General features: G+C 40.5%; 2 protein-coding genes and 1 long non-coding RNA gene across 3 annotated transcripts; 1 reads left to right on the top strand and 2 right to left on the bottom strand.

The window, feature by feature from the left end:
- Window positions 1–21,892: 21,892 nt before the first annotated feature.
- LOC123599259 (olfactory receptor 56-like) lies at window positions 21,893–22,843 on the top strand. Its single transcript, XM_045480632.1, has one exon. It carries the CDS (start codon window positions 21,893–21,895, stop codon window positions 22,841–22,843), a length of 951 nt encoding a protein of 316 aa, XP_045336588.1.
- Window positions 22,844–24,891: 2,048 nt separating this feature from the next.
- Window positions 24,892–51,944, bottom strand: LOC123599306. Its single transcript, XR_006713097.1, has 3 exons — window positions 51,904–51,944; window positions 43,034–43,037; window positions 24,892–24,967 (listed from the first exon to the last, which is right to left on the bottom strand). It is a non-coding gene; the product is annotated as an uncharacterized LOC123599306 (long non-coding RNA).
- A 4,358-nt stretch (window positions 51,945–56,302) lies between these two features.
- On the bottom strand, window positions 56,303–57,249 carry LOC123599331 (olfactory receptor 56-like). Its single transcript, XM_045480855.1, is given in 4 exon segments — window positions 56,303–56,643; window positions 56,646–56,765; window positions 56,768–56,993; window positions 56,995–57,249. Coding segments are annotated over 4 exon segments (942 nt in total).
- Window positions 57,250–72,089: the final 14,840 nt, after the last annotated feature.

Here is a 72,089-nt window from a genome sequence, read left to right on the forward strand (position 1 = left end):
TGTTCACAGAACCCAACTCAAAGGGCAAGGAAGCTAGGTTATTTTTCCACCGTCCTATGAATGGGCTGTAGGCTGCTCTCAGGGGTATGAATTCCTCAGCACCACTGGTCTCCCCTGCAGGTGGCTAACCCCACACCCCATCCAGAGAAGACACAGGCAGAGTGGCAGAGTGTTTGCAAGATTTTCTGTTGTGCAATGGTACCTTGAATGCCTAGAGACTACGGATGGGGTACTGAGAACATCTACATTTCTGGACTTAAATAAACATTTTTAAAAGTTTTAAAATTTCCAGCTAGCTACCATAGTGTGTAATATTATTTTCACGTGTACAATATAGTGATTAAAAACTTTTACACAATACCCAGTGTGCATCACAAGTGTGCTCCTTACTCCTCATCCCATATGTAACCCATTCCCCCAACCACTTCCTTTCTGATAACCATCGGTTTGTTCTCTATAGTTAAGAGTCCACTTCCTGGTTTGCCTCTCTCCCTCTTTTTTTCCTATGATTGTTTTGTTTCTTAAATTCCACATATGTGTGATATCATGTGGTATCTGTCTTTCTCTGACTGACTTATTTTCTTTGCATGATACTCTCTAGCTCCATCCATGTTGTTGTAAATGGCAAGATTTCAATCTTCTTTATGGCTGAGTACTTCTTTATCCATGAATCAATTTTATGGACACTTGAGCTGTTTCCATAATTTGGCTATTGTAAATGTTACTGCTATAAATTTTGAAGTGCACAGATTCCTTTCAATTACTGTTTTTGTATTCTTTAGATGAAAACCTAGAAGTGCAATTGCTGGATTATAGGGTAGTTCTATTTTTAACTTTTTGAGAACCTCCATACTGTTTTCCAGAGTGGCTGCACCAGTTTGCATTCTGACCAGCAGTGCAAGAGGGTTCCCCTTTCTCTACATCCTCACCAAAACCTTTTGATTCTTGTGTTATTTATTTTAGCCATTCTGATAGGTTTGAGGTGATATCTCATTACAGTTTTGATTTGCATTTCCCTGATGATGAATGATGTTGAAATTTTCATGCCTCTGTTGACCATCTGTATGTCTTCTTTGGAAACAATGTCTATTCACATATTATGCCCATTTTATAGGATTATTTGTTTTTTGGGGTGCTGAGTTTTATAACTATTTTATATATTTTGGATATTATCATTTGTAATATCTTCCCCCATTCTATAGGCTGCTTTTTAGTTTTCTTGTTTCCTTTTCTGTACAGAAACTTGTATTTTGATGTAGTCCCAGTAGTTTCTTTTTGCTCTGGTTTTTCTTACCTCAGGAGACATCTAGTAAGAAGTTGCTATGGCCAATATCAAAGAGGTTACTACATGTGTTCTTCAAGGATTTTAATATTTTCCTATCTCACATATAGGTCTTTAATCCATTTTAAATTTATTTTTGTGTATGGTATAAGAAAGTGGTCCACATTCATTCTTTTGCATGTTGCTGTCCAGTTTCCTCAACACCATTTGTTGAAGGTACATTTCCCCCCCCCCCCCACTGGATATTCTTTGCTGCTTGGTTGAAGATTAATTGACCATACAGTTTTGGGTTCCCTTCTGGCTTTTATATTCTGTTCCATTGTCTATTTTTGATCCAAGGCCATGCTGTTTTGCTTACTACCGCTTTATAGTATAAATTGAAGTCTGGAATTGTGACGCCTCCAGCTTTCCTTTTATTTCTAAAGATTACTTTGGGGTCTTTTGTGGTTCCATACAAATTTTAGGATTGTTTGTTCTAGGTCTGTGAAAAATGCTGGTGGTATTTTGATAGCGATTGCCTTAAATGTGTGGATTGTTTTGGGTAGTATGGACAGTTGAACCATATTTGTTCTTCTAATCCATGAGCATGGAACATCTCCATTTCTTTGTGTCAGCTTCAATTTCTTTCATTAGTGTTTTATACTTTTCAGAATACAGGCCTTTCATATCTTTGGTTAGGTTTATTCCTAGGTATCTTATGGTTTTTGGTAAAGTTGTATATGGGATAGATTCCTTGATTACTTTCAGCTGCTTAATTATTGATATATAGATGTGCAACAGATTTCTATACGTTGATTTGTATCCTGTGAATTTACTGAATTCATGTATCAGTTCTAGCAGTTTTCCGTGGATTCTTTAAGGTTTTCCATATACAGTATCATGTCATCTGCAAATAGTGAAAGTTTTACTTCTTCCTTACCAAAGTGGATGCCTTTTATTTCTTTTAGTTGTCTGGTTTTTGTGACTACCACTTCCAGTACTATGTTGACTAATTATGGAGATTGTGGATATCCCTGTTTTCTTTGTGGCAATAGAGGAAAGGCTCTTAGTTTTTTCCCCAGTGAGGATGATACTGGCTGTGGGTTTTCAAAGATGGACTTTGGTTTATTTTATTTTATTTTTTATTTTTATTTTTTTCCTTTTTTTAATATATGAAATTTATTGTCAAATTGGTTTCCATAAAACCCAGTGCTCATCCCAAAATATGCTCTCTTCAATACCCATCACCCACGCTCCCTTCCCTCCCACCCCCCGTCAACCCTCAGTTTGTCCTCAGTTTTTAAGTCTCTTATGCTTTGGCTCTCTCCCACTCTAACCTCTTTTTTTTTTTTTCCCTTTCCCCTACCCATGGGTTCCTGTTAAGTTTCTCAGGATCCACATAAGAGTGAAACCATATGGTATCTGTTTTTCTCTGTATGGCTTATTTCACTTAGCATCACACTCTCCAGTTCCATCCACGTTGCTACAAAGGGCCATATTTCATTCTTTCTCATTGCCACGTAGTACTCCGTTGTGTATATAAACCACAATTTCTTTATCCATTCATCAGTTGATGGACATTTATGCTCTTTCCTTAATTTGGCTATTGTTGAGAGTGCCGCTATAAACATCGGGGTACAAGTGCCCCTATGCATCAGTACTCCTGTATCCCTTGGGTAAATTCCTAGCAGTGCTACTGCTGGGTCATAGGGTAGATCTATTTTTAATCTTTTGAGGAACCTCCACACTGCTTTCCAGAGCGGCTGCACCAGTTTGCATTCCCACCAACAGTGCAAGAGGGTTCCCGTTTCTCCACATCCTCACCGGCATTTATAGTCTCCTGATTGGTTCATTTTGGCCACTCTGACTGGCGTGAGGTGATATCTGAGTGTGGTTTTGATTTGTATTTCCCTGATGAGGAGCGACATTGAGCATCTTTTCATGTGCCTGTTGGCCATCCGGATGTCTTCTTTAGAGAAGTGTCTATTCATGTTTTCTGCCCATTTCGTCACTGGGTTATTTGTTTTTTGGATGGGGAGTTTGGTGAGCTCTTTATAGATTTTGGATACTAGCCCTTTGTCCGATATGTCATTTGCAAATATCTTTTGCCATTCCGTTGGTTGCCTTTTAGTTTTGTTGATTGTTTCCTTTGCTGTGCAGAAAGCTTTCACTTTTTGCAGATGACATGATATTATACATGGAAAATCCGATAGACTCCACCAAAAGTCTGCTAGAACTGATACATGAATTCAGCAAAGTTGCAGGATACAAAATCAACGTACAGAAATCAGTTGCATTCTTATACACTAATAATGAAGCAAAAGAAAGACACATTGTGATCCCATTCACAATTGCACCAAGAAGCATAAAATACCTAGGAATAAATCTAACCAAAGATGTAAAAGATTTGTATGCTGAAAACTATAGAAAGCTTATGAAGGAAATTGAAGAAGATATAAAGAAATGGAAAAATATTCCGTGCTCATGGGTTGGAAGAATAAATTTGTCAAAAGGTCAATACTACTCAAAGCTATCTACACATTCAATGCAATCCAAATCAAAATTGCACCAGCATTCTTCTCGAAGCTAGAACAAGCAATCCTAAAATTCATATGGAACCACAAAAGGCCCCGAATAGCCAAAGTAATTTTGAAGAAGACGAAAGTGGGAGGCATCACAATCCCAGACTTTAACCTCTACTACAAAGCTGTAATCATCAAGAAAGCATGGTATTGACACAAAAACAGACACATAGACCAATGGAATAGAATAGAAACCCCAGAACTAGACCCACAAAAGCATGGCCAACTCATCTTTGACAAAGCAGGAAAGAATATCCAATGGAAAAAAGACAGTCTCTTTAACAAATGGTGCTGGGAGAACTGGACAGCAACATGCAGAAGGTTGAAACTAGACCACTTTCCTACATCATTCACAAAAATAAACTCAAAATGGATGAAGGACCTGAATGTGAGACAGGAAACCATCAAAACCCTAGAGGAGAATACAGGAAAAGACCTCTCTGACCTCACCGCAGCAATTTCTTACTTGACACATCCCAAAAGGCAAAGGAATTAAAAGCAAAAAAGAACTATTGGGACCTCATGAAGATAAAAAGCTTCTGCAGAGCAGAGGAAACAATCAACAAAACTAAAAGGCAACCAACAGAATGGGAAAAGATATTTGCAAATGACATATCGGACAAAGGGCTAGTATCCAAAATCTATAAAGGGCTCACCAAACTCCCCACCCAAAAAACAAATAACCCAGTGACGAAATGGGCAGAAAACATGAATAGACACTTCTCTAAAGAAGACATCCGGATGGCCAACAGGCACATGAAAAGATGCTCAACATCGCACCTCATCAGGGAAATACAAATCAAAACCACACTCAGATATCACCTCACGCCAGTCAGAGTGGCCAAAATGAACCAATCAGGAGACTATAGATGCTGGAGAGGATGTGGAGAAACGGGAACCCTCTTGCACTGTTGGTGGGAATGCAAACTGGTGCAGCCGCTCTGGAAAGCAGTGTGGAGGTTCCTCAAAAGATTAAAAATAGACCTACCCTATGACCCAGCAGTAGCACTGCTAGGAATTTACCCAAGGGATACAGGAGTACTGATGCATAGGGGCACTTGTACCCCGATGTTTATAGCGGCACTCTCAACAATAGCCAAATTAAGGAAAGAGCATAAATGTCCATCAACTGATGAATGGATAAAGAAATTGTGGTTTATATACACAACGGAGTACTACGTGGCAATGAGAAAGAATGAAATATGGCCCTTTGTAGCAACGTGGATGGAACTGGAGAGTGTGATGCTAAGTGAAATAAGCCATACAGAGAAAAACAGATACCATATGGTTTCACTCTTATGTGGATCCTGAGAAACTTAACAGGAACCCATGGGTAGGGGAAAGGGAAAAAAAAAAAAAGAGGTTAGAGTGGGAGAGAGCCAAAGCATAAGAGACTTAAAAACTGAGAACAAACTGAGGGTTGACGGGGGGTGGGAGGGAAGGGAGCGTGGGTGATGGGTATTGAAGAGAGCATATTTTGGGATGAGCACTGGGTTTTATGGAAACCAATTTGACAATAACTTTCATATATTAAAAAAAATAAACTAAATTAAATAAAAATGAAAGAGTAACTTCATCTTTGCCAATTTTGATGCCTTTGATTTCCTTTTGTTGTCTGATTACTGATGCCAGAACTTCCAACAGTATGTTAAACAACAGTGGTGAGAGTGGACATCCCTGTCGTGTTCCTGATCTCAGGGAGAAAGATCTCAGTTTTTCCCCTTTGAGGATGATGTTAGCTGTGGGCTTTTCATAAATGATCTTTATGATGTTTAAGTATGTTCCGTCTATCCCAACGTTCTCGAGGGTTTTTTATTAAGAAAGGATGCTGAATTTTGTCAAATGCTTTTTCTGCAATGATTGACATGATCATATGGTTCTTGTCTTTTATTAATGTGATGTATAACGTTGATTGATTTGCAAATGTTGAACCAGCTCTGCATCCCAGGAATGAATCCCACTTGATCATGGTGAATAATTCTTTTTATATGCTGTTGAGTTCGATTTACTAGTATCTTATTGAGAATTTTTGCATCCATATTCATCAGGGATATTGGCCTGTAGTTCTCTTTTTACTGGGTCTCTGTCTGGTTTAGGAATCAAAGTAATACTGGCTTCATAGAGTGAGTCTGGAAGTTTTCCTTCCCTTTCTATTTTTTTGGAATAGCTTGAGAAGGGTAGGTATTATCTCTGCTTTAAATGTCTGGTAGAATTCCCCAGGGAAGCCATCTAGTTCTGGACTCTTATTTGTTGGGAGATTTTTGATGACTGATTCAATTTCTTCGCAGGTTATGGGTCTGTTCAAGCTTTCTATTTCCTCCTGATTGAGTTTTGGAAGCGTGTGGGTGTTTAGGAATTTGTCCATTTCTTCCAGGTTGTCCAGTTTGTTGGCATATAATTTTTCAGAGTATTCCCTGATAATTGCTTGTATCTCTGAGGGATTGGTTGTAATAATTCCATTTTCATTCATGATTTTATCTATTTGGGTCCTCTCCCTCTTCTTTTTGAGAAGCCTGGCTACAGGTTTATCAATTTTGTTTATTTTTTCAAAAAACCAACTCTTGGTTTCGTTGATCTGCTCTACAGTTTTTTTTAGATTCTATATTGTTTATTTCTGCTCTGATCTTTATTATTTCTCTTCTTCTGCTGGGTTTCGGCTGCCTTTGCTCTTCTGCTTCTAGTTCCTTTAGGTGTGCTGTTAGATTTTGTATTTGGGATTTTTCTTGTTTCTTGAGATAGGCCTGGATTGCAATGTATTTTCCTCTCAGGACTGCCTTCACTGCGTCCCAAAGCGTTTGGATTGTTGTATTTTCATTTTCGTTTGTTTCCATATATTTTTAAATTTCTTCTCTAATTGCCTGGTTGACCCACTCATTCGTTAGCAGGGTGTCCTTTAACCTCCATGCTTTTGGAGGTTTGACAGACTTTTTCCTGTGGTTGATTTCAAGCTTCATAGCATTGTGGTCTGAAAGTATGCATGGTATAATTTCAATTCTTGTAAACTTATGAAGGGCTGTTTTGTGACCCAGTATATGATCTATCTTGGAGAATGTTCCATGTGCACTCGAGAAGAAAGTATATTCTGTTGCTTTGGGATGCAGAGTTCTAAATATATCTGTCAAGTCCATCTGATCCAATGTATCATTCAGGGCCCTTGTTTCTTTATTGACCATGTGTCTAGATGATCTATCCATTTCTGTAAGTGGGGTGTTAAAGTCCCCTGCAATTACCACATTCTTATCAATAAGGTTGCTTATGTTTATGAGTAATTGTTTTATATATTTGGGGGCTCCGGTATTCGGCGCATAGACATTTATAATTGTTAGCTCTTCCTGATGGATAGACCCTGTAACTATTATATAATGTCCTTCTTCATCTCTTGTTACAGCCTTTAATTTAAAGTCTAGTTTGTCTGATATAAGTATGGCTACTCCAGCTTTCTTTTGGCTTCCAGTAGCATGGTAAATAGTTCTCCATCCCCTCACTCTCAATCTAAAGGTGTCCTCAGGTCTAAAATGAGTCTCTTGTAGACAACAAATAGATGGGTCTTGTTTTTTTTTATCCATTCTGATACCCTATGTCTTTTGGTTGGCGCATTTAGTCCATTTACATTCAGTGTTATTATAGAAAGATATGGGTTTAGAGTCATTGTGATGTCTGTATGTTTCATGCTTGTAGTGATGTCTCTGGTACTTTGTCTCACAGGGTCCCCCTTAGGATCTCTTGTAGGGCTGGTTTAGTGGTGACAAATTCCTTCAGTTTTTTTTTTGTTTGGGAAGACCTTTATCGCTCCTTCTATTCTAAATGACAGACTTGCTGGATAAAGGATTCTTGGCTGCATATTTTTTCTGTTTAGCACACTGAAGATATCGTGCCAATTCTTTCTGGCCTGCCAAGTTTCAAAAGAGAGATCAGTCACAAGTCTTATAGGTGTCCCTTTATATGTGAGGGCACGTTTATCCCTTGCTGCTTTCAGAATTTTCTCTTTATCCTTGTATTTTGCCAGTTTCACTATGATATGTCGTGCAGAAGATCGATTCAAGTTACGTCTGAAGGGAGTTCTCTGTGCCTCTTGGATTTCAATGCCTTTTTCCCTCCCCAGTTCAGGGAAGTTCTCAGCTATAATTTCTTCAAGTACCCCTTCAGCACCTTTCCCTCTCTCTTTCTCCTTTGGATACCAGTTATGCGTATATTATTTCTTTTTAGTGTATCACTTAGTTCTCTAATTTTCCCCTCATACTCCTGGATTTTTTTATCTCTCTTTCTCTCAGCTTCCTCTTTTTCCATAACTTTACCTTCTAGTTCACCTATTCTCTCCTCTGCCTCTTCAATCTGAGCTGTTGTCGTTTCCATTTTGTTTTGCATTTCGTTTAAGGCGCTTTTCAGCTCCTCGTGACTATTCCTTAGTCCCTTGATCTCTGTAGCAAGAGATTCTCTGCTGTCCTCTATACTGTTTTCAAGCCCAGAGATTAACTTTATGACTATTATTCTAAATTCACTTTCTGTTATTTATTTAAATCCTTTTTGATCAGTTCATTAGCTGTTGTTATTTCCTGGAGATTCTTCTGAGGGGAATTCTTCCGTTTGGTCACTTTGGATAGTTCCTGGAGTGGTGAGGACCTGCAGGGCACTTCCCCTGTGCTGTGGTGTATAACTGGAGTTGGTGGGCGGGGCCGCAGTCCGACCTGATGTCTGCCCCCAGCCCACCGCTGGGGCCACAGTCAGACTGGTGTGTGCCTTCTCTTCCCCTCTCCTAGGGGCGGGATTCACTGTGGGGTGGCGTGGCCCGTCTGGGCTACTTGCACACTGCCAGGCTTGTGATGCTGGGGATCTGGCGTATTAGCTGGGGTGGGTAGGCAAGGTGCACGGGGGCAGGAGGGGCAGGCTTAGCTCGCTTCTTTTAGGTGATCCACTTCAGGAGGGTCCCTGTGGCAGCGGGAGGGAGTCAGATCCGCTGCGGGAGGTTTGGCTCCGCAGAAGCACAGTGAGTGAGCAAGGAACTGGTTCCCTTTGGGATTTTGGCTGGGGGATGGGCGGGGAGATGGCGCTGGCGAGCGCCTTTGTTCCCCACCAAACTGAGCTCTGTCGTCCGGGGGCTCAGCAGCTCTCCCTTCCTTTGTCCTCCAGCCTTCCCGCTTTCTGAGCAGAGCTGTTAACTTATGACCTCCCAGATGCTAAGTTGCGCTTGCTGTGAGAACACAGTCCGTCAGGCCCCTCCGCTTTTGCCAGCCAGACGCAGGGGCTCTGCTTGGCCGGCGAGCCGCCCCTCCGTCCCGGCTCCCTCCCACCAGTCCATGGAGCGCGCACAGCCTCGCCGCCCTTCCTACCCTCTTCCGTGGGCCTCTCGTCTCCGCTTGGCTCCGGAGACTCCGTTCTGCTAATCCTCTGGCGGTTTTCTGGGTTATTTAGGCAGGTGTAGGTGGAATCTAAGTGATCAGCAGGACCAGCGGTGAGCCCAGCATCCTCCTATGCCCCCATCTTCCCTCTCCTCCAACTTTTATTCCTGGTGAGTTCTTTGTAGATTTTGGATACTAGCCCTTTGTACAATATGTCATTTGCAAATAACTTTTCCCATTCTGTTGGTTGACTTTTAGTTTTGTTGATTGTTTCCTTTGCTGTGCAGAAGCTTTTTATCTTCATCAGGTCCCAATAGTTCATTTTTTCTTTTAATTCCCTTGCCTTTGGGGATGTGTCAAGTAAGAAATTGCTGCGGTGAGGTCAGAGAGGTTTTTCCAGCTTTCTCCTCTAGGGTTTTGATGGTTTCCTGTCTCACATTCAGGTCCTTCATCCATTTTGAGTTTATTTTTGTGAATGGTGTGAGAAAGTGGTCTAGTTTCAACCTTCTGCATGTTGCTGTCCAGTTCTCCCAGCACCATTTGTTAAAGAGACTTTTTCCCATCGGATATTGTTTCCTGCTTTGTCAAAGATCAGTTGGCCATACTTTTGTGGGTGCAATTCTGGAGTCTCTATTCCATTGGTCTATGTGTCTGTTTTTGTGTCAATACCATGCTGTCTTGATGATTACAGCTTTGTAGTAGAGGCTAAAGTCTGGGACTGTGATGCCTCCTGCTTTGGTCTTCCTCAAAATTACTTTGGCTATTTGGGGTCTTTGTGGTTCCATACAGATTTTAGGATTGCTTGTTCTAGCTTCGAGAAGAATGCTGGTGCAATTCTGATTGGGATTGCATTGAATGTGTAGATAGCTTTGGGTAGCATTGGTATTTTAATAATATTTATTCTTCCAATCCATGAGCACAGAATGTTTTTCCATTTCTTTACATCTTCTTCAATTTCTTTCATAAGCTTTCTATAGTTTTCAGCATACAGTTCTTTTACATCTATTAGGTTTATTCCTAGGTATTTTATGCTTCTTGGTGCAATTGTGAATGGGATCAGTTTCTTTATTTCTCTTTCTGTTGCTTCATTATTGGTGTATAAGAATGCAACTGATTTCTGTACATTAATTTTGTATCCTGCGACTGCTGAATTCATGTAGCAGTTCTAGCAGACTTTGGTGGAGTCTGTCGGGTTTTCCACGTAGAGTATCATGTCATCTGCAAAAAGTGAAACTTTGACTTCATCTTTGCCAATTTTTATGCCTTTGATTTCATTTTGTTGCCTGATTTCTGATGCTAGAACTTCCAACACTATGTTAAACAACAGTGGCAAGAGTGGACATCCCTGTCGTGCTCCATGTCTCAGGGGGAACGCTCTCAGTTTTTCCCCATTGAGAATGATATTAGCTGTGGGCTTTTCATAAATGGCTTCTATGAGGTTTCTGTATGTTCCAACTTTCTCAAGGGATTTTATTAAGAAAGGACGCTGTATTTTGTCAAATGCTTTTTCTGCATCTAGTGACAGTATTATATGGTTCTTATCCTATCTTTTATTAATGTGATGTATCACGGTGATTGATTTGTGAATGTTGAACTAGCCCTGCAGCCAAGGAGTGATTCTCACTTGATCATGGTGAATAATTCTTTTTATATGCTGTTGAATTCGATTCGCTAGTATCTTATTGAGAATTTTTGCTTCCATATTCATCAGGGATATTGGCCTGTAGTTCTCTTTTTTGCTGGGCCTTTGTCTGGTTTGGGAATCAAAGTAATGCTGGCTTCATAAAATGAGTCTGGAAGTTTTCCTTCCCTTTCTATTTTTTAGAACAGCTTGAGAAGGATAGGTATTAACTCTGCTTTAAATGTCTGGTAGAATTCCCCAGGGACGACATCTGGTCCAGAACTCTTATTTGTTGGGAGATTTTTGATAACTGATTCAACTTCTTCACTAGTTATGGGTCTGTTAAACTTTTCTATTTCTTCCTGTTTGAGTTTTGGTAGTGTGTGGATGTTTAGGAATCTGTCCATTTCTTCCAGGTTGTCCAGTTTGTTGGCATATAATTTCTCACAGTATTCCCTGATAATTGCTTGTATTTCTCAGGGATTGGTTGTGATAAATCCATTTTCATCCATGATTTTATCTATTTGGGTCCTCTCTCTTTTCTTTTGGAGAAGACTGACCAGAGGTGTATCAATTTTGTTTATTTTTTTATTTAAAAAAAATTTTTAATGTCTATTTATTTTTGAGAGAGAGAGAGAGAGAGAGAGAGAACACAAACAGGGGAGGGGCAGAGAGAGAGGGAGACACAGAAACTGAAGCAGGCTCCAGGCTCTGAGCTGTCAGTATAGAGCCTGACGCAGGGCTTGAACTCATGAACTGTGACATCGTGACCTGAGCTGAAGTCAGAGGCTTAACCGACTGAGCCACCCAGGTGCCCCAATTTTGTTTATTTTTTTCAAAAAACCAACTCTTGGTTTCATTGGTCTGCTCTACTGTTTTTTGTTTTTGTTTTTTTTTTTTTAATTGTATAGTGTTTATTTTTGCTCTGATCTTCATTATATGCTTTCTTCTGCTGGGTTTGGGGTGTCTTTGCTGTTCTGCTTCCAGTTCCTTTAGGTGTGCTGTGAGATTTTGTATTTGGGATATTTCTTGTTTCTTGAGATAGGCCTGGATTGCAACGTATTTCCTTCTCAGGACTGCCTTTGCTGCATCCCAAAGGGTTTGGATTGTTGTATTTTCATTTTCATTTGTTTCCATATATTTTTTAATACTTCCCTAATTGCCTGGTTGACCCATTTGTTTCATAGTAGGATGTTATTTAACCTCCATGCTCTTGGAGGTTTTCCAGACTTTTTCCTGTGGTTGATTTCAAGTTTCACAGCATTGTGATCTGAAAGTGTGCATGGTATGATCTCAATTCTTTTATATTTATGGAGGGCTGGTTTGTGACCCATTATGTGACCTATCTTGGAGAATGTCCATGTCCACTCAAGAAGAAGTATATTCTGCTGCTTTGGGATGCAGAGTTCTAAATATATCTGTCAAGTCCATCTGGTCCAATGTATCATTCAGGGCCCTTGTTTCTTTATTGATCCTGTGTCTAGATGATCTATCCATTGTTGTAAGTGGAGTATTAAAGTCCCCTGCAATTACCCCATTCATATCAATAGGGTTGCTTATGTTTGTGATTAATTGTTTTATATATTTGGGGGCTCCCGTATTTGGCACATAGACATTGACAATTGTTAGCTCTTCCTGATGGATAGACCCTGTAATTATTATATAATGCCCTTCTTCATCTCTTGTTACAGCCTTTAATTTAAAGTCTAGTTTGTCTGATATAAGTATGGCTACCCCAGCTTTCTTGTGAATTCCAGTGGCATGATAGTTCTCCATCCCCTCACTTTCAATCTGAAGGTGTCCTCAGGTATAAAATGAGTCTCTCATAGACAGCAAATAAATGGGTCTTTTTTGAAAACCTATTCTGATACCCTATGTCTTCTGCTTGGAGCACTTAGTTCATTTACATTCAGTGTTATTATTAAAAGATATGGGTTTAGAGTCATTGTGTTATCTGTGGGTTTCATGCTTATAGTGATGTCTCTGGTATTTTGTTCTCTTTGCAATATTCACTCACAATATCCCCCTTAGGACCTCTTATAGGGCTGGTTTAGTGGTCTTGAATTCCTTCAGTTTGTTTGGTTGGAAACACCTGCATCTCTCCTTCTATTCTGAGTGACAGGCTTGCTGGATAAAGGATTATTGGATGCATATTTTTCTGTTCATTACATTGAAGATTTCCTACCATTCCTTTCTGGCCTGCCAAATTTCAGTAGATAGATCCGCTACTACCCTTATGTGTCTACCTTTGTATGTTAAGGCCCGTTTATTCCTAGCTGCTTTCAGAATTCTATTTATTCTTGTATTTTGCCAGTTTCACCATGATATGTTGTGCAGATGATCGATTCAAGGTACATCTGAAGGGAGTTCTCTGTGCCTGTTGGACTTGAATATCTGTTTCTTTGCCCAGATCGGGGAAGTTCTCAGCTATGATTTGTTCAAGTGCACCTTCAGCCCCTTTCTCTCTCTCTTCTTCTTCTGTAATTCCTATGATACAGATTTTGTTCCCTTTGTTTGCATCATTTAGTTCTCTAATTCTCCCCTCATACTCCTGAATTTTTTTATCTCTCTTTTTCTCAGCTTCCTCTTTTTCCACAATTTTGTCTTATAACTCACCTATTCTCCCCTCTGCCTGTTCAATCCGTGCTGTTGCTCCCTTCACTTTATTTTGTACCTCATTTATAGCTTTTTGAAATTAGTGATGACTATTGTTTAGTCCCTTCTTGTCTGTAGCAATAGTTCTCTGCTCTCCTCTATGCTTTTTTCAAACCCAGCAATTAATTTTATGGCTATTACTCTAAATTCCTGTTCAGTTACATTGCTTAAATCAGTTTTGATCAATTAGTTAGCTTCCTAGAATTTTTTTTTTGAGAATTCTTCCATTTCATAATTTTCTAGTTTTCTGTCCCTTATGAGTTTTAAAACTTGTTGTGTGCTCTGCCCCTTTGAGCACTGCTATATTAAAGGGGTGTCATATACTGACCAGGGCCTGGCCCTTCAAGAGTTTCTTTTGGAGAGTGTTATTTGCTCTCTGTTGTGATTTTGGTTATTTTATTTCCCTACTCGTAGTGATATTTTAGATCCACCACCAGGTGTGCTTTGATTTGTTCCTTGGAGTAGCTCTGTAAAGTAAAACAAGCAGACAAAAACACACAAGCACCCAAAGAAAACAAAAAAAAATTAAGAAAAGCAAAAAACTATGACTCACTCATATGAGGACTTTAAGAGACAAAACAGATAAACATAAGGGAAGGGAAACAAAAATAATATGAAAACAGAGAGGGGGACAAAACAGAAAAGACTCAAATATGGAGAACAAACTGAGGGTTGCTGGAGGGGTTGTGGGAGGGGGGATGGGCTAAATGGGTAAGGGGCATTAAGGAATCTACTCCTGAAATCATTGTTTCACTATATGCTAATTTGGATGTAAATTTTAAAAAATAAAAAATAAAATTAAAAAAAAGAAAAGCTAAAAACTAAAAACAAAAAACAAAAAACACTGCCTACAGGTAAAGAACAGAGTGGAGGTGGTGCTGATGGAAGAGTACATACAAAGAGAGGAATGACAGGAACGTGGAAGAAGAAAAAATAAACATTGACTAGGCAGAGAGACTAAAAGGCTTAATCCAGAGACAGAAGAGAGAGAGAGAGAAAAAAGAAAATAAAGAAGGAGACATGGATAAAGAAAAGAAAATAAAGTTACCCAAAACTATACGGCTTGATTATTCCAGAGAGAGGAAGGAAAGTAAAGGAGGTGTAGAACATGTATGAAGAGAATGGATTCAATATGTCTGTTTAAACAAACCAATAATCAGAGTAACCCGCCTAGAAGATGGAAAAGATAAGGAGGAGAAATGGGGAGAATATATCTATATATCCAGAATTGACCCAGAGTTAATCCAGGCAATGCTGCAGCGCTGGTCTAGAGGTTAAGCAGGGTCTATTCAGTCCAGTAGATATGCAGTTACCAGGTGTGGAGGGGTGTGGTTTTGTGTAGTCTGGTCCCACCTTCACTATGGGCCCTGGGACTGATACCAGAGGCCCAGCCTTGGTCAGAGGGGTGGGGAATGGCGATCCCCCAGTCTCTTCTCCATGCACCAGACCCAGACCTGGACTCAGTGGACTCTATTTGAGTCGTCCTCACTGTGCCTCAGGCACAGATGGCATGGTCCTTCTCTGCCAACTCCCCTGACCCTGTGCTTGGCTAAGATTCAAAGTCCTGCTCCATGCACTCTGGCACTGGGGAAGTGCCTCTCAGTGTGGTCCAGTATGTGGTCCTGGCTGGCTTTGTCCATGCTGCTACCCTTCAGGGAGGACTGCCTTCTCCTACTGTGGACTGCCCTGCCCACCTCCCCACTGAGCCCTGGGGTTGACAGATGCAGGCAGGCTTTCTCTTTTCCTACAGCACTCCAGAGAGGGGGCCACCTTCTTCTACTGCAGACTGAACCCTTGACCTGGTCACTGAGCCTGGGGGTGTTGGACACAGGCAGGCTTTGTTCTGTTCCTCTGCCTTCCAGGGAGGGGATCACTTTTTTCTACTGCAGACTGCACTCTCAACCAGCCACTGAGCCCCAGGGTGGTGGACGCAGGCAGGCTTTGTTCTGTCCCACAGCACTCCAGGGAGAGGGCCACTTTCTCCTACTGCGGAATGAGCCCTTGGCCCAGCCACTGAGCCTGGGGGTGGTGGAGGCTTTGTACTATCGCCCAGCCCTCCAGGGAGGGGACTGCTTTTTCTCACTGTGGACTGCGCCCCTGACCTAGCACCCAACCCAGGGCAGGCTCCTGTATTCCCCAGATGCATGAACAGGGAGCCAGCCCCAGTCCAAAGAAAGCCCTGCAGTTAGAGATAGGATCCCTCTCAGTCCCAGTCCAAGGTCTTTCTCCTGTCCAGATATGGCCCTACACTTCCCAAGCTGCTCTTTCTCTTTCCTTTGTCTCTCCATAGAAGGGGATCCCTCCCCTTCATGCCTATGTGGCCTGTTTTTATCTCCCCCAGTTCGCAATCACCCACCAATCTTTTCTCAAGTTGTCCCATTTTCTTCCTGGTAGATTCAGTCTCTTTTCCTCCCAGACTCTGGGGTTCAAAATCCTTTGGCTTCAGCACTTCTTTGAGAGCAACAATTATCTTTTAAAATATCCTTATTGAACCTGTTGTGTCTTTCTTAAATTTTCAGATACCTATGTTGCTATACTTGATAGTGTCCCACAGTTCTCTTAGGCTGTATTCATTATACTTACTTCCTTTTTAAATATAATTTATTGTCAAGCTGGCTAACATACAGTGTATACAGTGTGCTCTTGGTTTTGGGGGTAGGTTCCCATGGTTCATTGATTACACACAACACCCAGTGCTCATCCCAATTGCCCTCCTCAATGCCCATCACCCATTTCCCCCTCTCCCCCACACTCCTCCCCAATCAACCCTCAGTTTGTTCTATGTATTTAAGAGTCTCTTACTGGTTGCTTCCTTCCCTCTCTGTAACTATTTTTTTCCCTTCCCTTCCTCCATGGTCTTCTGCTAAGTCTCTTAAGTTCCACATATGAGTGAAAACATATATCTGTCCTTCTCTGACTGATTTACTTCACTTAGCATAATACTCTCCAGTTCCATCCACATTGCTGCAAATGGCAAGATTTCATTCTTTCTCATTGCCATATACTTATTTTTTCTTTTGCTCCTTACACCTGATACCCTGAATTGACCTATAATTAACTGTTGACTTTTTTCTTACACTTTTTAATTCCTTTTTTGTGCTTTATAGTTTTTCACAAAACCCTGAACATTTTGAATATTATGTGGTAATCTTATAAATCAGATTTCCCCATTCTTAGAATGTTTTTTTTTGCTTTATATATATAGTTAATTAATTTATTAATTAATTAATCAGTCTTTAGGCTTTAGTTATTTGTTTAGTGAGCTTTATCTATTTTTGTAAAGTCTTTTTTTTTGTATCTGCTTTTGAGCTTTAGAGAGATGGGAGGTCAGTGACACTAGTAACTACAATTCTTAGAACCTGAAATAGGGAGAACACTTTAGATATTTTATTCAATTTAATGCTCACAACAAATATTTTGTAGTAAACATCATCATTCTGGTTACACATGAGGAAACTGGGGTTCAGATTAGTCCCTTGCCCAAGGTCAAGTCTACATAAGATTCCCACCCAGCTCTGTCTGACTTCAAGGTCAAGTATCTGTGCTATGCTACCTTTATTTGTGTGAATTTCTTAGTAGAAGAGAAGTCAAGTGGGTAGGAGCTGACAGGAGAGTAGTAGGAGGTGGTCAGTGTCAGGGACAGATGAAATCTTAGCAGAATGTTTGTTGAATCCTTGACTACTTTGAATTCCAGTGTAATTGAGCTCTGAGATCAGAAGAGTCAATGTGATCTTTGATGATTGCCTTATCGTTAGGCTGAGGTATTGGGGGGAGGCAGAAAAATGTAGAAGAGTGACACTCTGGAAGTCTCTGGAAAATGCCCTTTGCTTACATACAGTATTTAGTGGACATTTTTAAAGTGGGACATAACACAGAACAAAAGCCAATGTTTTCCATTCCCTTTTGGAATGGAAGAAGAGCCAATTAGGTTGACCCGTAAAAAACCTTCCCCAATTTTCCTCTTCTCCTTCTCCTGGGAGAGATTTTGTCTGTTGGTGTAGCTGAGATGAGCAGAGAACTTTGCAGGAAGCTCCCTTCCTTGTGAAGTTTAATTGCCAGACACTAGGGACAGAGATATGACAGAAGATGAATCTCCAAGGATTTGTGAAAATAGAAGCAATTTTCCTTAGTCACAGAAAAGGAGAGAACAATGGGTAGCAGTGAGGAGTGAGGGAATAAAACTTATTAGCTTGGCACTCGACCTGGCCCAACAAAGGGTATCTTGCAAAGGTGAGAGGCTCCTTGCTAGTCCCCATTGTCTCTTCCCATCCTGGTCCAGACCTCTCCCTCCTGCTCCTATGGATGAGGGTTATATGATCTCTCTGTATTATAATTGTTCTGGAAATATTTTTCTTAACGCCAAAAATTCTGCCAGGGTTTTAGCATGAAGCTTAGTCTTCTATATTTTTTTGTATTCTTTCTTTCAGAACCCATTTTATTCCCATTTTTACCAGTCTTAATGCATTTTTTCAAAACTTTTCCACAGCCCTCCAGAAGGCATCAGGCATTTCCTTCCTGTGGATGGAGAGTGGCCCAAGCACCTCAGTTAACTTCATTTTCTCAGAATAGGAAGAGATTCTAGAGGAGTTCTGACCACACAAGTCTTTCTCCTGGAAATTTTCTTCTCTACCTTAACTCCCTTCTGCTTCAATTTTAGTTCCATTTCCTTCCAAGGACATGGAGGTCCCCTGGCTTCCAGGGAGAGACCCTGCTGCAGACCCAACTGATTAGGGCAGCCATCCCTTGGTGAAGTCTGTTTTCCAAGGACATAGGACTCCAGACTCCTGATCTGCCCTCCTCACTCCCAGATCCTTCCTGGCGTCATTAATTACATCATTTTAAGGTAAGATTCTTCCTCTATGTGTCTTGTATTCCCTCTTTCTGTTACCAAATGCTTAAAATGTTTGTTCACCCCACCACTACCTTTGCCATTCATCTGCTTACTACTTCTCTTGAAGTAGAGACCTCTTGTGTGGTTAGAATTTGTTTCTTGATTTTTTTTTTTGCCTCCTAATTCTTTATTCTGTGGGTAGAACTAGAGATGACCTGAGGGTTGTTTCATCTAACCTGTCATATTACTGCTTGGGAGACTGTCACCCAGGAGAGGAAGTGAATTCCTCAGTGTCTTCCAACAGGTTTTAGGAAGGGTGGGGACTGTTTTGTCTTTGCAAGTCTAGAGAGGATGTGACAATGGCTCCCTCTAGGGCACTGGGAAAGCTATATTTTCCTGATGACATCTGGCTATTAGATTTGGATGAGAGTGTTGAAGTCGTCTCTCCTGCTGACCCACCTACAAATGCCTATATTTCTAACTCTTGGGAAAAAGTTTCTGCTTGCTGCTCCTCCACACTTTGTATATATTTTTCTGTTTGGATATTTTCTACTCTACCCCTTCTTCTTGAAGGAACTCAGTGCTCTGCTATTTTTACAAACATGCTTTGGTGTTTTTGCTCCCCGGCCTACCTGCAGTTTCCTTTCATTTCATAGCTGTGTCATGAATCTGACTACTTTCTGATGCAGATCTCCCCAACACAATTCCCAGTGAGCCTCTTTATGAGTCTCTTACACACAGCGTAGGGCTTTGACATGTCTGATCTAAGGGGTGCAGGACTGCCTTCTTACTATTAAATATCCCCAACATTGCCCAACTGAAACAATATGTATTATGGCTTCTTGGTAAGACTTTACAGGGAGAAATTTGCATCTCAGTGGAGGAGACTAGGAAGTGTCAGGCCATGACTATTGAGACTCTGCTCATATTGGAAGCACCTGTTTCTGCCTGAAGGGCCAGGAGCTGCTATGAGAAGACTTTGATGGGGAAGGACTTCAAAGAGAGGCAGAAAGGTTGCAGGCAAAGTGGTCTGCTCCACTTTCCCAACAGGATGAAAAAGTCTGTGATGCTGGGCTCTCACAGTCCCCAGAGTCCCAGAAGTCAGAGAGCTCATTGTGGCATTAATAAGAGAGTTCTGCCCCTATGCCTGGCTTCCCACTTCACTTAGGTGCTCCCTCTGTTTCTATTCCTCATCCCACTTGTGTTTTTGCTTTCCCCCTGATCCTTCCTTCTTAGCATCTGTGTTCTCTCTTTCTCACTAAGTCTATGTTCCCTGCCCTCTATTACATTGTCTCTGTTTTCTTTTTTCTTTCTTTCTTTTTTTTTTTTTTTTTTTTTTGGTCTCTTCTGGGAGATAACATTTCTGATGGTCTAACATTTTCTGTATTTTTCTCCTGTATCTTGTCTCCTTTAGCTTGACATTTTCTCATTACTGCTTTTATCTCTCCCTTCTTCCTTTGGTCTACTGTTACTGTTGCTCTCCCTTTAACTCCTCATCTTTTCTCTCATGACTCACTGCATTCTGTGCTGTCACTCTGTGAGGCATACTGTCATGCCCTAGGACAGGACTCTCAATTGCTCTAAGTGTATGACTGTAGTGTGTATGGCCAGGTAGCTCTGACAACAGAGATCCCATACAACACCCTAGATGTGACATCAAGAATAGTATACAGTGTTACTTTCTCTGTAAAAAAAGTTAACAACTATGAATTTCTTACTTTTACTTGAAAAATTCCTAGTTGTTTCTTGTACAAGTTTTTAAAATATTATGCTACAAAGCAAGCTTTAAAAGACAAGATATGCCAGATACATTACTTACCTGCTTATATGACAATCTTCACTTACATTCAAGGAATACACAAAGAAATTCTTGTCAAAAATTGAAATATTGCAGGTCAAACTAGAGTCCTTTTTTTGACCCTAACCCCACCCAATTCTAACCCTTTCTCCAAGGTAATTATTGTTATCATACTCTGTGTCCTTTAGTAATTTATGTATAGTTGTTGCTCGTATTCTTTTCTTTTAATTTTTAAATGTGTACTTATTTTTGAGAGAGAGAGAGACAGTGCAAGCAGGAGAGGGGCAGAGAGAGAGAGGGAGACACGAATCCAAAGCAGGCTTCAGGCTCTGAGCTGTCAGCACAGAGCCCGATGCGGGGCTTGAACTCATGGACTGCGAGATCATGACCTAAGCTGAAGTTGGACACTTAACCGACTGAGCCACCTAGGCGCCCCTCATTTACAAAGTTTCTTAGAAAATACTTTAAGATTTTACATCTGGAAAATAAAAACCCTCTCTATCTCAGTTTTCCGACTTAAGAGGATAATGATGAATCTTCTAGGGCAGTTATGCAGATTAAATGTGAGGATGTGGCAGAGTGTTCATTGTAAGACCTGGCACATAAGAAATGGTCAAGTAATGCCAGCTTTTGTCACTTCTAAACTACTAGGCATTGCTTATGTTATCACCTTCAATCTTTAATATCACTCTATATGATACTGTTAACCTTATCTGGGATAAGGAAGCTGAAGTTCAAAATTTTGCATAAGTGCTCAGTTCACAAAGTTGACACATGCCCTTGTTGTTTTAGTACTTTTTCCTGAAAAAGCAAATCCTTAAGTGAAGCTGGCCTTTGTAGGAGAGGCAACTATAAAGACTGAAGAACAACCAATTCCTAGCAGAGACAGAAGCAATGATCACTTCAGCAATAAATAGCTCTAAATTTGCTTCTCAGTTATGTGAAGAAAGTCCTAGGAGTTAAAACAATGTCATTAGCAACAGCTTGCTTCTTTCCTTAAAAGTTTTTCCTGTTTTTAAAAAATTGTATCTTAATTCCAGTATACTTAACATACATTGTTATATTATGTTCAGGTGTACAATGTAATGTAATGATTCAATACTTCTATATATCACCCAGTGCTCATCATGACAAGTGCACTTCTTAATCCCTATCACATATTTAACCCATCCCCACATCCACCTCCCCTCTGGTAACCATCAGTTTGTTCTTTATAGTTAAGAGTCTGTTTCTTAATTTGTCTCTCTTTTTTTCCTTTGTTCATTTGTTTTGTTTCTGAATTTCCACATGAGTGAAATCATATGGTTTTTGTCTTTCTCTGACTTATTTCACTTAGCATAATACTCTCTAGCTCCATGAATGTCATTGCAAAGGGCAAGATTTCATTCTTTTTTATGGTTGAATAATATTTATATATAAACCACTTCGTATATATCACTTCTTTATTTATCAATCAATGAATACTTGGGCTGCTTCCATAATTTAGTTATTGTAAATAATGATACTAAAAACATACGGGTGCATGTAATTTTTGGGTAAATACACAATAATGTGATTACTGGATCATATGGTAGTTCTATTTTTAACTATTGAGGAAACTCCATACTATTTTCCACAGTGAAATCCTGTATCTTTGTTAGAGATTCTTTTTCTTTTTAAACAGAAATTTAAAGAGTTTATTCTAAACCCAGTAACATTTAAAGAGGACAGCACATTGGGCAAAGTTTTGATGTCTCAATATTGTGGCACTAAACATACACCTCCTGCTTCCAGATCACAAGACTTTGGCACGTCCCTCTGCAGGAACAATGGCCTGGGTGGGAAACCAGACTCTGATCTCCCACTTCATCCTCCTGGGCCTTTTCACCCAGTCACCACTGCACTTCTTCCTCTTTTCCATCATCATGGTCATGTTCCTGGTGGCCCTCTCTGGAAATGGGCTCATGATCCTCCTCATCAATGTCGATTCTCGCCTGCACAACCCCATGTACTTCTTCCTCAGCTGGCTGTCACTCATGGATCTCATGCTCATCTCCACCATTGTGCCACGGATGGCCACTGACTTCCTCCTGGGCCATGGCGCCATCTCCTTCACAGGCTGTGGGCTTCAGATCCTCTTCTTCCTCACTCTCTTGGGGGATGAGTGTTTTCTGCTGGCCTTCATGGCCTATGACCGCTATGTAGCCATCAGCAACCCACTGAGGTACTCAGTGGTCATGAGCCGCCGTGTCTGCTGGCTCATGGTGACAGTGTCCTGGCTCTTTGGCCTGGTGGATGGACTTATCCAGGCCATCTTCACCCTGCACTTCCCCTACTGTGGCTCCCAGGAGGTTGATCACTTCTTCTGTGAGGTCCCTGCCATACTGAAGCTGGCCTGTGCTGACACCTCCCTCTATGAGACCATGATCTATGTCTGTTGCATCCTAATGCTGCTCCTGCCCTTCTCTGTCATCTCTGCTTCCTACCTGCAGATCCTGGCAGCTGTGCTCCATATGCGTTCTGCTGAAGGTCGGCAGAAGGCCTTTGCTACCTGCTCCTCTCACATGGCAGTGGTCTCCCTCTTCTATGGGGCTGCTATGATCACCTACATGCGACCCCAGGCCTACCACTCCTCCAAGCAGGACAAGGTGGTCTCGGCCTTCTACACCATGATCACCCCTATGCTCAATCCACTCATATACAGCCTGAGGAACAAGGAAGTGGCTGAGGCTCTCAGAAAACTCCTTAGGAGGTGTCCCTGTGGTGGGGGTCAGGGCTAGGTTGACATTAGCACCTGCAGATGGGGGTTCTGGGGCCTGGGAACTTGGATTAGCCTCTGTAGTTTGATTGGAAGAGAAACAAATGTGCCATACTGAAAATAAAAGTCATTCTTTTACCAGTTAATCAGATTAATACATCAATTCAGTTCATCATGTCCATGCTGAGTGTGGATAGTGTGGAAGGAGGGCTGGGTCAATGCGGTTACAAAGAATAGAAGACATAAAGCATATATCTCAGAGTCAGCAAGTAACAGGTTTCAGCTATTTTCCTTGCCAGGAATTACCAACAGCTGAAGAAAACACCTTGCTCTATGTGCTTCTCTTTGGAAGACTGCCTGAATCCCATGACTGGCCAATGTAGGATATAAACGTTTGGTCCCTCTTGCCTTAGTTTGACTCTGAAGGGCCATCCCTTTTCCAGAGCTCCCTGTAAGATCTGAAGCAACACAGGCTACTTCTCCCTGTGTCCAATTTGGCTTCCTTAACTCCTTTCCCCCACTATATAGTTCAATCCTCAAAGCACTCTCCAATAAACCTGCATGCAAAACTTGTTTCCGTCTGATTCCAGGAAACCTAACCTATGGCATATGGAGATGAAGGAATGCTAATAAGTTAAAGTCAAATTTGCTAAATATGTTCATGTACATGCAGTCAAAATACAATGTGGGCACTGAGAGGCTTTGTTGCTTGTCTTTCCTGAAGACCCCTAAGACAAGTTTAATGCAGGGGTTGCAAACACAAATGCCCATAGGTCCAGACAGGTGGTGTCAATGAGGAGAGCGATCTTGTGGGGATAGGTGTGGAAGGGACACATGCTCCTCAGCTAAAGCCACTTGGCTGCTCTGCTCCACACAGAATGAGCTTTGGGAAAAAGATAAAGTGAAAGTTGGATGGGAGCTGGAGGTGCACCCATGGATGGCTTCACAGTTGACTCAGAAGATAGCACTAAACAGTGGGCAGGACAAAGAAGAGAAGAGGAAGGTATGCAGAGAAGAATTTCTGACAGCAAAAGAAGGGGTCTGACATACACCCAACCTCTCCATGAGGTCCACTAAGATGACTCTCAGATTCCTATCTCTGTCCTGAACTCAAAGACAGTTCTAGGAAACCTCTTTAGAGTTCTGTGCCCCAATAGAATTTTCTGCTCCTGTGAGTTTTACTGTGTCATATATTTCAACCCTGACCCAGTAAGAAGGTACTGAGAAGTGAAAAGAACTGAGAAGGACATCTCATGGTTGTAGGAATGTTGTTCTTGAGATCTCCTATATCCGTATAGCACTGACTCAGCTGTGGGGTATGTGATAAATTCTTTAACAGGAAGAAACATGGAAAGAGTTAGGTGGGGCCTAACAAAAACTTTTCTACTACCTTTGCCTTCCTTATATTTCCACTCGAGAAAGAAAATAACAAAATAACAAGATAAAATTTTAGTAGAATCACTCATTCTCCGCAGTTGTTTTAAATTGAAAGACCTGAAGAGTGATTATAATCTGAATAATCCTACATTTGAGAAAAGAAAATATTGTGGATATGAACCTAAAATATATTTTTAAGTTTTTATTTTAATTCTACTTGGTTGACATAATGTCATATTAGTTTCAGACATACAATATAGTGCTTCAACATTTCCATACATCATTCTGTATTCATCATGACAAGTGCACTTCGTAATACCCACCACTTATTTAACCTGTCCGCCCCACCTCTCCTCTGGTAACCACCAGTTTGTTCTCATTAAGAGTCTTTTTTTTGAGTTCTCTTTCTCTCTCTCTCTTTCTCTCATTTTCCCCCTTTTCTCATTTGTTTTGTTTCTTAAATTCCACATATGAGTGAAGCATACGGTATGTCTTCTCCAATTATTTCACATACCATTGTGCTCTCTAGCTCTATCCATGTTATTGCAAATGTAAAGATTTCATTCGTTTTTATGGATGAATAATTTTCTACTGTATCTTCTTTATGCATTACTCAATTGATGGACACAGGTTGCTTCTGTATCTTGGCTATTGTAAATAATGCTGCTATAAAATAGGGGTAGAGCGTTCTTGTATTCATTGGTTAAATACCTAGTCATGTAATTGTTGGATCATAAGGTAGTTCTATTTTTAACTTTTTGAGGAAACTCTTTAATGTTTTTCCAGAGTAGCTGCACAGTTTGCATTCCCACCAACAGTGGAGGAGGGTTCCTCTTTCTCCACATCCTCACCAACATCTATTGTTTCTTGTGTTGTTGCCTTTAGCCATTTTGACAGGTGTGAGATGATATCTCATCGTAGTTTTAGTTTGCATTTCCCTGATGATGAGTGATGTTGAGCATCTTCTCAGGTGTCTCTTGGCCATTTGGATGTCTTCTTTGGAGAAACGTATATTTTTCTGCCCAGTTTTTAATTGGATTATTTGGTTTTGGGGTGTTGGGTTGTATTAGTTTTTAAATGTATTTTGGATACTAACCCTTTATAAGATATGTCATTTGAAATATGATCTCCCATTCTGTAGATTGTCTTTTAGTTTTGCTGATTGTTTCCTTTGCTGTGCAGTTTTGTGTTTTGATTAAGTCCCAATAGTTTGTTTTTGCTTTTGTTTCCCTTGACTCAGGAGACATATCTAGAAAGAAGTTGCTGTCACCGATATCAAAGAGGTTACTGCCTGTGTTCTCCTCTAGGATTTTGATGGTTTCCTGTCTCACATTTAGGTATTTAATCTATTTTAAATTTATTTTTGGGTATGGTGTAAGAAAGTGGTCCACTTTCATTCTTTTACATGTTGCTGTCCAGTTTTCCCAAAACTATTTGTTGAAAATGTTTTTTTCCATTGGATATTCTTTCCTGCTTTGTTGAAGATTAACTGACCATAAAATTGTGGGTTCATTTCTGGGTTTTCTATTCTGTTACCTTGATCTAAAAACCTATTTTGTGACAGTACCATACTGTTTTCATTACTACATCTTTATAACATAACTTGAAGCCTGGAATCATGATACCTCCAATTTTACTTTTCTTTTCAAGACTGCTTTACCTATTTGAAGTCTTCTGTGATTCCATACCAATTTTAGGATTGCGAAAAATGCTGTTGGTATTTTGATAGGGATTGCCTTAAATGCGTAGATGGCTTTGGGTAGTATAGACATTTTAACAGTATTTGTTCTTCCAATCCATGAGAACTGAATGTCTTTCCATTTGCTTCTGTCATCTTCCATTTCTTTCATCAGTGTTTTATAGTTTTCAGAATACAGGCCTTTTACCTTTTTGGTTAGGCTTATTCCTAGGTATCAAAATTTGTTCTGGGTCACTAGTCCTATGTCAGATACCCTGAAGTGCTGTGGTGGCTGGGTGTTGTGTGCTAGGGCTGCTGGGGGCACAAGGCTGGGCACAAATAGGTGAGGTGCATGAAGATGGCTGGATAGGACTAGGGCTGAAGTATGATGGTGGCTAGGGGCATGCAGTTGGGTGAGGTACAGTGACTGGGCACAGTGTGCAGTGGCAGTTGGGCACCTGGTGACTGGGGATGGTGTGTGAGGGTGGGGTGTGCACAAGGTGTGCACAGGGTGGCTATTCAGGGTGCACATGCAGCTTTAACAAAATTTGGCCTGAACCCAGGGCTGAGGCCAACAATCTTGGAGTGGGATAGTCCTTAAAGAACTTGTGGGCATGGTGCACTGCCAACAGGCCATGCAGCAGCTGTATGTGCATTTCTGCTTCCTGCTGGTAGCTGTGTATTTATGCTGGGGTCAGGGGAGAAAAATGGTTCTTTTCTGCTCCATCATTTTCAGTGAAGTTCTTCAACATTCTCCAAAATCAGATGAACAGATTTGTCTCCCATTTGTGCCTGGTGTCATGTAAACTGCTGCTTTTATGTTGCCTCTCTGTGCAAGCTGCTGTCTCTTTAAGGGAAGTGACCCAGATATCACTTGCCCTCCTAGCTCACCCAGTGCTGAGTGCTGACCTCTGATGCTCCAAACTCCAAGTCCCACTGGTTATACAAAGTCATGGATTTCAGCCTATCTGGTTTTCAAAACCAAACATTATGGGGATTACTCTTTCCTGGGTGAGATCCCTGGTGTGAGGAACCATTTTTCTACCCTCTCCATGGGCAGAGCTCTCTCCCTCCTGTGGACAGCCTTCCTCCACCTTTCAGACCTTCCTAAAGCTCTCACTTGCAGCTTCCTCTCTATATTGAGTTGTGGAGTTTGTTCCTCCAGTCTTCAGATCACTCTCTCAGTTATTGACTTGGATGTGGATGATATCTGGTTGAAAACCTGGGATGGGGTGAACTCCATCCCATCTCGGCCATCTTCCCAAGCTCCTCCCCTCTTCCAGATATGAACTTCATATCAAACTTATAGGTCTCGGCCATCTTCCCAAGCTCCTCCCCTCTTCCAGATATGAACTTCATATCAAACTTATAGACATTACTTACATCTTCAAACCTGTCTTTTATAGTTCTTGGTGGTGTTTCTAAGGCTAGGAATATGAGATAGAGGAAGACATAACATGGAAATGGGTATGTGCCACAAGACCTCTAAGTGTGCCTGGAGTCTATTTCCAGGGTGCTTACAGAAGACTGTGAATCCAGAACAGCCAACAATACATGGAACGTAGTTTCAGGCTTAGCTTGCACTGGAAAATCAAGATTTTTTTTACTTGAGCGACAGTCAAATAAGCTGGCTTATGTTCGTATGTTACTCATTTCCTTTTATTCACCCAGTGTTGAATTTGAAATAACACCCTAGTTAATCAGAAAGCATCTTTATTTTTTATTTTATTTTATTTTATTTATTTAAATTTCTTTTTTAATATTTATTTTTGAGAGAGAGACAGAGTGAAAGTGGGGGAGGGGCAGAGAGAGAGACACAGAATCTGAAGCAGGCTCCAGGCTCTGAGCTGTCAGCACAAAGCCCAATGCGGGGCTTGAACCATGAGAATATGACCTGAGCTGAAGTTGGATGCTTAACTGACTGGGCCACCCAGGTGTCCCTCTTTTTTTATTATTATTTTTTAAAATGTTTACTTATTTTTGAAAGAAAGAAAGAACAAGCAGGGGAGGGACAGAGACACACAGAGAGACAGACAGAGCGACAGAGAGCAGAGGATCCCAAGCAGGCTCTGCACTGACAGAAGAGAGCTCAAAGTGGGGTTCAAACTCATGAACTACTGAATTGAAGTCCAATGCCCAACCAACTGAGCCATCCAGGCATCTCTAATCAGAAATCATCTTAAACAGAAATGTTATCACTCTTGATAAATCCTGAGTGGTGCTTTTGCAAGATGGTGACAAGGTTTTATTTCTCATGGAAAATTATATTTAAATGTGAATTTGTTTTGGTATTCATCAGCTTTTACACCAAAAGGGTTCTTCCTATTGTGATTTCTGTACCATGGAATGAGAGTTGGGCAAAGCTTAGTGTCTTCCCCTTGCCTCTCTCACTGTCTTGAATCTCTTCAGGCCACAGCCAACCTCTGTCATGGACTGAGGGTTAGCAGCATGGGCTGGGCAGAAAGATAGTAGAGGTACTTTGTACCAATTTTTGACCCTGGTAGAAGGGGAAGGGTAGAAATTCTCATGGAGGTGGGTGGAGTGGAGTTGAATGATGAATTTCGAAAAGATGAAGCCATCTGACTTCTAAATCAAAATGGCACAGTTTTATGAAGCCAATATTACACTATATGTTAACCAACTAGAGTTTGAAAAAAATTGAAAAAAAAATTAAAAATGCCATAGTTGGGATAAAGTCCAGACTGGAGCTAGTTGAAGAGTAAATTGATTTAAACCAAAGACCCAACTGAAAAGGAGAACTAAAGGCCAACATCCCTGATGAATCTGTATGCAGAAATTCTCAAAAAGATAATAGGAAATCATTCAACAGTAAACAAAAGAATTATGGCATTTATTCCTGGGCTGCAGGGGTGGTTCAGTATTCACAACTCAGTCAACATGATACATCACATTAATAAAAGATAAGAACCATATGATCTTGTCAATAGATGTAGAAATAACATTTGACAAAATACAGCATCATTCTTGTTAAAAATCCTCAACAAAGTAGGGATAGATAGAACATCTCAACATCATAAAGGACATAATGAAAGACCTACAGCTAATATCATCCTCATGGGGAAAAGCTGAGAGCCTTTCCCCTACAGTCAGGAACAATACAAGGATGTTCACTCTCACCATTACCATTTAACATAGTACTGGAAGTCTTAGCCTCAGTAATCAGACAACAAAAAGAAATAAGCATACAAATTGGCAAGGAAGAATTCAACCTTTCACTATTTGCAGATGACATGACACTTTATGTAAAAAAAACCAAAAGACTACCAGAAAACTGCTAGAACTGATATAGGAATTCAGCAAAATCATACGGTATAAAACCAATGTACAGAAATGTGTTGCATTTCTGTAAACCAATAATGAAACAATAGAAAAAGAAATTAAAGAAGCAATCCCATTTACAATTGTACTAAAAACAATAAGATGCTTAAGAATAAACCTAACTAAAGAGGTAAAAGATTTGTACTCTGAAAACTATAGAAGACTTATGAAAGATAATGAAGAGGACACAAAGAAATGGAAAAACATTCCATTCTCATAGAGTAGAAGAAAAAACTTTGTCAAAATGTCTGTATTACCCAAAGCAATCTACACATTTAATGCAATCCATATCAAATACCACGAGCATTATTCACAGAGCTAGATCAAAAAATCTTAAAATTTGTGTGGAACCAAAGACCCTGAACATACAAAGCAATCCTGAAAAAGAAAAACAAAACTGGAGGTGTCATGATTCCGTATTTCCAGTTATATTACAAAGCTGTAGTCATCAAGACAGTATGGTACTGGCACAAAAACAGACCCATTGATCAATGGAACAGAATAGAAAACTCAGAAATGGACCCACAACTATATGGCCAACCCATCTTTGATAAAGCAGGAAAGAATATCCAATGGAAAAAAAAAGACAATGTCTTCAGCAAATGGTGTTAGGAAACTGTATAGTGACATGCAGAAGAATGAAACTGGACCACTTTCTTACACCATTTACAAAAATAAATTTGAAATGGATTAAAGAACTAAATGTGAGACAGAAAACCATCAAAATCCTAGAGGAGAATACAGGCAGTAACCTCTCTGACATCAACCACAGCAACTTCTTTCTAGACATGTCTCCTGAGGCAAGGGAAACAAAAGCAAAAATAAACTATTGGGACCTTCTGCACATTGAAGTAAATAGTCAATAAACTAAAAATCAGTCTTCAGGGGCACCTGGGTGTCTCAGTTGGTTAAGCCTCCAACTTCAGCTCAAGTCATGATCTCATGATTCATGAGTTCAAGCCCCGTTTCCTCTCTCTGTGCCCCTTCCCTGTTTTTGCTCTATCTCTGTCTCTCTCTCAAAAATAAATAAAAAAAACATTTAAAAATTTTAAAAAAGCAGATTTCTGAATGTGAGATGTTTGAAATGACTTATTTGATAAAGGGTTAGTTCTATAAAGTTCTATAAAGAACTTATCAAACTCAACACCCCAAAACCAAACAACCTCATTAAGAAATGGGCAAAAGACATGAATAGACACTTTTCCAAAGAAGACATCCAAATGGTTAACAGACATGTGAAAAAAAATGCCATCATTAATTATCAGGGAAATAACAAAGCAAAACCATGATGAGATACCATCTCACACCTGTCAGAATGGCTAAAATTAACAACACAAGAAACAACAGATGTTGGCGAGGATGCAGACAAAAGGAAACACTTTTGAATTGTTGGTGGCAATGCAAACTGGTGCAGCGACTTTGGAGAACAGTATGGAGGTTCCTCAAAAAACTAACAACAGAATTACCTTATGATCCAGCAATTGCACTATTAGGTATTTACCCAAATGATACAAAAATACAGACTTGAAGGGATACATGCACACCAATGTATGTAGCAGCATTATCAACACTAGCCAAATATAGAGATGGCCCAAGTGTCCATAGACTGATGAATGGATAAAGCAGATGTGGTACATGTGTATATAATGTGTGTGTAAATATAAATAATGTGTATGTGTGTGTATATATATATGAATATAGAATATTCATATATACTCATCATCAAAAAATGAAATCCTGCAGTTTGCAATGTCATGGAGACAGAGAATCCAAAACAGGCTCCAGGCTCCCAGCCGTCATCACAGAGATGTATGGGGGCTTGAGGTGCCTGGGTGCCTCAGTTGGTTAGGCAGCCGACTTTGGCTCAGATCGTGATCTCATGGCTCACGGGTTTGAGCCCTGCATCGGACTATGTGCTGACAGCTCAGAGCCTGAAACCTGCTTCAGATTCTGTGTGTGTGTCCCTCTCTGCTCCTCCCCCACTCATTCTTGGTCTCTCTCTCTCAAAAATAAATAAACGTTAAAAAAATTAAAAACAAAAACAAAAAAAACAGAGATGTATCGGGGGGGGGGGGGGCTCGAACTCACAAACCATGAGATCATGACCTGAGCTGAAGTCAGACACTTAACAGACTAAGCCACCCAGGCGCCTCCTATTTTTTTGTGCTTAAAGGACATTTAAAACAAAATACCCCCAAAGTAACAACTTTTAGCATAATCAGGAAAGACACAAATACTGATTTAGGAGAAGGGGAGATGCAGCAAAGTGGACACAAGGCTTGCCTCGTTCCATGAACACAACTAGATAACTATTAAATCATCCTTACCCTAGAAATGAACCTGAAAGCTGACAGAACAAACTTCCCAACTAAAGGGAGAGAAGAGGCCATTTTAAAGAAGGTAAGAAGTATGGAGATGTGGTTTGGGGGAGAAATGGATCACAGGTGTTTGGAAAATCACCTGTGTTTGGATCACAGTGTTTGCAGCTGTGGTTACAGAGAAAGAGAGAGAGAGAAGCAATCAGGGGAATGCACAAGGATAACATTTCCCCAAAGCCACTGGCTTGGAAAATGAGAGGGGTTGAATATGTGAATTCTTGCAACCATCATGGCTTAAAGCATGGAGTTTTAAAGGTCAATGGGCTTGGCTGGGATAAAGTCTTGAGGGCATTACACTGCTCCTGGAGAGAAGACAGGCAAACAACATCAGAGAAGAAAACACAGAAAAGTGATCTGAAGAATTCCTGGGCACATAGGGGAGAGATTATTTGCTTTCTTCATAGAATGTCCCTGAAATGAAGTATTCATGGAGATGCTTCTCCAGGAACAAAGGAGCTGGCCAGCACCATTTTCCTCCCCCACCACTCAACATAGAACCACCTGTGGGAAGAAGTGCACTGATAGCACTGGCTGCATAATGTGCTTACACCAAGCCCCAACACCCTGTGCTCCAATGGGAGCCCTTTCTCAGTCATGCTTTCCTCAGTCCCAGTGTAATAGGCCCCTCACCCAGAAGACCACCACAAACCTATGCCCACACCACATCTACTGATCAGAGAGTTTGGTAGGGCCTCAGTTCTGGTGGCAGTACTAACAAGTCTCATTTCATAAGCAGACAAGAACATACCTAGCTAAAACTCACTACATTCAGGCCAGGGACAAAACACTGCCCACAGTAGGCAAAGAGAGCCTCTGCAGATGACTGGCCAGAAGGATAGAGCTACCAAAACACAAGAGCAGAGTCCATGCAGCACACACTGGAAGCACTCCCTGAAGCACCCAGGCCCTGGACACATATATGAACTCTTCATAACGCCATTACTTTCAGGAGCAGGAGACATAACTGGCTTTTGTAACACACAGAAGAAGGCAGAGAATTAGAAAAAATGCCAAGTCACAGGAATTTAACACAAATGAAAGGACAGGATAAGGCCACAGACAGAAATCTAAGCAAACAGATATAAATAACACGCTTGATGGAGAATTCAAAGCAACAATCATAAGGCTACTCACTGGGCTTGAGAAAAGGATAGAAGACATCAGTGAGACCCTTACCACAGAGATAAAAGAGATAAAAAGTATCAATAAGAGATGAAAATTGCAATAAAAGTGATTAGAAACAGGATTGATGCAATGAAAAGCAGGCTGGAAGAATCAGAGGAATGAATTAGTGACTTGAAAGACAAAATAATGGAAAGTAACAAAAAAAAAAAAAAGAAAGGAAAATTATGCAACACAAATACAGACTTAGGGAACTCAGTGACTCCATTAAACACAATAACATTCATGTTATAAGAGTGCCAGAAGAAGACAGGGAAAAGGGGGTAGAATATTTATTTGAATAAATAATAGTTGAAAAATTCCATAACTTGGAGATGGAAACAGAAATGCAAATCCAGAAGGCACAGAGAACTCCCATCAAATTCAACAAAAGCAGCCCAAACCAAAGCATATTGTATCTAAATTTGCAAAATATAGTGACACAGAAAAAATCTTAAAAGCAGCAGAACAAAAGAAATCCTGAAATTACAAGGGAAAACCCACAAGTCTAGCTGAAGATTTCTCAAAAGAAACTTGGTAAGCCAGAAGGGAGTGGCATTATATATTCAAAGTCCTGTTTCACTCTTATGTGGATCCTGAGAAACTTAACAGAAACCCATGGGGGAGGGGAAGGAAAAAAAAAAAAGAGGTTAGAGTGGGAGAGAGCCAAAGCATAAGAGACTGTGAAAAACTGAGAACAAACTGAGGGTTGATGGGGGGTGGGAGGAAGGGGAGGGTGGGTGATGGGTATTGAGGAGGGCACCTTTTGGGATGAGCACTGGGTGTTGTATGGAAACCAATTTGACAATAAATTTCATATATTAAAAAAATAAATAAATAAAATAAAATAAAATAAAATATTCAATGCATGTGTATAAATAAAGGAAAAATAACTGTAAAAAAACAAAAACAAAACAAAAAAAAAACAAAGTCCTGAACAGGAAAATCTGCAGTCAAGAATACTCTATCCAACAAGGCTATCATTCAGAATAGAGGAAAGATAAAGAGTTTCCCAGACAAACAAAAGCTAGGAGTTTGTGACCACTGAACCAGGCTGAAAGAATTATTATGAAGGACTCTTTGAGTGCAAAGGAGAGAACAAAAGTGACAATGACAAGAAAAGATCAGAGAAAATCTCCAGAAACAATGACAAAACAAGCAGAAATTGGCAATAAATACATATCTATCAGTAATTTCTGAGTGTAAATGGACTAAATGTTCCAATCAAAAGGTATGGGGTATCATAATGGATTAAAAAAAAAAGGCCAATGAATACAGTGCCTACAAGGGACTCATTTATACCTGAAGACACATTCAGATAAAAAGTGAGAAGATGGAGAAATATTTACCATGCAAATGGATGTTAAAAGAAGCTGGAGTAGCAATACTTATATCAAAAAAACTAGGCTTTATTTTTTATTTTTTGTTTTTTTAATTATTTTTTGAGAGAGAGAGACAGAGACAGAGTGTGAGTGGGGGGAGGGGCAGAGAGAAAGAGGGAGACACAGAAACTGAATCAGGCTCCAGGCTCTGAGCTGTTGGCACAGAGCCCAACACAGGGCTCAAAATCATGGATGGTGAGATCATGACCTGAGCCAAAGTCGGATGACCAACCGACTGAGCCACCCACACGCCCTAGACTTTAAAACAAATATTGTAACAAAAGATAAAGAAAGGCACTATAGGGGCTCCTGGGTGGCTCAGTCAGTTAAGTGTCCGACTTTGGTTCAGGTCATGATATCATGGTTCATGGGTTTGAGCCTCGCATCAGCCTTTGTGCTGACAGCTCAGAGCCTGGAGCCTACTTTTGATTGTGTCTCCCTCTCTCTCTGCCCCTCCTGCACTTGTGTGTGTTCTCTCTCTCTCTCAAAATAAATAAACATAAAAAAATGTTTTTAGAAGAAGGGCACTATACCATCATAAAGGGGAAAATGCAACAAAAAGATATAACAATTCTAAGTATTGATGCACCTAATATGGAAGCACCAAAATATATAAAACAATTAATAAAAGACATAAAGGAACAAGTCAATAGTAATACAATAATAGTAGGGGACTTTAACACCAACTTACATCAATAGACAGATCATCTAAGCAGAAAATCAACAAGGAAGCAATGTCTTTGAATGACACACTGGACTAGGTGGACTTAACAGATATGTTCAGAATAATTCATCCTAAAACAGCAGAATACACATTCTTTTCCAGTGCATATGTAACATTCTCCAGAATAAATCATATTTTAGCCCACAAAACAAGCTGCAACAAATTCAAGAAGATTAAAATCTTTGAAACCATATTTCTTTTTTTTAATGTAATTTATTGTCAAGTTAGTTAATATACAGTGTATGCAGTGTGCTCTTGGCCTTGGGAATAGATTCCCAAAATTCATCGCTTACATACAACACCCAGTGCTCATCCCAACAAGTGCCCTCCTCAATGCCCCTCCCACCCATTTCCCCAACCCTTCTTTTATGGCCACAAGCCTATGAAACTAGAAGTCAATCACAAGAAAATATCTGGAAAGACCACAAATACATGGAGGTTAAAGAACATCCTACTAAACAATGAATGTGTCAACCATGAAATCAAAGAAACAATAAAATAAAGTACATGGAAACAAATGAAAATGAAAATGCAAGATTCCAAAACCTTTAGGATGCAGCGAAAGTGGTCCTAAAAGGGAAATACATAGCAATACAGGTCTACCTTAAGAAGCAAGAAAAATCTCAAATAAATAACCTAATGTTACACCTACAAGAGCTAGAAAAAGAACAACAAACAAAGCCTAAAGGCAACAGAAGAAAGGAAATAATAAAGATTAGGGATGATATAAATGATATAGAAACTAAAAAATAATAAAGTAGACCAATAAAACCAATTTTGAAAATTTTGAATTTTGAGAAGACTTTGAATTTTGAAAAAATTAACAAACTGATAAACCTATAGCCAGACTTATCAAAAAGAAAAGAGGAGAGAAAGAGGAAAGCCAACATGGTGAAGTAGAGTGATCTGTACTTCCCATGTCTCTCAAACAAAGAAGTGTTGAAACCAAAGGACTTTGAACCCCAAGAGTCTAGTAGGAAAAGAGACTGAGTCTAAAAGGGAGACACCGGACATCTTCAAGGGGCTATAGGTGGGTGATTGTGAATTGAGGAAGATAAAATGGGTCACATAGGCATGAGAGGAGGGATTCCCCTTTTGTGTAGAGACAAAGGAAGAGAAAAGGTGGCTTGGGAAGCATACGACTGTATCTGAACAAGAGATAAACCTCAACTGGGACTGAGAGGGATCCCATCTCTGACTGAAGGGCTTTCTTCCGACAGGGGTCAGCTGCCCCATTCGTGCACCTAAGGAGGAGGAGAGCCAGCCCCCAGTTTGGTAGTAGGTCAGGGGTGCAGTCCACAGTAGGAGAAAGCAGTCCCTTCCCTGGAGTGCTGCCACACTGACAAAGCCAGCCAGGACAGCATATCAAGCAGCACAGAGAAGCACGTCCCCACAGAGAAGCACAGTGCATGGAGCAGGACTTTGAATCCAAGCCAAGCGCCAGGTCAGGGGAGTCAGTGGAGCGAGAAGGACCACCCTGTCTGCACTCTCAGAAGAGTGAGGACAACTCAAATGGAGTCCACTGGGTTCATGGAGAAGAGACTGGGGAATCACCATTTTTCTCCACCACCACCACCAAGGTGGGGCCTCAGGGATTGGTCCCTGGGCCCATTATGAAGGTGGGACCAGCCTATACCAAACCACGCCCTTCTTCACTGGGTAACTGCATATCTGCATGAGCCACATAGATGCTGTGCAACCAGACAGCTCCGTCATCCAGACCAGTGATGCTGCATAGCCTGGATTAATTCCAGGACAATTCTTGTTATTTACACATATTCTCCCTTCCTATCTTTTCCCTCCTCTAGGCTGGTTACTCTGGTTGTTGGCTTACTTAGGCAGAAATATTTAATCCATTCCCTTGATACATGTTCTACATCTCCTTCTGTACTTTCCTTTCTCTCTCTGGAATAATCAAGCCATATATTTCTCTGCCTGGGTAACTATCTTTGTTTTTCTGTTGCCATGTCCTTCTTTATTTTCGTTTCTCTCTCTCTCTGGATTAAGCCATTTAGTCTCTCTGCCTGGTCAATGTTTATTCTCTCTTTGTCCCTGCCTCTGTCATTTCTCTGTTTGTATGTGGTCTTCCATCAGCACCGCCCCCACCCTGGTCTTTATTGTAGCTGGTGTTTCTGCTTTGGGACTGGTTTTTCCTTTTGGACTTTGTGTGTGTGTGTGTGTGTGTGTGTGTGTGTTTTGTTTGTTTTGTCTGTGTGTTTGTGTGTCTTTGTTTCCTGTTTTTTTGTCTGTTTTCCATTCCAGGGCTGCTTCAAGGAACAAATCAAAGCACACCTGGTGGAAGGCCCAAAACATCACTATGACTAGAGAAATAAAGTCACAACAACAGAGAGCAAATAAAATTCTCCAAAAAAAACACCTCCTGAAGGGCCAGGCCCTGGACATAATATGACCTCCCTTTAATATAGCAGTGCTGAAAGGTGCAGAGCACATAACAAGCATTTAAAACTCATAAGCAACAGAAAACTAGACAAAATGACAAAATGGAAGAATTACCCAGAAAAGAAATTCCAGGAAGAAGTGACAGCTAAAGAATTGATCAAAACAGATGTAAGCAATATAAATGAACAAGAATTTAGAATAATAGTTATAAGATTAATTGCTGGGCTTGAAAAATGCATAGAAGGCAGCAGAGAATCTATTACTTCCCAGATTAAGGAACTAAAAAATAGTTATGATGAATTAAAAAATGCTACAAATGAGGTACAAAATAAAATGGAGTTGGCCACAGCATGGATTGAAGAAGAAGAAGGGAGAATAGGTGAATTAGAATATAAATTTATGGATAAAGAGGAAGCTGAGAAAAAGAGAGATAAAAAATCCAGGATCAAGAGGGAAGAATTAGAGAACTAAGTGATGCAATCAAACGGAACACTATCTGTAGCACAGAAATCCCAGAAGAAGAGAAAGAGAAAAGGGGCTGAAGGTGTACTTGAACAAATCATAGCTGAGAACTTCCCCAATCTGGGCAAACGTAACTTGAACTCATATTCTACATGATATATCATAGTGAAACTGGAAAAATACAAGGATAAAGAGAGAATCCTGAAAACATCTAGGGATAAACGGGCCTTAAATACAAAAATATACACATATAAGTAGTAGCAGACCTATCTACTGAAAGTTGGCAGGCCATAAAAATGGCAGGAAATCTTCAATGTGATGAAGGGGAAAAATATGCAGCCAATAATCCTTTATCCAGCAAGCCTTTCACTAGAATAGAAGGAGAATAAAGGTTTTCCCAAACAAAAATTGAAGGAATTCATCACCACTAAACCAGCCCTATAAGAGATCCTAAGGGGGACTATGTGAGTGAAATGTTGCAAGGACCACAAGGTACCAGTGACAACACTACAAGCATGAAAGGCACAGTTAACACAATGATTCTAAACCCATATCTCTCATAATAACACTGAATGAAAATGAACTAAGTGCTCCAAGCAGAAGACATAGGGTATCAGAATAGATTTTAAAAAAAGATGCATTTATTTGCTGTCTATGAGAGACTCATTTTATACCTGAGGACACCTTCAGATTGAAAGTGAGGGGATGGAGAACTATCATGCCACTGGAATTCACAAGAAAGCTGGGGTAGCCATACTTATATCAGACAAACTAGACTTTAAATTAAAGGCTGTAACAAGAGATGAAGAAGGGCATTATATAATAATTACAGGGTCTATCCATCAGGAAGAGCTAACAATTGTCAATGTCTATGTGCCAAATACGGGAGCCCCCAAATATATAAAACAATTAATCACAAACATAAGCAACCCTATTGATATGAATGGGGTAATTGCAGGGGACTTTAATACTCCACTTACAACAATGGATAGATCATCTAGACACAGGATCAATAAAGAAACAAGGGCCCTGAATGATACATTGGACCAGATGGACTTGACAGATATATTTAGAACTCTGCATCCCAAAGCAGCAGAATATACTTCTTCTTGAGTGGACATGGACATTCTCCAAGATAGGTCACATAATGGGTCACAAACCAGCCCTCCATAAATATAAAAGAATTGAGATCATACCATGCACACTTTCAGATCACAATGCTGTGAAACTTGAAATCAACCACAGGAAAAAGTCTGGAAAACCTCCAAGAGCATGGAGGTTAAATAACATCCTACTATGAAACAAATGGGTCAACCAGGCAATTAGGGAAGTATTAAAAAATATATGGAAACAAATGAAAATGAAAATACAACAATCCAAACCCTTTGGGATGCAGCAAAGGCAGTCCTGAGAAGGAAATACGTTGCAATCCAGGCCTATCTCAAGAAACAAGAAATATCCCAAATACAAAATCTCACAGCACACCTAAAGGAACTGGAAGCAGAACAGCAAAGACACCCCAAACCCAGCAGAAGAAAGCATATAATGAAGATCAGAGCAAAAATAAACACTATACAATTAAAAAAAAAAAAACAAAAACAAAAAACAGTAGAGCAGACCAATGAAACCAAGAGTTGGTTTTTTGAAAAAAATAAACAAAATTGGGGCACCTGGGTGGCTCAGTCGGTTAAGCCTCTGACTTCAGCTCAGGTCACGATGTCACAGTTCATGAGTTCAAGCCCTGCGTCAGGCTCTATACTGACAGCTCAGAGCCTGGAGCCTGCTTCAGTTTCTGTGTCTCCCTCTCTCTCTGCCCCTCCCCTGTTTGTGTTCTCTCTCTCTCTCTCTCTCTCTCTCTCTCTCTCAAAAATAAATAGACATTAAAAATTTTTTTAAATAAAAAAATAAACAAAATTGATACACCTCTGGTCAGTCTTCTCCAAAAGAAAAGAGAGAGGACCCAAATAGATAAAATCATGGATGAAAATGGATTTATCACAACCAATCCCTGAGAAATACAAGCAATTATCAGGGAATACTGTGAGAAATTATATGCCAACAAACTGGACAACCTGGAAGAAATGGACAGATTCCTAAACATCCACACACTACCAAAACTCAAACAGGAAGAAATAGAAAAGTTTAACAGACCCATAACTAGTGAAGAAGTTGAATCAGTTATCAAAAATCTCCCAACAAATAAGAGTTCTGGACCAGATGTCGTCCCTGGGGAATTCTACCAGACATTTAAAGCAGAGTTAATACCTATCCTTCTCAAGCTGTTCTAAAAAATAGAAAGGGAAGGAAAACTTCCAGACTCATTTTATGAAGCCAGCATTACTTTGATTCCCAAACCAGACAAAGGCCCAGCAAAAAAGAGAACTACAGGCCAATATCCCCGATGAATATGGAAGCAAAAATTCTCAATAAGATACTAGCGAATCGAATTCAACAGCATATAAAAAGAATTATTCACCATGATCAAGTGAGAATCACTCCTTGGCTGCAAGGCTAGTTCAACATTCACAAATCAATCACCGTGATACATCACATTAATAAAAGATAGGATAAGAACCATATAATACTGTCACTAGATGCAGAAAAAGCATTTGACAAAATACAGCATCCTTTCTTAATAAAATCCCTTGAGAAAGTTGGAACATACAGAAACCTCCCACAGCTAATATCATCCTCAATGGGGAAAAACTGAGAGCTTTCCCCCTGAGATATGGAGCACGACAGGAATGTCCACTTTGCCACTGTTGTTTAACATAGTGTTGGAAGTTCTAGCATCAGCAATCAGGCAACAAAATGAAATCAAAGACATAAAAATTGGCAAAGATGAAGTCAAAATTTCACTTTTTGCAGATGACATGATACTCTACGTGGAAAACCCGACAGACTCCACCAAAAGTCTGCTAGAACTGCTACATGAATTCAGCAAAGTTGCAGGATACAAAATCAATGTACAGAAATCAGTTGCATTCTTATACACTAACAATGAAGCAACAGAAAGACAAATAAAGAAACTGATCCCATTCACAATTGCACCAAGAAGCATAAAATACCTAGGAATAAATCTAACCAAAGATGTAAAAGAACTGTATGCTGAAAACTATAGAAAGCTTATGAAGGAAATTGAAGAAGATATAAAGAAATGGAAAGACATTCCCTGCTCATGGATTGAAGAATAAATATTGTCAAAATGTCAATACTACACAAAGCTATCTACACATTCAATGCAATCCCAATCAAAATTGCACCAGCATTCTTCTCGAAACTAGAACAAGCAATCCTAAAATTCATATGGAACCACAAAAAGCCCCGAATAGCCAAAGTAATTTTGAAGAAGAAGACCAAAGCAGGAGGCATCACAATCCCAGACTTTAGTCTCTACTACAAAGCTGTAATCATCAAGACAGCATGGTATTGGCACAAAAACAGACACATAGACCAATGGAATAGCATAGAAACCCCAGAACTAGACCCACAAACGTATGGCCAACTCATCTTTGACAAAGCAGGAAAGAACATCCAATGGAAAAAAGACAACCTCTTTAACAAATAGTGCTGGGAGAACTGGACAGCAACATGCAGAAGGTTGAAACTAGACCACTTTCTCACACCATTCACAAAAATAAACTCAAAATGGATAAAGGACCTGAATGTGAAACAGGAAACCATCAAAACCCTAGAGGAGAAAGCAGGAAAAGACCTCTCTGACCTCAGCCGTAGCAATCTCTTACTCGACACATCCCCAAAGGCAAGGGAATTAAAAGCAAAAGTGAATTACTGGGACCTCATGAAGATAAAAAGCTTCTGCACAGCAAAGGAAACAACCAACAAAACTAAAAGGCAACCAATGGAATGGGAAAAGATATTTGCAAATGACATATCGGACAAAGGGCTAGTATCCAAAATCTATAAAGAGCTCACCAAACTCCACACCCGAAAAACACATAACCCAGTGAAGAAATGGGCAGAAAATATGAATAGACACTTTTCCAAAGAAGACATCCGGATGGCCAACAGGCACATGAAAAGATGCTCAACATCGCTCCTCATCAGGGAAATACAAATCAAAACCACACTCAGATATCACCTCACGCCAGTTAGAGTGGCCAAAATGAACAAATCAGGAGACTATAGATGCTGGCGAGGATGTGGAGAAACAGGAACCCTCTTGCACTGTTGGTGGGAATACAAACTGGTGCAGCCACTCTGGAAAACAGTGTGGAGGTGCCTCAGAAAATTTAAAATAGACCTACCCTATGACCCAGCAATAGCACTGCTAGGAATTTACCCAAGGGATACAGGAGTAGTGATGCATAGGGGCACTTGTACCCCAATGTTTATAGCAGCACTCTCAACAATAGCCAAATTATGGAAAGAGCCTAAATGTCCATCAACTGATGAGTGGATAAAGAAATTGTGGTTTATATACACAATGGAGTACTATGTGGCAATGAGAAAGAATGAAATATGGCCCTTTGTAGCAACATGGTTGGAACTGGAGAGTGTGATGCTAAGTGAAATAAGCCATAAAGAGAAAGACAGATACCATATGTTTTCACTTATATGTGGATACTGAGAAACTTAACAGAAACCCATGGGAGAGGGGAAGGAAAAAAAAAGAGGTTAGAGTGGGAGAGAGCCAAAGCATAAGAGACTCTTAAAAACTGAGAACAAAAAATAAGAAAACAAAAACAATGTAGTAGAGGGCAGGAACATATGGTGAGAAAAAGAGAACACAGATGCTATGAGGGAAGGATCAGGGGAAAGGCAACAACACGAATGGGATGAGGAACAGAAACAGAAGGAGCACCTGGGTGAATTCAGAAGCCAGCCATAGGGACAGAGTTCTCCTATTATCAATGCCATAGTGAGATCTCTGACCTCTGGGTCTCTGGGGGCTGTGAGAGCCCAGCATCACAGACTCTTTTATCCTGATGGGAAAGATAGTGGAATAGACCACGTTGCCTGCAAACCCCTATAGCACTCTTTGGAAGTCCTGCCATGTCAAGGTCTTCCCATAGCAGCCCCTGGCCCTTTAGTAACCAGAAACATCTTCCCCCAACTTTAACAGGGACAACAGTCATGGCCTGACCCTTTCCAGCTTCCTCTCTCACCATTGGACATGTTCAAGAACCTTGCCTGTCCCAAGTGACAAGGGTTCCATTTAATAACCTGCAAGGCTAAACTCAGAATATCCAAACATCTCAGGCTTGTCCCAACTTTTCTCTCCAAATTAATATGCCAAATCTCACTCTTGTCTCTACCAGCTAGACCCTATGCTTGCATTCACATCAACCCATCTGCCTGGAATGACTTCATTCATTCAACAGATATTTTTTGAGCACTTACTATGTGCCAGCCACTATGCTACATGCTAGGAATAGAGTGAACAAGGAGACACAGTCTCCTCCTGGGAGCTGACATTCTTGCTGACCCTTTCCCCCCACCTCTGAAATCTGCACTCTTCCATCAATTCCCTCTCCATCTGCGATCACTCCTCTTTCTTATAGTGCTTGGTGTTTAGAATCCGTAAGTTGCTGATTGATCAAGTATTGTCTTGTTGATCAACAGAACATCAAAGGTTACTAGTGTGGGGATCTATAAACTCCGAAATGTATGCAAACCTGGTGCTTATGTGCGTAGTTCTGGTCCAAAATTTTTATTACATTTCCCTAAAAAGTGAAAAGACCCTACTTTTTATTGTTGAATTGAAGTTATTTATCTGGTCGTGGTATTTACATTTTCAAGATGAATTTCACAATGTTATGGTATGTTTACTAAGCACAAAGACCTTGAGTGTGATTCCTGTGTGCTCCACATATTACCTATGCACACCTGATTGGAGATTGTCATTTGTTTGATGGAATTGAAGGAGGCTCCTGGATCCTGAAGGATAACTGGAATATCCAAGGCTGAGTAGAAACTGAATATATATTCAGGGATAAGGACAAGGCAAACCCTGAGGCAGAGAGAAGAAAGCAGCGTTGATGGGGGAGGCAAGCTGAGCAATTGGCTGAGCAGCAGACTCACAGAAGGAAGCAGAGGAGGAAGACTGGTCCTGAGCAACAGGTTGAGGAGTTGGGACTTTGTACATCACTAGGTCATAGTTAAGAGCTAAGATTCAGCCAATTAATAGCTTTGGGCAAGTGCTCACTGAAGCTTTCATCTCATCTGCAAAATGAGGATAAGAATAATTACCTTCTATAGTTGTTATAAAGATTAAAAGGACTCATGTGTTAAAAAACACCAGACATTTTCACAGTTCACCCAGAAAAAGCTAAACAAATGGTGGCCTTTGTTGCTGTTGATTGAAGAAGCTGGTCTAAGGCTGTTCACAGGATGGCGGAGAGATGGAGGGACCTAAGAAGGGTCTCTAAAAGACATAAAAAGAAACTTTAATGGTACAAACAGAGGAGGGACACCAGCTGTGTAATATTGGACAGGTTCCTTAATCATTCTGAACCCCAGTTTCATCACGTATAGTGGCTGTGAGGATAAAATAAGATAATGAATGTAAAAGCCCCTATTCTAGTGTCTGGCACATAGTAAGTATCCAATACAAAGTGACAGCTATTAAGAAGTAAACAATCTCCAGCACTTAGTATGCTCTGTACAAATGTGGTAGAAAGATAAAGGAGGAGGGAAGTTTTTTTAAAAGCACATTGCATTGGAAATCAGAATTTTCAAGTTGAAAGGGAAATTGGATGCTTATTACTCTCTTATCAGATGCATTTATTGATTTTCAATGTGTTTTCATAAATTGACCAGATAAATTAATCTTTACAAATGAAAAAGGCACCAATCAATGTAATCTAAGACCTTGCTGCCAATTGAGATGCACATTTCTCCTGACAAACTACCAAGGGAGTACAACACAAATAGTTTTAGTTGGGCAACAGTGAGAGATATTAGGGCAGGAAAGTCCTTCTATGTCCCCCATATCAGACTTGCCAGAGCCCTAGACTATGCATGAGAGACTCTTGCACAGCTGTGCAGAAGAATTTCATCAAGGAGCTCATCAGTAGAAAAGGGAAAAGTCAAACTCAGGGCAACTTTCTCAAAGAGAAATGAAACTGTGGAATTGGAAGAGAAGGGAACAAATACCAAAAACCAAAGCATGCTTTTCAAAATAATGGCAGGTCCCTAACTGTCCTTCAAGAAGATGGGGTATAGGAGAAAATATCCAAATGGAAAAATATATACAAGGTGTGGAGAAGAAGCAAGGAGAAACATTTTCCCAAGAGTTAGAAACGTGGGTCAGCAAGAGGCAACTTCACCACTCTCATTCAAAACCTAACAGCCAGATGTCATCAGGAAAGTTAGTTTTCCCAATACCCTAGGGGGCCTATTTCAGAAGGTCTGTCCATTGTCACATCCTCTCTAAACTTTAAAAGACAAAACAGTCCCCATCTTTCTTAAAACCTCTGGTGAGACGCTGAGGAATTCACTTCCTCTTCTGGGTCTCAGTCTCTCAAGCAGTAACATGACAGGTTGGATGAAACAACTCTCAGGTCATCCCTTGAACTAGTCACAGAATAAATAATTAGGAGGTAAAAACCCATGCCAGAAACAAAATCTAACCACACAAGAGGTCTCTACCTCAGTAGAAATAGTAAGGAGGTGAATGGCAAAAGTAGTTGTAGAGTGAACAAACATTTTAAGCATTTGATAACAGAAGGAGAAATACAAGACACATAAAGGAAGAATCTTACCTGAAACCATGTAATCAATAACATCAGGAAGGGCCTGGAAGTGAGAAGGGAAGGTCAGGAGTCTGGACCCCTATGTCCTTGGAAAACAGACTTCACCAAGGGAGGGCTGCTCTAATCAGTTGGGTCTGCAACAGGATCTCTTTCAGTGCAGGGAAGCCAGTGAGCCTCCATCTCCTTAGAAGGAAATGGAGCTTAAATGGAAAAAGGAAGGACCTTTTGTTAGAGGAACAAAGTTTCAAAAAAAAAAAAAAAAAGACTTGTGTAGTCAGAACTCCTCTAGAATCTCTCCTGTTCTGTGAAATTGGGAGTTGACTGAGGTGCTTGGGGCACTCCCCATTCACAGGTAGGAAATGCTTGATACCTTCCATGAGGACTGTGAAGGTTTTAAAGAAATGCATTAGGATTGGTTAAAATGGGAAGAAAATGGGTTCTGAAAAAAGGGACACACATGTGCATGTGCACGCACATAGACACACAAACACACACACACACAGACACACACACACACACAGCACATACAAAACCTAGAAGAGTAAGCTTCATCTTAAAACCTTGTTGGAATCATTAGTGGTTAAGAAAAAGTCTTCCAGAAACAACAATTGTAGCACAGAGAGATCATATATCTTTTATTCAAAAGGAAGGCAAGGTGGCCTTCCTTGCCACCTTTCTAGGACTCAGGAAAAAGCCTTTCGCTCATGGATGAAACCCCTCACTGGACCAGGGACAACATTTGAGTGAGAGGTTTATTCCCTCACTTCTCACTGCTACCCATTGTTCTTCCCCTCTGCTGTGACTAGGGAAAGTTGCTTCTATTTTCACAAATCCTTGGAGACCCCTCCTCTGTCACATCTCTGTCCCTAGTCTCTGGCAATTAAACCTCCTAGGGAAGGCAGCCTCCTGCGAAGTTCTCTGCTCACCTCAGCTACACCAACAAACAAACTCTCTCCCAGGAGAAGGAGGAGGGGAAAACTGGGGAAGGTTTCTATGGTTCAACCTGGGAAGAATTGACTCTCCCTCCATTCCATAAAAAGAATAGGAAACATTGGCTTTTTTTCTGTGTTCTGTGTTGTGTGTTTTGTTCTGTGTTACGTCTTACTTGGAAATATCCACTAAATACTGTATGTAAGCAAAGGGAATTTTCCAGAGACTTCCAGAGCGTCACTCCTCTACAACTTTCTGCCTCCTCCCAATACCTCAGGCTAATGAGGAAGCAACCATCCAAGTTCCCATTGACGCTTCTTATCTCAGAGCTCAATTCCACTGGAATTCAAAGAAGTCTTCAAGAGGTCAAGGGTTCAACAAACACCCTGCCATGACCAAGAGTTCATCTTTCTCTGACATTGACCACCTCCTACTACTCTCCTGTCAGCTCCTACCCACTTGACTTTCTCTCCTATTAAGAAATTCACACAAATAAAGGTAGCATAGCACAGACACTTGACCTTGAAGTCAGACAGAGCTGGGTGGGAATCTTTTACAGATTTGACATTGGGCAAGGGATTAATCTGAACCGTTTTCTCATGTGTGAAATGATAATGATGATGTTAACTACAAATATTCCTTGTGAGCATTAATTGAATAAAATATCTGAAGTGTTCTCCCTGTTTACAGGTTCTAAGAATTGTAGTTACTAGTGTCACTGCCCTCCCATCTCTCTTAAGCCCAAAAGCAGATACAAAACGCAGACTTTAAAAAAATCGTTAATAAATATCACTAAACAAATAACTGAATCCAATAGCAAGCAACAAAACAAATGCTGAGGACAGGGAAGAATCTGATTTACAGAGTCACCACACTATAACATTCTAAATGTCCAGTTTTCTGTGTAAAATTACAAAGCATAAAAATAAAGGGAATAATCCATTCACAGAAAAAATGAGCTAAAACTGTCCTTGAGATAGCATAGATATTAGATTTACTAGACAAAAATTTAAATAAACTGTCAAATATTCTCAAAGAGCTAATGGAGAGGAGTCTGGATATGTGAGTAGGAAGATAGTGACAAAGTAGGTGAACCCTACTCTCACCTCATTTCACAAATACAACTAGATAACTATCAATCATCCTAAATACCACAGAAATTAATTAACCTGAAGACTGACATAACAAACTCCAAAACTAAAGGGAAAGAAAAAGCCACTTTGAAGAAGATAGGGAGTATGGAGACATGGTTTAGGAAAGAAATGAATCATGGGTGCGACAGAGAGGAGGGAGCCATTATCATAAAGAAATGCCAAAGAGAGAGGAGCACACAAGGGAATGTATGAAGAGAACATATCCCCAAAGATGATGGCTTAGAAAACAAGGTCCAGGGCGCATGGGTGGCTCAGTTAGTTGAGTCTCATACTATTGATTTTGGTTCAGGTCCTGATCCCAGGGTTGTGGGATTGAGCCCCTCATCAGGCTCCCCACTGACTATGGAACCTGCCTAAGATTCTGTCTCCTTCTTCCCTCTCCCCAGCTCATGTACTCTCTATCTCAAAAAAAAAGGAAAGAAAAAAAGAAAAGAAAGAAAATGAGAAGGGCTGAATTTCATGAATTATTGTAACCAGCAGAGCTTGAAGACTGTTGATTTAAAGGTCAGCAGGCTTGGCTGGGATAGAGCTCTGAGGGCACTGCCATACTCCTAGAGAAAAAAAAGGCAAATAACCTGGAGGAAGATGGCATGGAAACATCTTTTTTTTAGTTTATTTACTTTTTTTAAGAGAGTGAGAGAGAGCACATATGCACAAGTGTGCATGCGCAAGCTAGGGAAGGTAGCAGGAGATAGAGAGAATCCCAAGCAGGCTCTGCACTGTCAGCACAGAGCCCCATACAGGATTTGAACTCATGAACTGTAAGATCATGACCTGAGGTGAAGTCAGACGCTTAACCAACTGAACCACCTAGGCGTCCTGGAAACACCAATCTTAAGAAAGCCTAGGGTACACAGGGAGAGATTTTTGCTCTTCTTGGAGCCTTCCATAAGCGACAATGTTCATGGAGAACCCATTCTGGGAACCAAGGAGCTGGCTGACACCATTTACTTTCCTGCCCATCACCAAAAAAAGAGAGCCACCTGTGGAAAACAGCACAGTACCAACAATGGCTGCATAACTTGCTTACATGAAGCCCCACACCCCTGCACTCTGGTGGGGCTTCCCTTCCCAGTCATGTTTGCCTCAGTCCCAGCACAGCAGTACCTTCCTCCAGAAAGACCAGCACATGTTCTGCCCACACCACATCTCCCAACCAAAGGGTTCTTCTGGGCTTCTATTCTAGTGGAAGTAGTATCAGGTCTCATGTAACAAACATATCTGAGCACACCTAACTGAAACATGCCACATTCAGGCCAGGAACAAAACACTGCTTGTCAAGGAAAGCCTGTGCAGATGACTGGCATGAAGGATAGGGCAGCCAGAACACAACAGCAGACCACATGCAACACACACTGGAGGCACCCCCTGAAGCCCCAGGCCTTGGGCACTACATGACCTTTTCTTCATAAAGCCATTACATTCAGGAGCAGCAGACATAACCGGCTTTTCTAAAACAGAGAAGAAGGGAGAGACCTAGACAATTTGCTAAGACAGAGCAATTTATCCAAATGAGAGAACAAGATAAGACCATGGCCAGATATCTAAGCAAAATAGATATAAGTAGCATATCTGATGGGGAATTGAAGCAACAATCATAAATATACTCCCTGGGCTTGAGAAAAGAATAGAAGACATCAATGAGACTCTTACCACAGAGATAAAAGAAGTTAAAAAAATCAATCAGACATGAAGAGTGCAATAAACAAGGTTGGAAACAAGCATGATGCAATGAACAGCAGGCTGGAGGAAGCAGAGGAACAAATTACTGACTAAAAAGACAAATTAATGGGAAATGATGAAGCTGAATAAAAGAAAGAATTATAAAATGTGAGAATAGATTTAAGTAACTCAGTGACTCCATAAAACATAATAACTTGCATATTACGGAAGTCCCAGAAGAGGAAGGAAGACAAAAGGGGACAATTCATTTGAAGAAATAATAGCTGAAAACTTCCCTAATCTGGGGACGGAAACAGAAATGCAGATCCAGGAGGCACAAAGAATTCCCAAAATCAACAAAAGCAGGACAACACAAAGACATATAGTAATTACATTTGCAAAATGTCATAAAGAAAGGCTCACCTTGTCCTTCTGATTGCTTAGATTCCACCCATATCTGCCTATATAACCCAGAAAACCACCAAAGACTAGCAGAATGGACTCTCCAGAGCCAAGCACAGATGAGAGGCCCACGGAAGATGGTAGGAAAGGCAGAGAGGCGGTGCGTGCTACACGGACTGGCGGGAGGGAGCCAGGGTAGTGGAAGGGCAGCCCACCCAGCAAGGCAGAGCCCCCAAAGTCTGGCTTGCAAAAGCAGAGGGGCCAGACTCTGTGAGTTCTGACAGCCAGTGGGACAAACATCTGGAATGTTAAAAGTAAACAGCTCTGCTCTTGGAGAGTGGGGAGAGCGAGAGGACACTGGGAGGGAAGTTGTTGAGCCCCGGAAGACAGAGCTCAGCTTGGAGGGGGAACAAAGGTGTTGGCCAGCGCCATCTCCCTCTCCCATCCCCCAGCCAAAGTTCCAAACAGAACCAGTTCCTGTCACTGAACTTGCTTGCACCGCACAAACACCCAATGCTGTGTTTCTGTGGATCCATCCCTCTGACGGGACTACCTCCCTCCTGGTGCTGCAGGGCCCCTCCCAAAGGGGACTGCCCACAGCAAAGCGAGCTAAGCCTGCCCCTCCTGCCCCTGTGCACCTTGCGATCCACCCTGGCTAATACACCAGATCCCATTGAAGCAACACCACAAGCCTAGCAATGTGCAAGTAGCCCAGACAGGGGCCACACCACTCCACAGTGAGTCCTCTCCCTGGGAGAGGGGAAGATAAGGTACACACCAGTCTGACTGTGGCCCCAGCGGTGGCCTGGGAGCAGACATCGGGGCTGACTGTGGCCCCACCCACCAACACAACTTACTCCAGACAGCAGAGGGGAAGTGCCCTGCAGTTTAGAGCCACCACAGGGAATACCCAAAATGATGAAATGGAAGTAATCTCCTCAAAAGAAACTCCAGGAAGCAACAACAGCTAATATATTGATCAAAAATAATTTAAGCAATATAACAGAATAAGAATTTAAGAATAATAGTCCCTCTCCCCCGCTCATGCTCTGTCTCACTTTGTCTCTCAAAAATCAATAAATGTAAAATTAAAAAAATTTAAAACAAAGACTGTAACAAGAGACAAAGAAGGGCACTGCACGATCATCATGGAGATAATCCAACAAGAAGATATAACAATTTTAAATATTTATTCCTCAAACATGGAAGCACCCAAATAAATAAAACAATTAATAAATTATGACAAGCGGGGCGCCTGGGTGGCTCAGTCGGTTAAGCGGCTGACTTAGGCTCAGGTCATGATCTCGCGGTCCGTGAGTTTGAGCCCCGCGTCGGGCTCTGTGCTGACAGCTCAGAGCCTGGATCCTGTTTCAGATTCTGTGTCTCCCTCTCTCTGACCCTCCCCCATTCATGCTCTGTCTCTCTCTGTCTCAAAAATAAATAAACGTTAAAAAAAATATGACAAGCACTGGGTATTGCATATATATGTGATGAATCACTGAATTCTGCTCCTGAAACCAATATTGCAGTGTATGTTATCTAACCAGAATTTAAATAAAAATTAAAAAAAATTAATAATAAACATGAAGGAACTAATTGGCAGTAATACAATAATAGTAGGGGAGTTTAATACCCCACTTACATCAATGGACATATCATCAAAACAGAAAATAAACAAGTAAACAATGGCCTTTTTAAAAAATATAATTGTCAAGTTAGCTAACATACAGTGTATGCAGTGTGCTCTTGGCTTCAGGAGTAGATTCCCATCGTTCATCACTTACAACACTCGGTACTGTCCCAGCAAGTGCCCTCCTCAATGCCTATCACCTATTTTCCCCTCCCCCGCCACCCCCCACCCATCAACCCTCAGTTTGTTCTCTGTATTTAAGAGTCTCTTAGGGTTTGCCTCCCTCTTTGTTTGAAACTTTTTTCCCCCTTCCCTTCCCCCATGGTCTTCTGTTAAGTTTCACAAATTCCACATATGAGTGAAAATATATGATATCTGTCTTTCTCTGACTGACTTATTTCACTTGGCATAATACCCTCCAGTTCCATCCACGTTGTTGCAAATGGCAAGATTTCATTCTCTCATTGCTAAGTGGTATTCCATTGTATATATAAGCCACATCTTCTTTATCCATTCATCACTTGATGGACATTTGGGCTCTTTCCCTAATTTGGCTATTGTCAATAGTGCTCTATAAACATTGGGGTACATGTGTCCCTATGAATCAGCACTCTGGTATCCTTTGGATAAATTCCTAGTAGTGTTATTGGTGGGTCATATTTTTAATTTTTTGAGAAACCTTTACTCTGTTTTCCAGAGTGGTTGCACCAGTTTGCATTCCCACCAACAGTGCAAGAGCGTTCCCATTTCTTCACATCCCTGCCAAAATCTGTTCCCTGTGTTGTTAATTTTAGCCACTCTGACCAGTGTGAGCTGGTATCTCAATACGGTTTTTATTTGTACTTCCCTGATGATGAGCGATGTTGAGCATCTTTTCATGTGTCTGTTGGCCACGTGGATGTCTTCTTTGAAAAAGTATTCATGTCTTCTGCCCATTTTTTCACTGGATTATTTGTTTTTCAGGTGTTGGGTCTGTTAAGTTCTTTATAGATTTTTGGATACTGTTTACCCGTTACGTCATTTGCAAGTATCTTCTATTCCGTTGATTGCCTTTTAGTTTTGTTGATTAGGAAAAATGGCTTTGAATGACACTCTGGACCAGATAGACATAACAGATACTGCGAACATTACATCCTAAAACGGCAGGCTACACATTATTTTCAAGTGCACATGTAACATTCTCCAGAATAGATCACATGTTAGGCCACAGAACAGACCTTAAAAAATACAAGAAGATTAGAGTCATATGATGCAACTTTTCTGACCACAATGCTATGAAACTAGAAGTCAACCACAAGAAAAAATTTGGAAAGACCACAAATACATGGAGATTAAAGAACATCCTAATAAAGAATGAATGGGTCAACCAGGAAAGCAAAGAAGAATTTTAAAAATGCGTGGGAACAAATGAAAGTGAAAACACAATGGTCCACAACCGTTGGGTTACAGCAAAAGTGGCCCTTAAAGGGGAGTATAAAGAAATACAGGCCTATCTCAAGAAGCAAGAAAAAACTTAAACAACATAACTTTATACCTACAGGAGCTAGAAAAGGGATGGCAAATAAAGCCTAAAGACAATATAAAAAAGGAAATAATAAAGACTGAGCTGATATAAGTTATATATGACTAAAAAATAATAGAACAGATCAATGAAACCAGGAGTGGATTCTTTGAAAGAATTAATAAAATCAATAAACCTCTAGCAAGTCTTACCAAAAAAGAAAGAGAAAGGATCCAAGTAAATACAATCATGACTGTGAGAGGAGAGATGACAACCAACGTTACAGAAATACAAACAATTATAAGATAATATTATGAAAAATTATATGCCAACAATTGGGCAATCTGGAAGAACTGCATAAATTCCTAGAAACATATCAACTACCCAAACTGAAACAGGAAGAAATAGTAAACTTGTACAGACTGATAACCAGCAAACAAATTGAATTAGTAATAAAAAAATTGTCACAACAAAAAAAGTCCAGGGCCAGATGGCTTCATGGGTGAATTCTACCAAACATTTAAAGAAGAGTTGATATCTATTCTTCTCAAATTATTCCCAAAAATATAAATGAAAGGGAAACTTCCAACTCATTCTATGAGCCCAGTATTTCCTTGATTGCAAAACCAGACAAAGACCCCACTATAAAAGAGAATATCCCTAATGAAAATGGATGCAAAAATTCTGAACAAAATATTAGCAAATTGAATCCAACAGTACATTAAAACAATGTAGATTTTGGCTCCTGGGCTGCAAGTGTGGCTCAGTATTCACAAACCAATCAATGTGATACATCACATCAATAAGAGAAAATATAAGAACCACATGATCCTGTCAATAGATTAAGAACAAGCATTTGATACAGCACAACATCCATTCATGATAAAAACACTCAACAATGCAGAGTTAGAGGATATGTACTTCAAACTAATAAAGGCCATCTATGAAAAACCCACAACTAATATCATCCTCAATGGAGAAAAACTGAGGGCTTTTCCTGTATGGTCAAGAATAAGACAGGGATGACCACTCTCACCAGTATTATTTAACATAGTCCTGGATGTTCTAACCACAACAATCAGACAACAAAAAGAAATATAAGGAATCCAAACTATTAAAGAATTAATAAAACTTTTACTGTTTGCAGATCACGTGATACTCTACATAGAAAACTCAAAAGACTCACCCCCCTCCAAAAAAAAACTGCTAAAAGCGACACACAAATCCAGTAAATTTGCAGGATAGAAAGTCAATGTACAGAAATCTCTTGCATCTCTATACAACAATAATGAAGCAAGAGAAAGAGAAATTAAGGAATAAATCCGATTTATAATTGAACCAAAAAAAAAACATAGATACCTAGGAATAAATCTAACCAAAGGGGTAAAACAACTTTACTCTGAATAGCATAAAACACTGATGAAAGGAACTGGAGATGACACAAAGAAATTTAAATATATTTCAATGCTCATAGATTGGGAGAACAAATATTGTTAAAATGTCTATATTACCCAAAGAAATCTACACATTTAATGCAATCCCCTATCAAAATACTAACAATGCTTTTCAAGGAGCTATAACAACAACAAGGAGGATAGGTTAAATAGGTGATGAGGATTAAGGAATGCACTTGTGATCAGCACTGTGTGGTATGTAGGTGTTGAATCACTATATTGTATACCTGAAACTAATATTACACAGCATGTTAACTAAAAGGAATTTATATTAAAAGCTATTAAAAGAGAAACTAGTTACATATTGTTATGTTGATGTTGCGTATTAACAGAAATTCAAAAACTGGTAAAATGGTCTGGAAGTTGAATAGACAAAAGAGTAGACAGTACCAATTGTTAAGCTACTGCCTCCGTTCCAAACACACACTCTACATTCCAAACTGTGATGCTGCTGCTGCCTTGTCACCAAGGTGTGAATTTGGATATGGCAGTAAGGATTCTAGAAGTCTGTAAGCCAGGACGAGGGAAAAAACTTCTTCATGATTTTCAGTTTTCCTTTCAAGATTTTCCCAGTAGTGTGTCTTCATCATTCATTCTTCATCTTGGTGTTGGCTCCACTTTGCAAATTTTATTTTCACAATCACAGAACCAGTCTCACCGTGTCCCTTAGAGAAACCTGATCTAGCTGAGCAGCACCTAAGCCTTAGTAATCTGGGGACAGAGACTCCTGTGAACTAGGATACCAGAACTAACTTTATGTCACCTACTTGTCAGAAGTCTGGGACCCAGCTCTGCAAGCTCCTCTTCTTCCTTTGGACTCTGGAGGAACTCCATAAGTTGGATCAGGGCAGCCTTCTCTGAGGTACAGGAGACATCTGCATAGGGTCCCTTCTGAGGTGTGAATACCCGCTAATGAGTGCCCACTCCTCTGAGGTTTGGGCTCCAACTTGCCAAGTTTTAAAATCCTTACCTTACCTTTCCCTTTACATCCCCAGGTCAAGGTATTGTGGAAAAATTTCCTTCTATAATCCTTAACATTATCATTTTGCCACTTCAGTTCTCAAATATCTAGTTAACAACTTTTTGTATTATGTTTTCTCTGGTAAAATAACCAATGTGGTTTTATTCCTGACTAGACACTGACTGATATACAAATTTTAAAATGGCTTAAATTCTGTATTTATTTCTGTTCTGATGTTCATCTTTTTAAAGAAATATAGTTTTACTGCTGCCGCACTTGAAGTATAGAAATAATCACAGCTACCACAGCGCACTTAACATGAGAATAGTGCTTTAAAAATGCTTTCATGCATATTATCTCATTTGATATCTTCTTCTTGCATTCATTCAATAAGATTTTATTGAACCACTGCTATTTATTTTTTTTTTAATTTTTTTTTCAACGTTTATTTATTTTTGGGACAGAGAGAGACAGAGCATGAACGGGGGAGGGGCAGAGAGAGAGGGAGACACAGAATCGGAAACAGGCTCCAGGCTCCGAGCCATCCGCCCAGAGCCCGACGCGGGGCTCGAACTCACGGACCGCGAGATCGTGACCTGGCTGAAGTCGGACTCTTAACCGACTGCGCCACCCAGGCGCCCCTGAACCACTGCTATTTATAATAAACAGATTCATATACTGGAAAACTGTAGGTATATATTTACATTTCCTAAAGGAAGCTTCATAAGGCCTCTAGTGCAGCATGGCAGAAGGCTAGGAACCATACATGAAGAATCATAGAGACTCAATTTCTGCCATCTAGGAAGTTTCCACCTAAAATATCCATATTTGTCAAGTTGAATCATCAATTAAATAGTATAGAAGGTATGCAAAGGGAAGAGAACAGTGCCTAGCAATTAAAACACTCAATGAAACACAGTTATAAACAAGAAGAATGAAGAAATAGGTACATTTAATTCAAAACTTTATAAATGATTAATAATGACAATAATATCAATGCATTGCTTCTTCATGAGGCTTTAGATTTACAGATACTGATCCTTGTGAGGTAGCACAGGTCTCATGATTCTCTTCTACTGATGAGGAAACAGACACTCACAAGGGGTGAATGACTTACCAATGTTATACAACCAAGAGGAGGCAACACCAGGCACCAGATCCCCTCTATTCAGTGCTGGCTGCCAATCCTGCAATGGTTCAGACCTTTCCTCAGGGCCTCCATCACGTCCCGATTCCTCAAGCTATAAATGAGGGGGTTGAGCATAGGAGTAAGGACCGTATAGAAGATAGAGACAACCTTGTCATGACTAGGGGCCCAGTAGCACCAAGGCCTCAGGTAGATGAACATGGCTGCCCTGTAGAAGAGGGAGACAGCTGCTAGGTGGGAGGAACAGGTGGCCAGGGCCTTTTTACGGGCCTGAGCAGAGTGCATGCGGAGCACAGCCCTCAGGCTGTGAGCATAGGAGGCCACTATGATGGAAAAGGGAAGGAGCAGCATGAAGACACAGAAGCAAAGAGCAGAGTGTCAAAAAGGGTTGTGTCCATACAGGCCAGTTTTAATAAAGCTGGTACCTCACAGAAGAAGTAATCCACATTCCTTGAACCACAGTAAGGTAAGCTCATGGCTGCCACATCTGGATAATTCCATCTAGTATCCCAAAGGCCCAGGAACTCCCAGAAATCTGGAGACAGACTCTCTGACTCATGAGGACAGGATAGTGAAGTGAGTGGCTGATTGCCACATAACAATCATAGGCCATGAGCCCCAGCAAAATTCCCTCAGATCCCACAAGAGAGACAAAAAAACCAATTTGTATGCCACAACCCACAAAGGAGATGGACTTCCTGCCAGAGAGAAAAGTTGGCCGCCATCTTTGGCATGATATTACAGATCAAAATAAGATCCATAAGGGAGAGCTGACTGAGGAAGAAGTACATGGGTGTGTGAAGCCGAGGATCTATGTAGATGAGGAAGATGAGGAGGACATTCCCCCAGAGGGCCACAGTGAAGACTACCATAACCACAGAGAAGAGGACAACACCAGTCTGGCTATGGGAAAAGATGCCCAAGAGGATGAAGCCATCTATAGATGATCGATTCAACCATATCCCCATGGCTCAGTTGTTCACAATCACCTGAGAACATGAACAGAGAAATTCTGGGTTTGAGTGACATGTCTTTATGTATCTCTGATTTCTTCTTCAGTCAGTTGTATCTTTTTGAATTCATCAAAGCTCAAAAACATGTCCTTTGAGACATAAAAGAGGGTGCTCTTTCATATTCCCATAACTCAGATTATATGACCTTTGCCAGCTCATAGAATTGGATCACATATCAACATTTGTATGTATCCATACCAAAAATAATAGGAAAGTTAAATTACTTTATGTGTCATAAGATTATTGGACAATCCTTCTCTTTCAGGAAAAGATTGGTTTCCTCCATAAGACAGGATTCTTTTTAGCTGGGATTACACAGCCTCAGTAAACTCTCTCTAACAAGACTTGGACCATTTCATGTCCAAGAGATAATTTATATGTGTTAACAATAAGAGCAGTTAATGGAGACTTGAGATGTTCTTTGTTTTGCTCAGGAGTAATATCTTGGAATCATTTTTCATTTAGCTGGAAATCCATTTCTTTAGTTCCTAGATCTAAATCATCACAAAAGCCTCTTGGCTCTACATTCAGAATACTCAGATCCAGTTATTTCCTATCACCTCAATTGCAAGTGCCCTGGTCCAAGCCACTATTCTCTCTCAGATGGATAATTATAGGCTCCTCCCCAGTTTCCTGGCTTCTGCCCTTGAATCCTTTGAGTCCATTCTCTTAACACTTTACACTAATTTGTTAAAATATATCACACAAGAGGCTTCTGGGTGGCTCAGTCGATTAAGCGACCGACTTTGGCTCAGGTCATAATCTCACAGTTCATGCGTTCAAGTCCCACATTGGGATCTGTGCTGACAGGTCAAGCCTGGAACCTGATTCAGACTCTGTGTCTCCCCGTCCCTGTGCCCCTTCCTTGCTCATACTCTGTCTCTCTCCATCTCTCAAAAATAAATAAATGTTGAAAAAAATAAAAAATAAATGAAAATTTTCACACATTGTAAATCTCTTGCTGATAGTATGTCATGACTACCCAAATTACTCCAAATAAAATCAAAATCCTTGTAGTAGTAAGGCCCTATGTATATCTCACACACACACACACACACACACACACACACACACCACTACTTCTGACCTTATCTCCTACCACGCCCCCTTTGCTCACTGTTTTCCTTGAATTTCCTCAAACTGGACACACTCCCAACTTTGGGATTTTGCATTTTCTTCTCTTTGTAATGTTTTTCCCCAAATTTCTATCTCTCACCTACTGCAGGTCTTTACTCAAATGCTTACCTCTACAGAGATGTCTTCTGTGAAAGTCATAGTAAGACTAAAAACATCTTGGGGCCCCTGGGTGGCTCAGTCGGTGAGTGCCTGATTTTGGATCATATCATGATCTCATGGTTTGTAAATTTGAGCCCTGCATTGGGCTTGCAGCTGTCAGCACAGATCCTCTATTTCCCTCTTTCTCTCTGCCCCTCCCTTGCTCTCTCATTCTCTAAAAAGTAAACATGAAAAGAAAAGACCAAAAACGTCTTGCATTCTCAAGACCTTCCCACTCTTGTTCTTTTCCCACAGCACTTACACCATTTAACACACATTGCTTACATTTGTTTACTTTTATGGTCTTTCTCATCCCACTGGAAGATAAGCACCACTTATTATTCAGCATGACATTGATAGATCCCATATTGGCTTCCCAGGTCATAGTATAACATCAATATATATGTGTTGACTGAATAAATTAATATACGATGAAGCGATATAGGACTGCAACCTTCATTTTATGAAAGCAGAAAGACTCCTCCTTTAATTGCAGGAGTCCTTGTTCTTGACCTGAGTGTGCTACCTCACTGCCAGATTCCTTCCTCTGAGGAACAGTGAGTGACTTAGTAAGAAATATCCCGGGCATTTTTAAAAGATAAGAATTTTACAAAATGATAGCATCATCTATCAGATGTTTGTGTGGGGTGTATTCATGTCGACCTAAACTCCCTACAAAGAGGAAATGAGGCAACCCCACAGAATGCTCTGTGTGTAAAGATTCAGGGTATTTTTCTAAACTAGAATGTGCCTGCATAGAATCACCATTAGGGAGGTAGGCTGCGTGAGCTGTGTACCTACAGAAGGGATTATGCCCTGACTCATACCCACGAAGATGCACCCAGGAATCCTTGCCTCCACCAACACCCAGGTGTGATGTTTGGGGACGGGTGTTCTACAGGGGCAAATCACTGTTCTTCTAGCCTTCAAATACCATCTAAGACAATCACCCCCTGACTGAACCTCCCAACTGAACAAACCAGGTTCCCCAGGCCACATCAGTAGTTCTTTCTGTGCTGAGGACAACCAGCCTTACCAACTGTGTGCAGAGGCACTCAGCCGCACACATTTTCAAAAAGACACATTTCACACCTTTCCTTCCTCCCAACTCTTATAATACAATACTACATAGCTGATTAATGACATTTCTCTCCTTTTCTGGACAGCTCCCATGAACTCTGATTCTTACATTTACTTACACTCAACACCTCCACTACGATGTCCAATGGGCTGTTCCTACCTAAACTGACCAGACAGAACCCATGATCTGCATGGCAGAAATATCTGTTTTCCTCCCTTCCCAGCTTCATGAATTGCATGTCTGTCGATTGTCCATGACACAATATGCTGTGTCCTTAATTCTTCTTTTTGTATATGCATCCTAACACAGGAAACTCTGCTGGCTTATCCTGAAAAATGTATTCACTCCTGGCCACATCTCACTCCTGCAGGCCCCAGCTGGCTACACTGTGAATTGCCCTTAACTGGATTTGCCTCCCCCTTCTATCCTTGTTCCCAACTTTAGTCTACTTGTACATGGCATTAGAGTGAAGCCATCTCCATAAAATAAGACCAAATGCTTCAAGATTAAAGGAAGACTCATCTGGCTAGCTCTCCATCACCACCCAGACCTCCTTTTCTATTGCTTTCCCTGAAATTCCCTCCATTCTGGTGTCACTGGTCTCCCTGCATTTTCTCTCATCTAGCAAGCAGAGCAGACACCAGTCTTAGGAGGAATTTGTACTTGCTCTAACTTCCTCACAGACGACTCTTCCCAGATATGCTCAACATTGTTCCCTCACCTTCTCCTCACCTACCCAACTAAGACTTACTCAACACTTATTTGGAGTTGAAATCCTTCCCTCCCCATTTTTTCCCTGCCCTTGTGTTTCTCAGAGTACTCAATACCATCAGGCATGCTACATTTAATTCAATGGATTTGTTTTCTGCTTTCCCAATGAGAACCTGTATCCTGATGCCATTTTTGCTCATGGGGGCATCTCCAGCTCCTAGAACAGTGATGCCATATATTATTTTCTCAGTAAATGTTGTTGAATGATTAACGGTAATATGCAAACAACTCAAGAAACTGTTCTAGCATCTCACATGTTCATTTTCTGCTCTCTAACTTCATATAGTTCATGGATGTTTACTTAATGGCTCCATTTCCTCTCTCAGAATTACACCATAAAAGAAGCCACTTTGTCTCTACAGTATAATTTTGGAGACAAGTTAACTCTCTGTCTCATATAAGTCCTTCTTCCTCCCCTTTACCTGCACCTCTTTCCACTCATCCTTTGCCTTTCTGCTTTAGATCACTCTTTAACCCGGAAACCTATCACTGAGCACCCTAATCCAAACAGAAGGATAGAGAAACAGATCAAAGGAAAAGGACTAGAGGAAATAGAGAGATACATAACACTAGAAAGAATATTCTCAAGCCCCCTCCCAAAAAAAACTGAAGGAGGCAGACAATAGGAAGAAGAGGAAATGCTGATAAACAAATAGAAATGGATAAATGACGTAATCAATAATAGAAACTGCAAGTAAGAGATAATGGGGTGATAGGGAAAAGACGCTCACTCACCTTTGAGTGGGATGCCGAGAAGAAAAAAAAAATTCAGATGTCCTGTAGAGGAGTTTCTAACAACAAAATAATTTCATTCGTCCTTCCTTAAGTTTGTACTTACTAGGTCAGAGGGGAGAAGGAGGAGCCTTCCTGTTCTATCCTTCTTCCTCAGCACCTCACCTACCTCTCAATCAGGCTACCAATGCTCTTGTCACCCTCAGCTTTCCTTTGGCTCTCTAGCTCAGACAGTAAGGCTCAGACAGACAACAGCCTCTTCTCAGCAAAAGGGGAAAGAAAGAAAGGAGACTTGGTCAAGGAGATGGTAGTGGGCAGGTGGAAACAGGATCAGCACCTGTGCATCCCAGCCCACCCATAGATGCTCATCCACCTTCCACAAACTGTCTCTAGACCGGGTTGCAGCTGTCACCAACTGCCCATGCAAGAACTTAACACTGAACCTGAGCAAGGAGGGTGAAGCTGATGAATCCCAGGGGAGCCCAGAAACTAGAGCTCTGGAACAGTAGTTCCCAAGCCTACAATTAAAGAAACCCAAACAGGGAGATTGAGGACAGGACCTGAGGAGGGCCAGTGTGAGGAAACCTGGTCAGGGGAGGGAAGCTGGCTCTTGCTGCTCTATCTTCAACCAAAGACAAATCCCATACTTCCCCAGTGACTCTGAGAGACCTCAAAAGGTTTCCATCTGTATCTGTCCCAGGAGTCTATCCCTGTATTATGGAAGTCACACCTGTTCTTTACAGACCCCATGAAGTCAGCCTACATCTATCGAGGGTCCATGATACACAGAGCACTAGGTGAGATATTGTACTTGAATCAAAGGTGGGGACTAAACACAATCTGGCCTTATGGATATTATAACCAAGTGGGAGGGAAAGAAGAGTACCCACATTCAGGAGAGTCAGATGGTGGCAGGGAGCTAGTTGTCATCCCAAAACTGTCTGATGTTTCCCTAAACTCAGTGCCCTTCACAGTTTGCTGTGGATAGCCCTGTGGTCTACAGATATTATGCCTGTCTTCCCAGTGTAATCATGGATAGCACTCTCTTGAACTCTGAAGAGTCTTCCAGTTTGGATGATAATTTTATAGCTCCTCTGTTTTTGGCCTTATTACCATGGAAGCAGATCAATTTTCAAAATGGCCAATTCATTGTAAACCAATTGGCCACATGACCAATTTATCTTTTATGTTTTAGGTCTTTTTGAAATTTACTTATTTATTTATTTATTTATTGAGAGAGAAAGCTGGGGACAGGCAGGGAGAGGGAGAGAGAAATCTCAAGCAGGCTCCACACTGTCAGTGCAGAGACTGATGCGGGGTGCAAACCCAAAAACCATGAGATCATGACCTGGGCCAACACCAAGAGTCAGACGCTCAACCATCTAAGCCACCCAGGCACCCTGAGCCTTTTTTTTTTTTTTTTTAACTAAAGTAGGCTCTATGCGCAGTATGGAGCCCAATGTGGAGCTTGAATTCAAGACCGAGAGATCAAGATCTGAGATCAAGAGTCAGATACTCAACCAACTGAGTCAGGCAGGAGTCCTCAGTTTTATTTGACTGTTTTTTTTTTTTCTAATTTTCACAATAACAACAAAAAAAAAGTGTTTTACCTGCCATACAAAAGTCTTAGGGGCTTCAGTTGAAGACTGATGTACAGATAGGAGACATTGGGTCAGAGGGCTAGGAGAAAGGGGATTGATGGGAGATGTTGTAAAATATAACGAGGTGGAGTTAGAGGCAACTAGAAAAAATAGGCCTTCCGCCAAACGTTCCAGGAACACCAACCTGGCTTTGAAAGAAACTCCCTACAGCCATATCACACTCTTCTGTTTCAGCTTCCTTTTCTACTTATTGTCTACTACCCACTGATCTCTCTGGTTCCCATAGATAACTGAAGAATTCCCATCTCCACATTCTCATTCAAGTTATTGTCCTATTGGAACTTACTTTGCCAGCTTTCTATTTCTTATTGAAACTTTATTCTATGAGGACTCATATAATGTTCATCGTTACTTTTCTCACCTTCCAAAATTTGATCCACATTCACTTCAGCCTCTGTCCCCTTTGGACTATTGCCTGTACAATTTGCAATTATATCTGTTATGTCATGTGAAATCTTTTATATTACCATTTATCTAACCTACATAGTGATTATGTGAAATGTGATGGCATACAAACAAAACAGCTTTATTTTAAACTAGGACCACTTCACATCTGGAATCTTCTTGCCCATTTCTCAGTGGATATCAGAACGATTACAGAGCTTCAAGTATAAAATCAGCTTCAGATGTAAGTCTCATCCCACTTAGCTAATCAAGACTGGCTTTCAGTAGGCTATGATCCAGTCTTATCCAAGTCACAACTTAAATATCCCATCTAATTCAAAACCTACCTGATCAACTATGCCTTGCTCAGTTCTAACAGGGCTTGGGACCCACCAGGGGGAAGAGGGCAAGAGTCATCCTTTTCACTATTTCTCCTGATTCTCTCATTTTGATAATTAGTTTTCCCTCTTCTTTCCATTGTTTTCTGGGGTTGAAAAAAAGGGTCATTAGTGTGGGTCAATGTGGGCAATCTGTTGAGTATTATAAGTATTTTCTGTATTGAGATGTCCAAAGTCCAATGTGTGAAATATTTATCTATATATCTATATCTATATATCTATATCTATCTATGTCTATGTCTATATCATCTATATCTTCTATTAATCTATATATTATCATCTATTAACTATGTACCTATCAATCATCTATCATCCTTTCATGTTGATAAATGTTGAATGACATACCCACTCTATGAGAACTCTGCAGTAATAGTTCCTGGACATTGATGGACACTGTCCAATTGACCTCTGTGACCCCCTCATTTCCTACCCTGGAATTTTACTTTCATCCTTTCACACCAACCACTCTCAAGAGAGTTTTCAAGAAGGCTTAAGATAGTGATTTGACAAAGCATCTACTTCACAAATATACAATCTAGTCATCTTGACCCTGCACTTTTGCCGCATTTTGTTCTTCCTTGCCAACATGAGCAGCTCCAGATTATCTCACAGCTTCAGAATTCTCCAAACGCCAGTTTTACATTCACTTACGTCCACAGTTATTCCTGGTTCTCCCTGGAGATCTCTGGCTTGACTCCATGGAATTAGTGACATGAGTGCCTATAGTTAGGGAACCTCCAACCAGGACTTTAAGTGCCAATTGCAATTCCTCAAGGAAGGAAACTTTTAAATACCCTCTCATTTAGGAAACTGGGAGTTGGTTCTTTGAAAGAATTAATAAAATTGATGAAATCATAATCAGACTTATCAAAAAAATAGAGTGGCCCAAATAAATAAAATCCTCATGAATGAAAAAGAAGAGATCACCACCAACACCACAGAAATACAATTTTAAGACTCTCTTATGAAAAACTATATACCAACAAATTGGGCAATCTTGAGGAAATTGACAAATTAGAACCATACAAACATACAAAACTGAAACAGGAAACAATATAAAATTTGAATACACACATAAACAGCAAAGAAATTGAATCAGCTATTAAAAATCTCCCAAAAGCAAAAGTCCAGGAACAGATGGCTTCCCAGGGGAATTCTACTAGACAGTTAAAGAAGAGTTAATACCCATTCTTCTCAAACTGTTCCAAAAAATAAAAAAGGGAAGAAAACTTCCAAACTCATTCTATGAGAGCAGCATTACTTTGATTCCAAAACTAGACAAAGACCCCACTAAAAAAGAGAACCACAGGCCAACATCCATGATGAACATGGATAGTATCAACAAGATACTATCAAATCAAATCATTAAAAGAATTATTCACCACAATCAAATTGGACTTATTCCTAGGCTACAGGGTGGGTTCAATATTCACAAATCAATCAACATGATACACCACATTAATAAAAGAAAGAACCATATGATCCTCTCAACGTGCAGGAAAAACATTTGACAAAATACAGCATCCTTTCTTGATAAAAACCCTTAACAAAATAGGTATGGATGGAGCACACCTCAATATCATAAAGGCCATATACAAGAGACGCATGGCTAATACCATCTTCAATGGGGAGAAACTGAGAGTTTTTCCTCTATGGTCAGGAAAATACAGAGATGTCCACTCTCCCTATTTCTATTTAACATAGTACTGGAAGTCTTAGCCTCAGCAATCAGACCAGAAAAAGAAATAAAAGACATACAAATTGGCAAGGAAAAAGTAAAACTTTCACTTTGCACATGACATGATACTCTATATAGAAAACCCAAAAGACTCACCAAAAAAAGTTGCTAAAGCTAATACATGAATTCAGCAGTTGCAGTATATAAAATCAACATAGAGAAATCTGTTGCATTTTTAGACGCCAATGATGAAGCAGCAGAAAAAGAAATAAAGGAATCGATCCCATCAACAATAAGGTACCTAAGAATAAACCTAACCAAAGAGATAACATGTCTGTACTCTGAAAACTGTATAACACTTATGAAAGAAATTAAAGAGGACAAAAATGGAAAAATATTCCATGCTCATGGATTGGAAGAACAAACATTGTTAAAATCTCTATTCTGCCCAAAGCAACCTACCCATTTAATGTAATCCTTATCAAAATACCACTAGCATTTTTCACCAAGCTATAAGAAACAATTCTAAAATTTGTATGGAACCAGAAAAGACCCCGAATAGCCAAAGAAATCCTAAAAAAGAAAAAGCTGGAGTCATCATGATTCTGGACTTCAAGCTATATCACAAAGCAGTAGTCATCAAGACAGTGTGGTACTGGCACAAAACAGACACATAGGTCAATGGAACAGAATAGAAAACACAAAAATGGACCCATAACTATACAGACAACTAATCTTCACCAAAGCAGGAAAGAATATCCAATGGAAACAGTCTCTTCAACAAATGGTGTTGTGAAAACTGGATGGCAACATGCACAAGAATGAAACTAGCCTACTTTCTTACACCATACACACAACTAAATTCAAAATGGGTGAAAGAGAGAGGACGGCCAACATGGCAGAGAAGGAGGGGGATCAGTACTTCCTGAGTCTCCCAAACAAAGAAGGGCTGGAACCAAAGGACTTTTACCCCAAGAATCTTGGAGTAAAAGAGACTGAGTCTACCACGGAGAAACTGGGACAACTTGAGAGACCATAGGCGGGTGATTGTGAACTAGGGGAGATAAAACAGGTCGTGTAGGCATGGAGGGGAGGGACCCCCTTCTGCTGAGAGACCAAGGGAAGACAAAGAGCGGCTGGGGAAGTCTAGGACTGTATCTGAAGAAGAGAAAAAACCTCAGGCCAGTATCAGAGGGGGATCCCATCTCTGCAAGTTAGAGGATCTCTAACTGCAGATCCCATCTTCTGACTGGGGCCAGCTGTCCTGTTCACACACCTGGGGAGTAAGGAAGCCACCCCTGGGCTCAGTGGTAGATCAGGAGCACAGACTTCAGCAGAAGAAACCAGTCTCTCCCCTGAAGGGCTGTGGCACAGGACAATACCAGCTGGGACCTCATATCAGGAAGTGATTCCCCAGTACTGGGACTCACAGAGTGGGAGTTTAAATCCCAGCCAAGCCCCTGGGGCAAAGGAGTCGACAGAGTGAGACAGCCTCGTCTGCACCAGCAGCACAGTGAGGACAGCTCCAAAGAAGTGATTTGGGGGGTTCCTGGGTGGCTCAGTCGGTTGGGCGTCCGACTTCGGCTCAGGTCATGATCTCACAGTCTGTGGGTTCGAGCCCCGCATCGGGCTCCGTGCTGACAGCTCAGAGCCTGGAGCCTGCTTCCGATTCTGTGTCTCCCTCTCTCTCTCTCTGCCCCTCCCCTGCTCATGCTCTGTCTCTCTCTGTCGCAAAAATAAATAAAAACATTTTAAAATTTTTTAAAAAAAAGAAGTGATTTGGGACACAGGGTCGCTGTTTTCTCCCACCACAACCAAGGCGGGGCCTCAGGGATCAGTCTGCGGGGCCCACAGTGGAGATGGGACCAGCCTAAACCAAACCACGCCCATTCCCACTGGGTAACTGTATCTACTGGAGGATAGACACTGGAACCATTCAGACCCCTCCTCCAAACCAATGCTACTGCATTGCCTGGATTAATTCTAGGATAATTCTTTACATATACATATATTCTCCCCCTCCCCCATTTCTCCCTCTTATCTCTTCTCTCCTCTAGGCTGGTTACTCTGGTTATTGGTTTGTTTAAACACACATATTTAATCCATTCTCTTGATACATGTTCTACACCTCCTTCTTTACATTCCTTTCTGTCTTTCAGAAATAATCAAGCTGTATAGTTTCTCTGTCTGGGCAACTTTATCTTCTTTTCCCCCTGCTTTATTCCTTATTTTCCTTTCTCTCTCTCTGGATTAAACCATTTAATCTTTCTGCCTAGTCAATGTTTATTTCTTCTTTGTCCCCACCCCTGTCATTTCTCTTTTTGTATGTGCTCTTCCATCAGCACCACCTCCACCCTGTTCTTTACTTGTAGCTGGTGTTTCTGTTTTTTGCTCTTGGATTGTTTTTGCTATTTTGTTGTTTGTTTTTGTTTGTTTGCTATATTTGTTTTTGTGTTTGTGGGTTTTTCTTTCCTATTTGTCTGTTTGTCTTGCTTTCCAAGGCTACCTCCAGGAGCAAATGAAAGCACACTTGGTGGAGGGTCAAAAACATCAATACAAGTAGGGAAATAAAATAATCAAAATCACAAAAACAGAGAGCAAGTACTTCTATCCAAAAAACACCTCCTGAAGGGCCAGGCCCTGGACAGTGTATGATCCCACTTTAATACAGCAGTGCTCACAGGTGCAGAGCACATAACAAGTTTTTAAAACACATAAGGGATAGAAAACTAGCCAAAATGATGAAACAGAAGAATGCTCCTCAGAAGAAATTCCAGGAAGCACTGACCGTTGAAGAATTGATAAAAACAGATTTAAGCAACATAACTGAACAAGAATTTAGAATAATAGTCATAAAATTAATTGGTGGACTTGAAAAAAGGCATAGAAGACAGTAGAGAATCTATTGCTATAGAGATTGAGACACTAAAAAATAGTCATGATGAATTTTAAAATGCTATAAATGAGGTGCAAAATAGAATGGAGGTGGGCACAGCACAGAATGAAGAAGCAGAGGGGAGAATAGGAGAATTAGAAGATAAAATTATGGAAAAAGAGGAAGCTGAGAAAAATAGGATAAAAAAATCCAGGATCACAGGGGAGACATAGAGAACTAAGTGATTCAGTCATATAGGACAATATCCATATCACAGAAATTCCACAAAAAGAAGAGAGAAAAGGGCTGAAGGTGTACTTGAACAAATCATAGCTGAGAACTTCCCCAATCTGGGGAAGGAAATAGGCATTGAAATCCAACAGGCACAGAGAACTCCCCTCAGACATAACTTGAATCAATCTTCTGCACAAAATATCATAGTGAAACTGGCAAAATACAAAAATAAAGAGGGAATTCTGAAAGCGGCTAGGGATAAACGGACCTTCACATACAAAGACAGACACATGAAGGTAGTAGCAGACCTATCTACTGAAACTTGGCAGGCCAGAAAGGAATGGCAGGAAATCTTCAATGTGATGAACAGGAAAAATATGCAGCCAAGAATCCTTTATCCAGCTAGACTATTATTCAGAAAAGAAGGAGAGAAAAATGTGTTCCCAAACAAACAAAAACTGAAGGAATTCTTCACCACTAAACTAGCCCTACAAGAGATCCTCAAGGGGACTCTGTGAGTGACATGTTGCAAGGACCACAAAGTACCAGAGACATCACTACAAGCATGAAACCTACAGATAACACAATGACTCTAATCCCCTATCTTTCAACAATAACACTGAATAAAATGACTAAATGCTCCAATCAAAAGACAAAGGGTATCAGAATGGATAAAAAAAAACAAGACTCATCTATTTGCTGTCTACAAGAGACTCATTTTAGACCTGAGGACAATTTCAGCTTGGAAGTGAGGGGATGGAGAACTATCTATCATGCTACTGGAAGTCAAAAGAAACCTGGAGTATCCATACTTATATCAGACAAACTAGACTTTAAATTAAAGGTTGTAACAAGAGATGAAGAAGGGCATTATACAATAATTACAGGGTCTTTCCATCAGGAAGAGCTAGCAATTATAAATGTCTATGCATCAAATTTGGGAGCACCCAAATATATATAACAATTAATCACAAACATAAAAAAGCTTATTGATGCAATGGAAAGATCATCTAGACAAAAATTCAATAAGGAAACAATGGCCCTGAATGATACATTGGACCAGATGGACTTGTAAGATATATTTGGAACTCTGCATCCCAAAGAAGCAGAATGTACTTTCTTCTTGAGTGCACATGGAACATTCTCCAAGATAGATCACATACTGGGCTAGAAAACATCCCTCAATAAATATAAAAGAATTGAGATCATACCATGCACACTTTCAGATCATGATGCTATGAAACTTGAAATCAACCACAGGAAAAAGTCTGGAAAACCTTGAAAAGCATGAAGATTAGAAAACATCCTGCTAAAGAATGAATGGGTCAACCAGGCAATTAGAGAAGAAATTTAAAATATGTGGAAACAGGGAGGAGCCAAGATGGCATAACAGTGTGGAAGCTTTTTGTGTGTCTCATGTCCATGAAATACAGCCAGACCAACACTAAACCATCCTACACACCTAGAAAACTGGTTGGAGGATTAACACAACAATCTGCACAACCCGAACCACAGAATTCAGCAGGTACACAGCACAGAGAGGTGAATTTGGGGAGCAAGAAGCCATGAAAGGTAGGGAAACGCTTTTGTGGGTGGAGAGAGGACAGAGACTGGGGATGCAGGGAGAATATGGGAATAGCACTCCTCCCCAAAAGCAGCTGGAGAGAAAGTGGAAAATTGGAAACAGCTGGAGGGACTAAACTACAAAGGGAGAAAGGAGAAAGGAGAGGGTTTAAATTCCATTAAGACTGTAAACAAGGGGAGTGCAAAGGCTGCAACTCCGCAGCTCAATACCTGGCGGTGCTCTGGTGGGAAGGACAAATCCCCAGGAACAGAGTGGGGTCCGGGAGGTTCTCGGGCCACATGGGGAAAAGTGGTTCCACTGCTGGAAGGACATTTGGTAGAAACTGTTGAAGCCACCTGGTCCCAGCAGACCCCAGAAGGCGGCTACATTCGCTTGTGCTGGGGCAAGGTCATTAAGGAAGAAGCCTGGTGCCAGATGTGTGTCACTATTTTCCATAATCCCTGAAATGCTGCTGCTACACTGTCTTGTGAACTTTTTCTGGGGCAGGCTGGCACCTGGCTGCAGTCTCAGGGCACCGGCAACAAGGTTCAGCAGGCATTCCTGGGTGCAGCCGATGTATGGCCATTGCTCATTCAGCCATTGCTCGGTGAGACCCTCCTGCAGAGGGGTTGAACAGGTCAAAGCCACAGTCCTTCAGAAGTGAGGGGCAGGGAAAACAGCCGCATCTGAGACAAAACTTGGGAGAGAGGTACTGCCTGAGGCCTGGCCGTGGAGAGTGAAAAAGTGGAGAGTAGACAAGAGCTGAAGACAGAGGACGAGTGTGCGATTGCTGATCCGGGAGAACAGACTGGGTAGCTGTGTGGCGCCATTTTCACCGCTTCCTCGCATGCGCATATGCACCTACAAGTGCCACAACAATCCACCCCAGTAGGCTAGCAGCGCCATCTAGTGGAGAGCAGAGCTGTTACACTGAGTCCCGCTGAACTGAGACAACTTCGCTCTTCAAGAACAGAAGTCTCACTGCCGGCTTAATTTATGGACTATAAAGAGCTATATAGACTGATTTCTAGGGGAAAACAAAGCAATTTCAGTCCTACTTCAATCTGTTAGCAGGTTCATCTATTCAATTTTCTTTCTTTTTTTCTTTTCCTCTTTTCGTTTCTTTTCTTTTTTCTTGAATTCAGAAAGAGAAAAACTTCATTTTTACTTTCAATTTCTATTAAAATGTTTATTTAATTTTTATTACTATAATTTTTGCTTTTATGTAATTTTTTTCAAATTCTATTATACTTCCATCATTTTATTTTAGTCTCCTACACTGTATTCACTTTTTCAAATTTTCAAATGATTTTTTCTTTTTTTCTTTTTTTATCTTTTCTCTTTTTCATTTTTCTTTTTTCTTAAATACAGAAAATGAAAAAATTCATATTTATTTTTAATTTTTATTAAAGATATTTTTCTTTAATATTTTTCTTTCTACTATATTCTTTACTTTGGTGTGTATTTTTCAAATTCTATTTTACCCCCATCATCTCATTTTAGTCTACTTCAGTGTATTCATTTTTTCAAATTCTCAAATGATTTCCTTTTTTTTTCTTCTCCCCCCCTTTTTTTAATCTAATCTGTCAAACCACTTTCAACACCCAGACCAACAAACACCTAGGATCTAGCATCATCTATTCGATTTGTGTGTGTGTGTGTGTGTGTGTGTGTGTGTGTGTTTAACTTTTAATTTTAATATTTTTTATTTGATTTTTTTAATTTCAATTTTTCTACCTCATTAATTCATTTTCTCCCTTCAAAATAAAAAAAGAAGGAATTCACCCCCAAAAGAAAGAGCACGAAGAAATGACAGCCAGGGATTTAACCAACACAGATACAAACAAGATATATGAACCAGAATTTAGAATCACGATAATAAGAATACTAGGTGGAGTGGGAAATAGATTAGAATCCCTTTCTGCAGGGATAAAAGAAGTAAAAAATAGCCAGAATGAAATTAAAAATACTATAACTGAGCTGCAATCACGGATGGATGCAGCGGTAGCAAGGATGGACAAGGCAGAACAGAGAATCAGTGATATAGAGGACAAACTTATAGAGAATAATGAAGCAGAAAAAAGAGGGAGATTAAGACAAAAGAGCACGATTTAAGAATTAGAGAAATCAGTGATTCATTAA

Source organism: Leopardus geoffroyi, chromosome A1 (assembly GCF_018350155.1).
Source record: "Leopardus geoffroyi isolate Oge1 chromosome A1, O.geoffroyi_Oge1_pat1.0, whole genome shotgun sequence".
Lineage (NCBI taxonomy): Eukaryota > Metazoa > Chordata > Mammalia > Carnivora > Felidae > Leopardus > Leopardus geoffroyi.

What these genes read in the sequence shown, in the direction of transcription:
- LOC123599259 (XM_045480632.1), top strand. Translation starts at nt 21,893, where the DNA reads ATGGCCTGGGTGGGAAACCAGACTCTGATCTCCCACTTCATCCTCCTG.